This window comes from Salvelinus sp. IW2-2015, linkage group LG35 (assembly GCF_002910315.2).
Source record: "Salvelinus sp. IW2-2015 linkage group LG35, ASM291031v2, whole genome shotgun sequence".
Lineage (NCBI taxonomy): Eukaryota > Metazoa > Chordata > Actinopteri > Salmoniformes > Salmonidae > Salvelinus > Salvelinus sp. IW2-2015.
In genome coordinates this window covers 11,275,836-11,333,440 of record NC_036874.1, presented here as the reverse complement: position 1 = coordinate 11,333,440, position 57,605 = coordinate 11,275,836, and the positions used below count along the sequence as shown (strand labels likewise).

Sequence of the window (57,605 nt, the reverse complement as noted above, 5' to 3'; positions counted from 1 at the left end):
AGAATGTCCACTGACTACCCTTCTATATTGCACACCCTTTAGTTTGTCCATTTTCATTTTACATGAATTTCTYAAACATKCACATTTCAATAGCTCCTTGTTCATGTGACCTACTGACTTCAAACACGATTCAGAATGCACAGTCGTGGCCAATAGTTTTGAGAATGACAAATATTAATTTTCACAAMGTTTTTTGCTTCAGTGTCTTTAGATATTTGTCAAATGTTACTATGGAATACTGAAGTATAATTACAAGCATTTCATAAGTGTCAAAGGCTTTTATTGACAATTACATGAAGTTGATGCAAAGAGTCAATATTTGCAGTGTTGACCCTTCTTTTTCAAGGCCTCTGCAATCCGCACTGGCATGCTGTCAATTAACTTCTGGGCCACATCTTGACTGATGGCAGCCCATTCTTGCATAATCAATGCTTGGAGTTTGTCAGAATTTGTGGGTTTTTGTTTGGCCACCTGCCTCTTGAGGATTGACCACAAGTTCTCAATGGGATTAAGGTCTGGGAAGTTTCCTGGTCATGGACCCAAATATTGATGTTTTGTTCCCCGAGCCATTTAGTTATCACTTTTGCCTTATGGCAGGTGCTCCATCATGCGGAAAAGGCATTGTTCGTCACCAAACTGTTCCTGGATGGTTGGGAGAAGTTGCTCTCAGAGGATGTGTTGGTACCATTCTTTATTCATGGATGTGTTTCTTAAGCAAAATTGTGTGGCTGAGAAGCAACCCCACATAAATGGTCTCAGGATGCTTTACTGTTGGCATGTTACAGGACTGGTGGTAGCGCTCCCCAAACAATCGGAAAGGGGATTCATCAGAGAAAATGACTTTACCCAGTCCTCAGCAGTCCAATCCCTGTACCTTTTGCAGAATACAGTCTGTCCCTGATGTTTTTCCTGGAGAGAAGTGGCTTCTTTGCTGCCCTTCTTGACACCAGGCCATCCTCCAAAAGTCTTCACCTCACTGTGCGTTCAGATGCACTCACACCTGCCTGCTGCCATTCCTGAGCAAGCTCTGTACTGGTGGTGCCCCGATCCCGCAGCTGAATCAACTTTAGGAGACGGTCCTGGCGCTTGCTGGACTTTCTTGGGCGCCCTGAAGCCTTCTTCACAACAATTGAACCACTCTCCTTGAAGTTCTTGATGATCCGATAAATGGTTGATTTAGGTGCAATCTTACTGGCAGCAATATCCTTGCCTGTGAAGCCCTTTTTGTGCAAAGCGATGATGGCACGTGTTTCCTTGCAGGTAACCATGCAGGTAACCACAGAGCAAGAACAATGATTCCAAGCACCACCCTCCTTTTGAAGCTTCCAGTCTGTTATTCGAACTCAATCAGCATGACAGAGTGATCTCCAGCCTTGTCCTCGTCAACACTCACACCTGTGTTAATGAAAGAATCACTGACATGATGTCAGCTGGTCCTTTTGTGGCAGGGCTGAAATGCAGTGGAAATGTTTTTGGGGGATTCAGTTCATTTGCATGGCAAAGAGGGAATTTGCAATTAATTGCAATTCATCCGATCACTCTTCATAACATTCTGGAGTATATGCAAATTGCCGTCATACAAACTGAGGCAGCAGACTTCGTGACACAAATATACATTTTCATTCTCACAACTTTTGGCCACGACTGTACACTCAGTGGGCCTGCAAATGCTTTAGTTTGTCCATTTTCATCTCACGCAATTTTACATGAATTTTCAATGTTTTTCAATTACACTAATTTCAATAGCTCCTTGGTCATGTGACCTACTGACCTCAAACAAGGTTCAGAATGTCCACTTACTACCCTTTTTATATTGCACACCCTTTAGTTTGTCCATTTTCATCTCACACGTTTTTTACATTAATTAGCCTGCTCTGCCCTTCTGAAGGACAGTGTCACTCACAYACCTATTCACTTGGGCCTTCTCCCTGGGGCCTTCCTGACCTCCACGCAGGCCCCCATTGACCTGGTGACCTCTGACTCCTGGCCTCTAGGTCTACACACTCCCTGCCCGCCTACCTGCCTGCCCTCTCCCTGGACCTGAGAGTGTATAGCTTACTCCCTGGAACTACAGACCTCCAGGCCTCYASACCTACTCTCCCTACCCGGTCAACACCCCTCTCCTTTGGCCTTAGAGTATAGCTTACTCCCTGGAATTACTAAGACGTCTATGTCCGGCTGTCAGGAACCATGTGCACCTGGTGACCCGCCCGCTTTTATCCGCTCAGAGACTAAGTCTCCAACCCAACCTCCACAGCCTGAGTGCTGCCCCCAGCCCCTGAATCTGGCCGCCCCTGCTCGGACTCTGAGTGCCCCCTGCCTTGGGGGAGGCCTCCTCGTGCACCTGGTGACCATTTGACTTCCACAGCTAACCTGACTCACAGTCCCACCAGAGGATGGGCCTGGGCGGATGGGCGACCACCACCTAGCCCCCTACCTATTCAGAGCCCAATGTCAATGTTTTATGCCTTCTACCCACSTGCCTGGGCTCTCTCACACTCTGAGTCTGGCCCCTGGCCTTTCTGCTTTCACCTGGTAACCCGTAAGTAAAGGAGGAGGATGGTGGAGGAAGACGCCCTCCGTCCCCGACAAAAGCTTGGATGACTTTCAATAAATCRCAGCGAGCGAGTGAGCTGCACTGCTATGTACGAAACCCTGACCTAGAATCAGGTTGTCTACGAGTGATTTAGCATCAGGTTCCCCACAAACATGCGGTGTGCATCAGGAGAGGGGCGACAACTCATCCGGCCGCACCCCAACCCCATCACGGACGGCCCTACTCACCTGCCAAAAGAGGCAGGCTATCCTGGGTCAACCGAAGAACCGCGGCGCTATGGTATCGTTACGTTTAAGGGGATTCTGACTTAAAGGCATTCAGTCATAATCCCACAGATGGTAGCTTCGCACCATTGGCTTCTCAGCCAAGCAAATACACCAAATGTAATTAGTCACGCCCTGTGGTATCATCAGAGGCTTTTCTGTCTTACAAACTGGACATCAGTTGCCGCTACTAACCTTCAGCGGACTTTAACTTTTACACCCAATCGACATCAAGTGCCAGCGCAATACTTATAGGCTTGAGAACCAAATACCCATTGCAGTATCTAGCGGCACTACCCACATCAGATGTAGGCCTCCCTCCCCAGACAAGCTGGAGATGCCTCTCCCCWYTTTGTAGGGCATGAGCCAGATCCATGCAATGCCCTATTACTGCGGAGCCAATGGGTTTAGTCTCCGCCTCAAGTCTAGTGAGTGTAGAGGAGACCTCCCCACCTACAATGTGTGGGGCCGGTGAGCGCTGTAGCTGAGGAGATCCACGAGAAGGGCCCGGCGCGCGTCCAGAGTTGCCGCCACCAACTGCTGGACCCAACTCCCCAAAGGTCCGCCTTCGGCCCTCCGACGGACACCACCCCGACGAACCCCCGCACGCAGCCCCTTGCGAGACCACGCACGAGAGACCGCAAGATGGGCCGCACAACGAACTTCCAATAGTGACGAGAGGAGGGCAACAGAGCGACTGCTCCCCCAGCCGCAGCTCGAGCCCAGCCCTGCTTCGCACCCCAGTCCGACCGACCCATCCCTTAGAGCCAATCCTTATCCCGGATCTTTTTTGCCAACTTYCCTTACCTACATTGTTATAACATGCCAGAGGCTGTTCACCTTGGAGACCTGCTGTGAATATGGGTACGKCCCGGTGTGAGATTTACACCCTCTCCCCCAGATTTTCAAGGGCCAGGGAGAGCTCACYGGACGCAGCCGAAACCGCAAGGCTTTCCAGTGCTTGGACCCCTCTCTCGGGGCAAACCAATTCCAGGGCGCCCTGCCCTTCACAAAGAAAAGAGAACTCTCCCCGGGGCTCCCGCCAGCTTCTCCGGGATCGGTCGCATTACTGCACTGGATGCGTTGTGGCACCCGTCTCTGCCAGTCCGTGTACATTCTAAAAGTAGTTTGAGGTCAGTAGGTCACATGACCAAGGAGCTATTGAAATTATGAAGTTAGAAAAATGTATGTAAAATCGTGTGAGATGAAAATGGACAAACTGAAGGGTGTGCAATGTGTAGGCCTACTGAGTGTACATTCTGAACCTTGTTTGAAGTCAGTAGGTCACATGACCAAGGAGCTATTTTAAATMATTTAAAATAGTGCAAGATGTAAATCGACAAAAARGTGTGTGCAATGTGTGTCTATGCCATTTGGGTTAGCTACAACCAGTTTTGAAAGTTTTAGGAGTAATGGTTAAAGAGCTATTGAMATTTGATCAATTAGATTTGTCACTATGTTGACAGTCCCTAACTGCTGTTGGTGGACGTAAGGAAAACTACAGGCGAATATCCAACCTGAATCTGGCTTTACTTCAGTTGTTTTAATTGGGATTCCTCAATCCCTTTCATACAGATGCTTACCCATAAAGTACCTTTTATTTTAGCTGGTTCAGATTTTTCACATCACTATCAGATATGAAAGATAAGAGATCCCTTTCAATGCAATGAACATAATAATAATGTAATCCAGGTGCATAACATTGAAACCAGAATAATTGTCTCCTAACTATGAAGTTTTCTCACTAGGCCTGGCTACATASATGGTGACAAAATATTGGCAGCCCAATAATTTGTTTCACATTTGTCAGATTTGATTCAATAGTAAATCAATTAAAAACCTTAATATAGGATACATAGTTGGGGTTAGGAAGCACCTCACCAAATGAATGTCAGTATACATGTATGTCTCAGGGTGTAAAGCAACAGGTTATTTTGGATCTGGGTTGAGCGTGCAGTGTGAAGCAGAGACTGAACACAAAGGACAGCTTTGATAGATTTATTGTGGAAGACGGAATTCACCTGGGTGAAAATGGCTCCCGGCTGTTGTCATTAAACATTGGGAAGGTTGTTGGTCAACTAAATAGATATGAGGACAATATTAGCGCTTACATGTAAGTCAGTGTTTACCATCTCCTCATTGGTCACTGTGAGAGTTCCACATGTTGTATCTGAAAGTGGTGACATGCCAAATGGTGCTAACTGGAGAAATGTCATTGTTATTGCTGCTTTGTTTTCCTAATAGGTATAATCCAATCTTTGAGTATCCTCTTGTTCTGAAATCTCAAAGTTTTGAAACTCCGTATGATTTTTAATGCAGAAAAGGTTTGACATTTTTACATGTTAATATTGGTAGTTTATTACCTAAAATTGATCATGTCAAGATCTGGGCCTCACAGGCAGACCTTGATGTTTTTATTGTATCTGAGACTTGGTTAACTGGTAAAACCCTGGACTCTGATGTTGCTATGGATGGTTACAATRTGTTCATGGCTGATAGGAAAGGCAAAAGTGGCGGTGTTGCTATTTACACAAAGAATCTTTCTTTCTCTGTTAAAGGCTACTTCCAGTCCTAAACTATTTGAATTGTTGGCTTTAAGTCTTCAGTTGTGTTCAAACTCAAGAATAACAGGTACAGGAATCTATCGTCCACCTTCTGCCAAGAAGTGTGTACTAAACGAACTCACTGATTTAATTGCCATTTCCATTACCCCAGAGGTGTTGATTGCCAGAGATTTTAATATTGCATGGGGAATGCAGGATGCTGATTGTCTAAATGATTTTTGTGCTAATCTAAATTTGACCCAGCTGATTACAAAGCCCACACGTCCAAACTTAAAGGACCCTACGAAGTTGACTTTAACCTCATATTTACAAATACTCCAGAGAAATATGCTTGGAGTGGGGTATTTGCTTTGGATATTAGTGACCACTGTCCCATTGCATGTGTCAGGGATATACGGATGCTTCGATCCAAACCTCATTTTATCAACAAGATACATTTTTAACATTTCAATGAACAGGCCTTTTTTTTTTTTAACCTTTTATTTAGGTGACTTTGATTGTATTGCATCTATACCTGACCCAGAGTTGTCTCTGAACCACTTCTCAAATGTTTTCAATTGTATTGTAGTTAAACATGCTCCCTTTAAAAAATGTGAATACAAAATCGATCTTGCCCTTGGTTCAGTCCAGAGCTATCTTAAGTCATATAAAACAGATGCTGCCTGGGCCAAAGCTAGATTCACAGACTCGGGCCCGGACTGGCAGTCGTTTAGGCAGTTGAGAAGTCTGTGTGTAAAACTAGTTAAAAAAAAAAAGCAACATCTGATTATTATGTTAATACACTATCTGAATGTACAGGGAACCAAGCTACATTTTGGAAAGCTGTTAATTCACTGAAGGGTTGYATCTCCTCTTCTCTCCCCAATAAATTCATTTATAATCTGGCCCTTTTACTGACAAAATTGATATCATTAATGGATTTAATCACAATTTTATCTCTGCAGGCTTTATATTTGAATGTATTTCAAAGGCAGCTCTTGAAAAGAGTAGTTTGGATGTAGATGGTGAAAATCTATTGAATGATACTGAACATGCTGGTCAGGAGTTTTCTTTTCGGGAAATTCAATGATAAAGAAGTCCTGGATGCTTTGTTAACATTAGACCAAAAAAAAAGCCACAGGGGCTGATCATTTGGATCCTGGTCTGCTTAAGTGTGCAGCACCCCTTATTGCTGGCTCAGTAAACCACATTTTTTATTTAACATTGTTATCAGGAAGTATTCCAAAAGCTTGGAAATCTGCCACTTCATAAGGGTGGGGATGCAAAATATCTTGACAACTATCGCCCCATTTCAAGACTCATTGTTTAGCTAAAATTCTTGAATCCTTGGTTCATGTACAACTTCGTTTCTTTTTATCTGATAATTGTTTTCTTAATATAAACCAATCCGGGTTTAGGCCTGGGCATAGTACTACCACAGCAACCACGCTAGTTGTTAATGATCTTGTCAATGCCTTGGATGATAAAAAGAGCTGTGCTGCCTTGTTTATTGATCTGTCAAAGGCGTTCAACACTGTTGATCATTCTGTTTTGCTGAAGAAATGACCAAGAGTAGGCCTGGGATATAGAGCCTGTTTATGGTTTCAGGATTATCTTAGCGACAAAACTCAGGCCATCTTCATAGATGGGGTTAAATGAGAATTTCTTGATTCAAAAACGTGGTTCCTCAGGGCTTGATTTTGGGTCCATTATTGTTCACTTTGTATATTAATGAATAGGAAACACTGTTAATTCTCTTAGCATTCATCTCTATGCAGATGACACAGTTTTGTATTCCTGTGCCACCTCAGTGCAGCAGGTCATTCGTGAACTTCAACATGACTTTGATTCATTTCAGAAATCACTTACAGATCTTAAATTAGTGTTAAAACCAAGCTCATCCAGTTCTCTAGGTCACGAAATGTTGACCCTGAGGACCTGCATATGTGCGCTATAAATGGAGCACAAATTGAGCTTGATTTTCAACATAAGTACCTGGGTGTCTGGATTGATGACAAGTTGTCCTTCGTAACGCATATAAAAAATCTGACTAAGAAGCTAAGATCAAGATAGTTTTTTTTATATCGAAATAAATCATGCCTTAGTATTAAAAATAGGAGAAAGATTGTTCAAGCAATAGCTGTCTTAACCATCACCTGAGGGGTGGGGGACAAATTKGACCAAACCTATCACCTGAGGGGTGGGGTGGGGGACAAATTGGACCAAACCTATCTCCTCTCTTGACGATCTCTGTAAAAACACAAAAGGGGAGAGAGAAAATAACATTGAGCCATAAAAGTTTAGCAATTTTATTAGTTGTAGCCGTTTTAATAAATACATTAGCATTTTATTGTATAGAATGTTGTGGTTAGATTATGATATAAAATAGAGCATAGCCTTCCTAATTATAACTTGATATTTTAAAGAGGTCATAAAATCTGGATAAGAGGACCCTTAAACTATTAATCTTAAATTGTGTACATACCGTTCAATCTTGCGATAACAGAAACAGATTGTACACACTTAAATTGTGTACAACACTGACACGAGGCCAATCCCAGCACAGAAAACCCCTATGGATAAACATAAACTTAGCAAAAAAAGAAACGACCCTGTCTTTCAAAGATAATTTGTAAAAATCTAAATAACTTCACAGATCTTCATTGTAAGGGGTTTAAACACTGTTTCCCATGCTTGTTCAATGAACCATAAACAATTAATGAACATGCACCTGTGGAACGGACATTAAGACACTAACAGCTTACAGACTGTAGGCAATTAAGGTCACAGTTATGAAAAATTWGGACACTGAAGAGGCCTTTCTGCTGACTCTGGAAAAACACCAAAAGAAAGATGCCCAGGGTCCCTGCTCATCTGCGTGAACGTGCCTTAGGCATGCTGCAAGGAGGCATGAGGACTGCAGATGTGGCCAGGGCAATAAATTGCGAATGTCTGTACTGTGAGACGCCAAAGACAGCACTTCAGGGAGACAGGATGGACAGCTGATCGTCCTCGCAGTGGCAGACCACGTGTAACAACACCTGCACCATGATCGGTACATCCGAACATCACACCTGCGGGACAGGTACAGGATTGCGGCAACAACTGCCTGAGTTACACCAGGAACGCACAATCCCTCCATCAGTGCTCAGACTGTCCGCAATAAGCTGAGAGAAGCTGGACTGAGGGCTTGTTGTAAGGCAGGTCCTCACTAGACATCACCGACAACAACGTTGCTCACCTATGGGCACAAACCCACCGTTGCTGGACCAGACAGTACTGGCAAAATGTGCTCTTCACTGACGAGTCACAGTTTTGTCTCACCAGGGGTGATGGCGGATTCGCGTTTATCGTCAAAGGAATGAGCATTACACCGAGGCCTGTACTCTGAAGCGGGATCGATTTGGAGGTGGAGGGTCCGGCATGGTTTGGGGTGGCGTGTCACAGCATCATCGGACTGCGCTTGTTGTCATTGCAGGCAATCTCAACGCTGTGCGTTACAGGGAAGACATCCTCCTCCCTCATGTGGTACCCTTCCTGCAGTCTCATCCTGACATGACCCTCCAGCATGACAATGCCATACTGCTCGTTCTGTGCGTGATTTCCTGCAAGACAGGAATGTCAGTGTTCTGTCATGGCCAGCGAAGAGCCCGGATCTCAATCCCATTGAGCACGTCTGGATCGGAGGGTGAGGGCTAGGGCCATTCCCCCAGAAATGTCTGGGAACTTGCAGGTTGCCTTGGGAAGAGTGGGGTAACATCTAACAGCAAGAACTGGCAAATCTGGTGCAGTCCACGAGAAGAGACGCACTGCAGTACTTAATTCAGTGGGTGGCCACACCAAATACTGACTTGTACTTTTGATTTTGACCCCCCCCCCTCCCCTTTGTTCAGGGACACATTATTCCATTTCGGTTAGTCACATGTCTGTGGAACTTGTTCAGTTTGTCTCAGTTGTTGAATCTTGTTATGTTCATACAAATATTTACACATAAATAAACGCAGTTGACAGTGAGAGGAAGGTTCTTTTTTTGCTGACTTTATTTTCATACTTTTAAAAAACTACAAAATATATTTTGGTCTTGACATTCCCAACTCTAGTATCAAAAAATATAGGTAATTTGTGTTTATTCAAGTTACACAAAACACCAAAAATATATATTTTTAAAACACTACTGGTACATAGATACATACCAATACCGGCAATCCTACCAGGGTTGAGGGTACCAGAAATCTCACCAGGGATAAGGTCTTAGGGGATACAAAATCATATTTGATTTAGAAATATGGTATTGATCTTTATAGGTGAATATATCACTTTCTATTTTCTAACATCAATGTTTTAACAGATGTTTACCTGTTACACGATCAACAGTCTTCATCGCTGGGCAGTCTGTCATTAAAACAGTTAATGATTATAAACATCAATTGAGGGAAGGGTATTTAAATTACTTATTTATAGAATAACAAATCACATAAAAAAAAACAAGACAATATGCAACTGAAGATACATTTCCCATCCTGACAGTTGAATAGTAATGTTATCAAAATCTGTTTTGTCACATTGCTTTAATTCACTATTGAGTCCTATTTTAGCCATATGTTATACTTACCAACCATAAAGATGTTTTTCAATCGGACGCCATCAACCTCCCAGTCGAGCAGCCCAGCTGCTTCCCAGCTGTCTGAGCAAAAGAGGATTATATCTCCGATATCAGGAAGACACAAAACACACCTCCGACTCTGAGGAGGTGGTGCAGAGGTGGTGGAACAACTTGTGAGGTTTTCCATGGGGTTACTTCTCTGATACACTATGGTGTCATTCGATCCATATATTGTCTGCACTTTTGCACATCTGTCGTCATTGCAGGCTGAACAGCTTCCTGAGATAACACGAAAAGGAGGCATGGATGAACACAAAGTAGGAACATTAAAATGAACACATTTGGAATATAAMATTTTCCTCAGAAGGTTGATCATATAGATGGATTTAACTTTAAAATCTCCATGACATTTTTATTGATGGATTTGAAAATAATAGTAAAATGCCACACAACTAAAAATCTGTGGTTGCTTAGTTGTTTAAAGCAGTACATATCTCATACAGGGTGGGAAAGAGACATAGGGAGAGGGTGAAACAGAGGAAGTGAGACAATGCCTCTACTAGTATAAACTGATCACACATCCTCACTTACAGRAGTTTTCCTGAGAGAGTGTTCTACTTCCTGCATGTGTGTCAGTCAAGTTGAGCTCATTACATGACTGGCTGCTCTATCAATCTAAACACACATCAGAATGTATAGAGCTTTTCACTGCAAAAATAATCTCTAAACATTTAAAGAGCAAACGGATAAAAAGGCAGAGCTCACCATCAGAGTCTTGAATTAGTGCAGTGACGATTAAGACCTGAAGAAACACTGGAAACACAGGACATTATGGTTATTTTTTTGTTTGTTTTCATTGTTGTAACAATCACCAAAAGCACCTATTTTGTTCAACGTTATTGATTCCAACACAAGCTGGAATAGAACATGAATGAATTAAAAAAGTATCAGAAGTACTGCAAACACAGTGTACTGTTTGACAGAGTGATAGACTGTTTCATCAACGTGAAAGAGAGGAGGATGACATTGGTGTTTCTCTACAAGTAGGGTGAGTCAACATGTCTTTTTCTACTTGCACGAGCACACAGAAGTCCAAACCATTGACAGCCACATGATATTTAGCTTACGTTAATTGGACTAAATTGTTTTTGATAACTTTTAGTTGTCACTGTATTAGACTAAGCATAGGTGATTTGATGAGGTTGAAGTTGAAATGGTGCTGGAAGAGTGGAGGCAGCTCCTGTTTTCTTCGCGACTTGCGGTAACTTTCCGTGGTTCTAAATCAATAGTTGTTTAGTGGTCAGACAATTTCGGAAACATTAACTTGCTTGACCATGCTGTAGATCATGTAACTGTTTGTTAAATGCAATATGCTTGCTTTGTGGACTTCACTGGACAGAGGTTGCTCTCTGGTTTTGTGATGAAACAAAGGTGTTTAAAAAAAATTCTGCCACTGTCTTCTTATTGTCTCGGCCTTAGGCCTATATATCATGGTCGCAAGGCATATGCAAGGCATATGAACTAACAGGTTATAGAGTAAAAAACACAAGTATCACAACACATGGCTTGGATTCCCCAGTGATTTTTACCCACGCACCGCTACTGCAAACACGTAACAATTCAAGTGAAAGGAAAAATAAATACCAGTATATTTCACATGCTCCATCCCAGCCCCTCTTCTTCTGTCAAAGGTCATTTTCATTTGTTGACGAGGAGCTGCAAGTTCACTCACACACTGGGTAACAGGAAGTCGCTGGGTGACAGGAAGTGGGAGGCCTTTCGACTCCTGACTTTGAGCCATGGTTAATTTAAGATTTGGGGCCTCTTCATCTCTTCTGTAGGTAGCAATGTTCCATTTTGCCTCTCTCTTGTACCCTGTTACACCGCCATTTTGGATTGGTGATCCCCTGAAGACTCATACATTTTCTTCACCACTGTAGAGACACATCCTGGGCGGGTAGATCTCTGGTCAGTCCCATGAGTGTAGAAATCATCCACTTGACCATTTTTCTTAACACGACCAGAGATAACTCAAGGATCCTTAGGGCTTTCAGACACTTGCACAGGTAGATTAGCACAAGTAACAGGCACTCCTGGTGTCCTGTAGCTGTTGAGTCCTTTTATTCTCTCTGTTTTGCTAGGGATGGGCCTTACAAAACTGTCACTCTCAGCTTGATGTGGTGTTTTCTCAGGGTAATGATCAGTCCAGATGCTGTGCTGCATATCTGCTGAGAAGCCAGCACAAAGACATTGAATCAATACAAAGACATTGAATCAATTTATCATCTGGGTTAACCTGCCATGGTCAATGCCAATCCATGATATAAGCAAACGTGTGTGTGCACACAGACGAGTTATTTGTAGTCTTACCCACTTTCCTGAGCATGCTGCAATGATCTACCTGTGGGGTAAATAAAAATAGTAATTGTGAATCATTATCGTGACGTTGGGAAAACGTAAATAGGGGCCTGGAGAATATGATGTAGGCCTAGTTAAATTCATCAGCCGTTAAATGCTTACACATTAATGATCTACTGCAAAATAACGCCAAGCAAAATAAAACGCTACGTTTTTGTAGAGTATGAGTTGCGTTATGGACCTTGTGATGTCTGAGGACAGGTCTTTTTTCTTTACTAGGCTACTAACTATTGGAATTGTAAATGGCATGTCACACGTTATTGGAGTTACACGCGCCTTATCTAAAAAAAATATATCTAAAAGAACAGGTCAAGAGAAATAGCACAGGCTAATATAAATACAAAAGTCCTACTATAATAGCTTATATTTGACCAATTACACACACTAAATAGGATAACGATTAAGCTGAATTAACCATTAATCTTCCAAAATGTGATAATCATAAATGATGTCGATGACTCACCTGGCAAAATTGAAGTCGTATTAAAACTACGAGTTTAAGGCAGGCAAACATTTATTTAGGACTACCCCACGAAATACAGGCTATTCTGCACGGGCTACATAAAAAAAGTTATGTTCCATTTAGGCTATGCTTAATAGCATAATAGTATTCATTGCAATTCTGACTGTCACCCAAGTTCATAGACATTGTTTTATTAAAGACACCCTTAAACGTATTATTTTATGATCTTGGCTTATCATGCAAAGCCATATCAAAGACTATGAAAACTAACCCCATACAGTTTTCACCTTTCCTCCGTGACCGTATTATCGGAGAACAATTATCGGGCTTCTGCGCGCAATATGTCTACAAAGTTCAGAAATAGCTTAGCAGGCCTTACTCAGCCCAACCGGTACAGTTAAACTCCGGAACGTATAGGCTATTCCGAGCACAATAATGAACATTAAAATCATACAAGTTAAGTTAGATGATATATTTGAATGTAGACTTACTCAACTTTGTGATAATAATATGCATTGTCGCGAAGTTTGAGTGAGCCCAGTACGTGTCAGTTGTCAGATGTCGCCCACAGTATGCTTTAACAAACTTTCAAGAAAATACACATGCTGAACTGGATAGTACCGGTATGATCCTTATATAAAGAGTGATTGAACTTAATTGAAATTTGAGAAACATCTCCTCCTGGTGCTTCAAATGTGCATGGGCATAATAGGCCTATTCATATTAGCCTAAAAATAAAGCTGTATTACATATAGAAAACCGGCTCTAAAGGGCTCTTCTACAGGTGCAAGGGTTCATTCTCTTAGAATAAAGGCTTCTAAACTTTGTTGGGTGATAAGGTTCTACCTGGAACCATAAAGGGTTCTTCTACATGGACAAGTTGAAGGACCCTTTATTGTTCTAGGTCAGGTATTCCCAAACTGGGGTACGCGCAATGCCGTCGGGGGTACGCCAAATAAAAACGTGATTCACATTTAAACATATTTCACATCACATTTTCAAACAGTCCATTTATATTTTCCAACGGGTGTTTTTTTTCTTGCCTGAGTAGCCTCGTTTCACTACCCAAAAATAAAATGAGCCATCTAGTGTTCAGCGAAATAATAACAACACAATGTGAAATAAAGGTAGCCTTATCAAATAATTGATCCAATCACATTAACCGTAAATCTCTCGCGGGAATTCCACTAACCGTCCGTATGTAGGGAAACGTAGCTGCTGCTCATTCCGTTTTGTTTGAAAATGAATAATATATATTTTTTAAGTAAGGCCCGCGTCCATAGATACACATACCAGCTCTACTGGTAGTACTGCTACTACCAGCAGTACTACACCTGCACCTGTCGATGACACAAGTTGTTCTGCTTCCACGAGCACATCCAATGCTAGCATCAGTAATTCTACATTTGTTGTTAGCCCAGCTAGCATGAACACTGACAGTTGTGAATCTGATGCAGCCGAAGAGCTACTGCCCCCTTACATGGGAAAGCACCGAACAACAGACCGGGACGTTGGACCATCAAAGAGGCAAAAATATGATGAGAACTACATTGATTTGGGGTTCACTTATATTGGGAGTAGTGCCTTTCCTCAGCCACAGTGTGTTATATTTACAAAAGTATTATCTCACAACTCGATGAAACTTCCACTCTTGCGCAGACATTTAGAAACAAAACATGCCAATTTGAAAAATAAGCCACAGGAGTTGTTTGAGCGAGAATTAAGATGACTTTTGAGTAGTAAGACATGTATAAAAGCAACAGATACCTTTTAATAAGAAGGKGCTAGAAGCTTCTTATATGGTGAGCTACCAAGTGACTAGGACAGGCAAGCCCCATACTATTGTGGAGGACTTAATTGCTCCTGCTGCCGCAGATATGGCTGGGACAATGCTGGGGGAAAAGGCCAAAAAAACTATACAGACAATGCCTTCATCAAACACTTTCACAACGCATCAGTGACATGGCAGGAGATGTTTTGAAAAAATTACTGTTTTGCATACAAGCCAGTGAATTCTATGCGTTAACAGCTGGATGAATCAACAGACGTGGCGGGCCTGGCACAGCTCCTGGTATATGTCCGTTACGTTTATGGGGGGTCAATTAAGGAAGACATCCTCTTCTGCAAACCACTGGAAACCAGGACAACAGGAGAGGATATTTTTTAAAGTACTGTACAGCTTTGTGACATCAAATGGACTTTAGTGGTATGTGTTGGTATCTGTACTTTTGGCACAAAAGCCATGACAAGGAGACATAGTGGAGTGGTAACTCGCGTGCAAGCAGTTGCTCCCGACGCCACTTGGGTACACTGCAGCATCCACCCAGAGGCTCTTGCTGCCAAGAGAATGCCTGACAGCTTGAAAGATGTTATGGACACTACAGTGAAAATGGTTAACTTTGTTAAAGCAAGGCCCCTGAACTCTCGTGTATTTTCTGCACTATGCAATGATATGGGCAGCGACAATGTAACGCTTTTACAACATACAGAAAGAAGTGTGCTGGTTATCAAGGGGAAAAGTATTGACACGTTTTTTTTAATTGAGACGAGCTTAAAGTTTTCTTTACTGACCATAATTTTCACTTGTCTGACCACTTGCATGATAAGTTTCTCACACGACTGGCCTATCTGGGGTTTTTTTCTCGTCTGAATGATCTGAATCTACGATTACAGGGACTCCGCAACTATATTCAATGTGCGGGACAAAATTGAGGCTATGATTTAAGAAGTATTCTCTGTCTGCATTAACAAGGACAACACACAGGTCTTTCTATCATGATATGTTTTTTTGTGTGCAAATGAACTCAAGCTTACGGACAATGTCAAATGTGACATATTGAAGCACCTGAGTGAGTTGGGTGTACAATTACGCAGGTACTTTCCTGAAACAGTTGACCCCAACAACTGGATTCGTTATTCCTTTCATGCCCTGCCTCCAGTCCACTTACCGATATCTGAACAAGAGAGCCTCATCGAAATTGCAACAAGCGGTTCTGTGAAAATTTATTTAATCAGAAGCCACTGCCAGATTTCTGGATTGGGCTGCACTCAGAGTATCTTGCCTTGGCAAATCACGCTGTTAAGACACTGATGCCCTTTGTAACCACTTACCTACACTACCGTTCAAAGTTTGGGGTCACTTAGAAATGCCCTTGTTCTTGAAAGAAAAGCAACGTTTTTGTCCATTTAAAATAACATCAAATTGATCAGAAATACAGTGTAGACATAGTTAATGTTGTAAATGACTATTGTAGCTGGAAACGGCTGATTCTTTTAATATATATATWTTTTTTTAATGGAATATCTACATAGGTGTACAGAGGCCCATTATCAGCAACCATCACTCCTGTGTTCCAATGGCACATTGTGTTAGCTAATCCAAGTTTATCATTTTAAAAGGCTAATAAATCATTAGAAAACCTTTTTGCAATTATGTTAGCACAGCTGAAAAATKTTGTGATAATTTAAAGAAGCAATAAAACTGGCCTTCTTTAGACTAGTTGAGTATCTGGAGCATCAGCATTTGTGGGTTCGATTACAGGCTCAAAATGGCCAGAAACAAAGGACTTTCTTCTGAAACTCATCAGTCTATTCTTGTTCTGGGAAATGAAGGTTATTCCATGTGAGAAATTGCCAAGAAACTGAAGATCTCGTACAACGCTGTGTACTACTCCCTTCACAGAACAGCACAAGCTGGCCCTAACCAGAATAGAAAGAGGAGTGGGAGGCCCCGGTGCACAACTGAGCAGGAGGACAAGTACATTAGAGTGTCTAGTTTGAGACACAGGCGCCTCACAAGTCTTCAACTGGCAGCTTCATTAAATAGTACCCGCAAAACACCAGTCTCAATGTCAACAGTGAAGAGGCGACTCCGGGATGCTGACCTTCTTGAGATCTGTGTTTTGCGGGTAGTATTTAATGAGGCTGCCAGTTGAGGACTGCCAGTCAAAACTGTAACTCAGCCACTCAGGAGCATTCACTGTCTTCTTGGTAAGCATCTCCAGTGTAGATTTGGTCTTGTGTTTTAGGTTGTTCAAATCAAATGTTATTTGTCACATGTGCCGAATACAACAGGTGTAGTAGACCTTACAGTGAAATGCTTACTTACAAGCCCTTAACCAACAATGCCGTTTTAAGAAAAAGAAGTGTTAAGTAAAAAAGAGAAGTTAAAAATAATAAATAATTAAAAARCAGCAGTAAAATAACAGTAGAGAGGCTATATACAGGGGGTACTGGTACAGAGTCAATGTGCGGGGGCACAGGTTAGTCGAGGTAATTGAGGTAATATGTAGGTATAGTTAAAGTGACTATGCATAGATAATAAACAGAGAGTAGCAGCAGCATAAAAGAGAGGGGGGAAAATGCAAATAGTCTGGGAAGCCATTTGATTAGTTGTTCATGTGTCTTATGGCTTGGGGGTAGAAGCTGTTAAGTCTTTTGGACCTAGACTTGGCGCTCCAGTACCGCTTACCATGCGGTAGCAGAGAGAACAGTCCATGACTAGGGTGGTTGAACTATTTGAMAATTTTTTGGGCCTTCCTTTGACACCGCCTGGTATAGAGGTCCTGGATGGCAGGAAGCTTGGCCCCAGTGATGTACTGGGCCGTACACATTACCCTCTGTAGTCACAGCCATGTACACACTACCCTCTGTAGTCACAGCCGTGTATATCACCCCAAGCAGATACCTCGACGGCCCTGAAAGAACTTCACTGGACTCTATGTACACTTGAAACTTTATATCCTGAGGGTGTATTTATTGTAGCTGGGGATTTTAACAAAGCTAATTTGAGAACAATGTTACCTAAATTCTATCAGCACATTGATTGTTCGCTCAAGCAAAACATTGGACCACTGCTACTCTAACTTCCACGATGCATACAAGGCCCTCCCCCGCCCTCCCTTCGGCAAATCTGACCATGACTTTATCTTGTTGCTCCCCTCCTATAGGCAGAAACTAAAACAGGTCGTGCCCGTGCTTAGGTCTGTCCAACGCTGGTCTGACCAATCGGATTCCACGCTTCAAGATTGCTTCGATCATGTGGACTGGGATATGTTCCGGGTAGCCTCAGACAATAACATCGACGTATACGCTGACTCGGTGAGTGAGTTTATTAGGAAGTGCATTGGAGCTGTTGTACCCACTGTGACTATTAAAACATTCCCTAACCAGAAACCGTGGATTGATGGCATTATTCTAGAAAAACTGAAAGCACGAACCACCGCATTTAATCATGGCAAGGCAACTGGAAACATGACCGAATACGAACAGTGTAGCTATTCCCTCCGCAAGGCAATCAAACAAGCAAAGCGTCAGTATAGAGACAAAGTAGAGTCGCAATTCAACGGCTCAAACACAACACGTATGTGGCATGGTCTACAGACAATCACATATTACAAAAGAAAACCGGCCCCGTTGCGGACATCGACGTCTTGCTCCCAGACAAATGAAACAGTTTCTTTGAGCGCTTTGAGGACAATGCAGTGCCACCGACACGGCCCGCTACCAAAGATTGTGGGCTCTCCTTCAATGTGGCCGACGTAAGTAAAACATTTTAAACGTGTTAACCCTCGCAAGGCTGCCGTCCCAGATGGCATCCCTAGCCGTGTCTGAAGAGCATGCGCAGACCAGCTGGCTGGTGTGTTTACGGACATATTCAATCAATCCCTATCCCAGTCTGCTGTCCCCACATGCTTCAAGATGGCCCCATTGTTCCTGTTCCCAAGAAAGGTAACTGAACTAAATGACTATCGCCCCGTAGCACTCACTTCTGTCATCATGAAGTGCTTTGAGAGACTAGTCAAGGATCATATCACCTCCACCCTACCCTACATCCACTCCAATTTGCTGTGCAACTGGGTCCTGAACTTCATAACGGGCCGCCAACGGGCCGATCCTCATATCTGGGGCCCCACAAGGGTGCGTTATCAGTCCTCTCCTGTACTCCCTGTTCACCCATGACTGCGTGGCCATGCACACCTCCAACTCAATCATCAAGTTTGCAGACGACACTACAGTGGTAGGCTTGATTACCAACAACGACGAGACAGCCTACAGGGAGGAGGTGAGGGCCCTCGGCGTGTGGTGTCAGAAAAATAACCTCTCACTCAATGTCAACAAAACAAAGGAGATGATTGTGGACTTCAGGAAACWKCAGGGGGAGCACCCCCTTAGCCACATCGACGGGACAGTAGTTGAGAAGGGGGAAAGTTTTAAGTTCCTCGGCGTACACATCACGGACAAACTGAAATGGTCCACCCACACAGACAGCGTGGTGAAGAAGGCGTAACAGCGCCTCTTCAACCTCYAGGATGCTGAAGAAATTTGGCTTGTCACCTAAGACCCTCACAAACCTTTACAGATGCACAATGGAGAGCATCCTGTTGGGCTGTATCACCGCCTGGTACGGAAACTGCACCRCCCTCAACCGCAAGGCTCTCCAGAGGGTATTGCGATCTGCACAACGCATCACCGGGRACAATGTCACAGGAAGGCCAGAAAGATCATCAAGGACAACAACCACCCGAGCCACTGCCTGTTCACCCCGCTATCATCCAGAAGGCGAGGTCAGAACAGGTGCATCAACGCTGGGACCGAGAGACTAAAGAACAGCTTCCATCTCAAGCCCATCAGATTGTTATACAGCTATCAATAACATAGAGACTGCTGCCAACATACAGACGCAAATCACTGGTGACTTTAATGAATGGATTTAATAATGGTATCACTAGTCACTTTAAATAATGCCACTTTAATAATGTTTACATATCCTACATTACTCATCTCATATGTGTATATACTGTATTTTATACCATCTATTGCATCTTGCCTATGCCGCATGGCCATCGCGCATCCTCATATTCATACATATTCTTATTCCATCCCCTTACATTGTGTGTGTGTGTATAATGTAGTTGTTGTGACTTTGTTATATTACTGCACTGTCGGACTAGAATCACAAGCATTTTGCTACACTCGCATTAACATCTGCTAACCATGTGTATGTGACCAATAAAATTTGATTTGCCTTGCGGTCGGAGGCCAAGCAGTTGCCATACCAGGCAGTGATGCAACCAGTCAGGATGCTCTCGATGGTGCAGCTGTATAACTTTTTGAGGATCTGAGGACCCATATAAATAGGCTTTGTTGTGCCCTCTTAACGACTGTCTTGGTGTGTTTGGACCATGATAGTTTGTTGGTGATGTGGACACCAAGGATCTTGAAGCTCAAAACCTGCGCCATTACAGCCCTGTCGATGAGAATGGGGGCGTGCTCGGTCCTCCTTTTCCTGTAGCCCACAATCATCTCCTTTGTCTTGATCACGTTGAGGTTRTTATCCTGGCACCACCACACGGCCAGGTCTCTGACCTCCTCCCTATAGGCGGTCTCATCGTTGTCGGTGATCAGGCCTACCAATGTTGTGTCATCGGCAAACTTAATGATGGTGTTGGAGTCGTGCCTGGCCTGCTGAAAGGTGAATTAATTTCACAGTGTCTGGTGGAAAGCAAACTGAACCAGGTTTTCCTCTAGGGTTTTACCTGTGCTTAGCTCTATTCCGTTTCTTTTTTATCCTGAAAAACTCCTCAGTCCTTGACGATTACAAGCATACACAAAGCATGACTAAGTCACCAATATGCTTGAACATATTGAGAGTTTCGATCTGCCCCAAACATAACGYATTCAGGACAAAAAGTTAAATGCTTTGCAATTTGTTTTTTGCAGTATTACTTTAGTGCCTTGTTGCAAACAGGATGCGTGTTTTGGAATATCTGTATTGTACAGGCTGCTTTCACTCTGTCAATTAGGTTAGTATTGTGGAGTAACTACAATGTTGTTGATCCATCCTCAGTTTTCTCCTATCACAGCCATTAAACTCTGTAACTGTTTTAAAGTCACCATTTTCCTCATTGTGAAATCCCTGTGCGGTTTCCTTCCTATCTGGCAAGTTAGGAAGGACGCCTGTATCTTTGTAGTGACTGGGTGTATTGATACACCATCCAAAGTGTAATTAATAACTTCATGCTTAAAGGTATATCCAATGTCTGCTTTTTTATTTTATTTTTTACACATAGGTGCCCTTCTTTGCGAAGCATTGGAAACCCTCCCTGGTCTTTGTGGTTGAATCTGTGTTTGAAATTCACTGCCCGAATGAGAGACCATACAGATAATTGTATGTGTGGGGTACAGAGATGAGGTGTCATTCAAAAATCATGTAAAACACTATTATTACGCACAGAGTACAACTTATTATGTGACTTGTTAAGCACATTTTTAATCCTGAACTTATTTAGGCTTGCCATAACAAAGGGGTTAAATACTTTTCTTTTCTTTTTATCAATTTGAAGAAAGAAAAATCGAAAACACAGTTCCACTTTGACATTATGGGTTTTTGTGTATAGACCAGTGACAAACAAATCTAAATTTWGGTATTTTACAATTCAGCCTGTAACACAACAAAATTTGGAAAGAGTCAAGGGGTCTGTATACTTTCTGAAGGCACTAAATAGTATTCGCTACCCAAGTTAGGCTGCAAAAAACAAGAAAGGCTCATTCCAGTCATAAAGTGTTGTCATGTACATTSTTATGGAAGGATACCAAAAGATACCCCTAATTTGGTGAAGAACAGAACCCAGCAGTGTATGTATTATAGAGCACTAGCATTAGATGGTCTCTAACTAAATCATGTGACATTTTTGTCCCCTAAAAAAATTCAGCTGATCATGTCGCATTTGAATCCATGTCCTTTCCATACCATGGCTCGACTCCTAGCACACTTTCTCTCTGTGTTGTAATAAATCTTGCGGACCACTCGAGAGGTGGGACAAATACTGGATTGAGCAGAGTAGCTCAGGCGTCCGAGGCTTGGACACTCAACACAGTTATAACAAACAATGATCTTTATTAGAAAATACCAATTCATAGGACAGCGTGGACCAAAGATGTTAAGAACAAATTCTTATTTACAATGACAGCCTAGGAACAGTGGGGTAACTGCCTTGTTCAGGGGCAGAACGACAGATTTCTACCTTGTCAGCTCAAGATTCAATCTAGCAATCTTTCGGTTACTGGCCCAACGCTCTAACAACTAGGCTACCTGCCGCCCCTAGGGAAGGCCCTAGGAGTGGCCGTCCTCCCTCATGGGGTCTGGGTGTGTGCAACATCTTTGGGCCCTGCAGTAGATGCACATCTACGGTACACTGAATAAGCTACAATAAACTGGACAGAAGCAACAGCTAGGCTATACTCGGTTTCAAATTAATCACTGTGAATGCAGGAAACCAGATTGGGAAGACAAATGCAGCAAACTACAGTTGCAAGAAAAAGTATGTGAACCCTTTGGAATTACCTGGATTTCTGCATAAATTAGTCATAACATTTGATCTGATCTTCATCTTAGTCACACAGTGTGCTTAAACTAATAGAACCCATATTTTTGTATTTTTCTTTTCTATATTGAATACATCATTTAAACATTCACAGTGTAGGTTTGGAAAAAGTATGTGAACCCCAGGCTAATGACTTCTCCAAAAGTTAATTGGAGTCAGCTAACCTGGAGTCCAATTAATGAGACAAGATTGGAGATGTTGGTTAGAGCTGCCCTGCCCTATAAAAAAACACTCACAAAATTTGAGTTGGCTATTCATAAGAAGCATTGCCTGATGTGAACCATGCCTCGAACAAAAAGAGATCTCAGAAGACCTAAGATTAAGAATTGTTGACTTGCATAAAGCTGGAAAGGGTCACAAAAGTATCTATAAAAGCCTTGATGTTCATCAGTCCACGGTAAGACAAATTGTCTATAAATGGAGAAAGTTCAGCACTGTTGCTACTCTCCCTAGGAGTGGCCAAAAATGACTGCAAGAGCAGAGTGCTAAAGACTTACATAAATTTCTGGAACATGCTAACATCTCTGTTGACGAGTCTACGATACGTAAAACACTAAACAAGAATGATGTTCATGGGAGGACACCACAGAAGAAGCCACTGTTGTCCAGAAAAAAAACATTGCTGCACGTCTGAAGTTCGCAAAAGAGCACCTGGATGTTCCACAGCGCTTCTGGCAAAATATTCTGTGGACAGATTAAATTAAAGTTGAGTTGTTTGGAAGGAACACCTAACACTGTGTGGAGAAAAAAAGGCACAGCACATTAACATCAAAACTTCATCCCAACTGTAAAGTATGGTGGAGGGAGCATCATGGTTTGGGGCTGCCTCAGGGCCTGGACAGCTTGCTATCATCTACGGAAAAACTTGGGAATTAATTTATCAAGACATTTTGAAGGAGAATGTAAGGCTACCTGTCCGCCAATTGAAGCTAAACAGAAGTTAGGCGATGCAACAGGACAACGACCCAAAACACAGAAGTAAATCAACAACAGAATGGCTTCAACAGAAGAAAATACTCCTTCTGGAGTGGCCAGGTCAGAGTCCTGACCTCAACCCGATTTAAAATGCTGTGGCATGACCTCGAGAGCGGTTCACACCAGACATCCTAACAATATCTCTGAACTGAAACAGTTTTGTAAAGATGAGTGGTCCGCAACTACAGAGAAAGTTTGGTTGAGTATATTGCTGTCAAAGGAGTGTCAACCAGTTATTAAATCCAAGGGTTCACATACTTTTGCCACCCTACACTGTGAATGTTTACATGGTGTGTTCAATAAAAACATGAAAATGTATAATTGTTTGTGTGTTATTAATTTAAGCAGACTGTGTTTGTCTGTTGTTGTGACTTAGATGAAGATCAGATATTTTTGGACCAATTTATGCAGAAATCCAGATAATTACAAAGGGTTCACATACCTTTTCTTGCCACTGTATGACCGGGTTTAGCCTGATTAAATCTAATAGAGGAGCACATTAAAACTGGCAGCGCACTCTGTTTAGCCTAAAAACACTGATACAGCTTCAAGCTAATTAATATTGCATTTCAAAGAACAAGTTAGGCGCAGCGTGATCTGTTTACAGAAGCAGGAGAGAGGGCTAGCACTCCTAGAAATCCCACTATCCAACCTGGACTATCTGGTGTGATTCTCCCCTCCCGTAGGACCTGAGCCCTAGGACCATGCCTCGAAGGGCCTGACGACTCATGGCTATTCCCTTCTCAGTCCACCTGGTCGTGCTGCTGATCCAGGTGTTCTGTCTGCTGCTATGAAATCGTGACCTATTCACTGAACGTGCTACCTTGTCCCGAACCTGGTGTTTCGAGTGTCTTTCCCTCGACCTCTCTCTTGACCTCTTGWMCTCCGAATGCTCGACTATGAAAAGCCAACTGACATTTACTCCTGAGGTGCTGTCCTGTTCCACCCTCTACAACCACTGTGATTATGATTTGGACCTGCTGGTCATCTATGAACATTTGAACATCTTGAAAAACGATCTGGCATTAATGGCCATGTACTCTTATAATCTTCACCCGGCACAGCCAGAAGAGGACTGGCCACCCCTCAGAGCCTGGTTCCTCTCTAGGTTTCTTCCTAGGTTCCTGCCTTTCTAGGGAGTTTTTCCTAGCACATTGCTTGCTCTTTTTCGGTTTTAGGCTGGGTTTCTGTATGAGCACTTTGAGACAACTGCTGAAGTAAAAAGGCCTTTATAAATCAATTTGATTGATTAAACGTAAATCCAGGACACTCCAATTAGTATGATATGTTACGTTTCGTATGGTATGTATTCATTTGTGAATGTCCATACATTTCGTATGACATGTTACGAATTGCAATTTGTACAATATGTTACAAATTTCAAAAATATAATAATGTTACAAATTTCAAATTTGTTGTGGCTAACGTTAGTTAGGTGGCTAACCTGCTGACCAGACCGGACACGTCGCGTGCGCGAGCGTCGCAAAATAAATTTAGAAATCCATGTTATTCAATTATTGCGCGCGCCAATGAGCGTCTGCGACGCCAAGGGCTAAAATAGAACTCCTTTCTATTTCTGACGCAGATCGCGCTGAAAGTCCTGCCTCTCCCATCACCTCATTGGTTTATAGAAGCAAGTACCCACGTGCCATCTCCTCATTGGTTGTACCCACGTGGGTGATTGAAAGACGAACTGTTTTGCCGGTCGTCGTGGTAATACTATGAAAGTTCAGATGCCGATCACCATATAAGTTCAAAGATGAAAAAGCCTGGAGGGAGGAGAGATGACGAGAAACGATTCGGTTGGCCGATTATGTGTGGATTAATTGTTGGAGTAGAGGACCTTGTGCATTTCAGGTAAAATAACAACTCAATGTTTATCCCAGGACAAATTAGCTAGCAACAGCAAGCTAGCTAAATAGGACAAATTAGCTAGCAAGTGCAAGCTAACTAGCTAAATTGTCATACATGTTTAATGCTTTTCAACCTGTCCCCAAATTAATGTAATTGGTTCAGAGTTTGTTGTGATATTTTAACCTGCGTGTCGTGATGGCGTTTGGTGTAGGGGGACAAAATAAATGTATGCACGATAGCGCACGCGCAGCCGGTTTGGGTTCCGTGTAACGCTAACATTAGCTAGGTGGCTAACATTAGCCAGGCTTGGGGTTAGGGTTAGGTAAAGGGCTAGGGGAATGGTTAGCTAACATGCTAAATAGTTGCAAAGTAACTAGTAAGTAGTTGCTAAAATGCTAATGGTCAACCTTTTGGGTTTCTAGACATTCRCATTATACGCCCACCCATCTTGCGTTAAAGGGATACTATGGGATTTTGGCAATGAAGGCCTTTTATCTACTTCCCCAGAGTCAAATGAACTCAATGATACCATTGTTATGTCTCTGCATCCAGTATGAATGAATTTAGAGGTAGTTTTGCGAGCCAGTGCTAACTAGCATCAGCACAATGACTGGAAGTATATGGTATCTTATAGCATTCTATAAAAATGTATCCACAGTTCATCTGAATCTGGGAAAGTAGATAAAGGGCTTTATTGCCAAAATCTTGAAGTAACCTGTCTTATGCAGGGGTTGGAACGAAAAATGATTTCCCAATCATTTCATTCTGAACAGAACCATTATAACCAGCAAAATACAGTTCTGAACCGGTTTTTAAACCTTTGAAATCTGATTTTTACATTTAGCTCAACATTAAATTACTACGGATAGAGCAGCTTGCTATGGAGCGGGCAAGCGCTGGGTATCTAGTGATGACATGCATTATCTGAATTAGGCTCAAAGAATTATCTAGATGTCYTTGGGACATCCCGACCCCATTGAAGTTTAACATTTAAAAAGATTAAGGGTTATGGTTAATATTAGGGTAGGGGTTAAAGTTAGGTTAGGGTTTAGGGTAGGGACGTTCCAAGGATTCTGGATAGCACTGACCTTTGGCCATTCAGATCGGCAAATCAGATCATGACTCGTGACATTGAGAAATCGTAATCAGAAACAGAGATTATGGACTGCTTTGCTAGCGTTGATTGGAATATGTTCTGAGACTCCACCGATAACATTGACAAGCTAACCACCTCTGTCACCGGCTTCATAAATGAATGCATCGGCAAAGGTTCGCTGCTCCTCCAATCAAAAGCCCTGGATTAACACAGAGGTTGGCGCTAAACTAAAGGACAGGGCTACCGCACACAGGGMTATCACAKACAACCCTAAGGCTACAGCTGAGRATAGGAACAAGTACAAGAAGTCCCGCTACGACCTCAGCAGAGTCATTAAACGAGCAAAAGGACAATATAGGAATAAGGTGGAATCATACTACACAGGCGCCGACGCCCGTCGCATGTGGCAAGGGCTACAGTCCATTACGGATTACAAAGGAAGACGCAGCTATGATCTACCCAACAATGCCTCTCTTCCAGAAAAACTCAATGCATTTTATGCATGCTTAGACATTAACACTGTACTGTGCGTGAGGGCCCCCACCGACCCAGAGGACTGATCTCGATCTCGTGATCTCGCGCTTCGAGGCCGACGTGATTTAAGGTCTTTAATGAGATCAACACTGGCAAGGCCGTGGGCCGGAGAGTATTCCAGGGCGAGTTCTCAGCGCATTCACAGACCAGCTGGAAGGCATATTCATGGTCATTTTCAACCTCTCCTTGTCCCAGTCTGTAATCCCAACATCTTAAAATGACTGCCATCATTCCTGTTCCCAAGAACTCTAAGGCTTCTTGCCACAATGATTACCACTCTGTGGCCCTCGCATCTAATCATGAAGTGCTTTGAAAGGCTGGTTATGGAACACACCAACTGTATCATCGCAGACACCCTAAAAAACTTGAACTGCGGATACTTGCAAGGGTTACAAAACCCAATATACATCAAAGCACTAGCTCCCCTGCCAAGACCTGCCAAGACCTGCCTGCGCTCTCAGAGTCCCGGGCAGAGTTTAGCAAGCAGGAGCAGGTATGAGCAATTAGTTAATTATTTGGACATGTCTTTTCTTACAAGCTGTCCCACAGTTTCATCACAGTTTGACACCAGATAAAGGGGCGTTAATACTTTAGGGGTGGGGCAGAGGAGAGGTAAAAAAACACAGACAACTGTGTTCTCTCATGTTTAAACCTGACACAGCAAGACAGCAGCCATTCCTGAACTGAACTGACTGAGGTAGAGGTAAGATTATTAMATTTTTTAAGATATAAACTGTATTTGATTAACTTCCCATTTATAACAAGCATTAAGTTAATCAACTGTCCTTTTGTAAAGTAGAACAAAGGAAATTGTGATTTTGTATGAATATGTTGTATCAATATCCAATTAAATGTAAGTAGCTACTAGAGAGGATTGCAAATGTTATTGCCTATCATGAGGCATTAAAAAAACATGTATATCTGGTTTCTAGATGTGTCAGCGTAATTTGCCCAATGTGGCCAATAGGCAATGTCAGGACAGCTGCACATTGCTGGGGGGAAAAAATCATTTTCATTCCTGCATACTTAGTGCCTTCAGAAAGTATTCACCCCGCTTGACTTTTTCTACATTTTGTTGTGTTACACCCTGAATTTAAATTAGATACAATTTCGATTTTTATTCACTGGCCTACACACWAAACCTCATAATGTAAATGGTTTTTGACATTTTTGTAATTTAATAAAAAATGAAAATCTGAAATGTCTTGTGTCAACTATTCAACTCCTTTGTTATGGCAAGCCTAAATTAAGTTCAGGAGTAAATATGTGTTTAACAAGTYACATAATAGGTTGCATGGACTGACTTTAAAACAATTACAGAGTTTAATGGCTATGATGGGAGAAAACTGAGGATGGATCAACAACATTGTAGTTACTCCACAATACTAACCTAATTGACAGAGTYAAAAGAAGGAAGTCTGTACAGAGTAMAACATATTCCARAACRTGCATCCTGTTTGCAACAAGGCACTAAAGTAATACTGCAAAAGATGTGTCAAAGCAATTCACTTTTTGTTTGGGGAAAATCCAATACAACACATTACTGAGTACCACTCTCCATATTTTCAAGCATAGTGGTGGCTGCATCATGTTATGGGTATGCTTGTAATTGCAGCAGGACAATAACCTAAAACACAAGACCAGATCTACACYGGAGTTGSTTACCAAGAAGACAGTGAATGTTCCTGAGTGGCCAAGTTACAGTTTTGACTTAATTAAATCTACTTGCAAATCTATGGCAAGACCTGAAAATGGTTGTCTAGCAATGATCAACAACCAATTTGGCAGAGCTTGAAGTATTTTGAAAAGAATATTGTGCAAATGTTGCACAATCCAGGTGTGGAAAGCGCTTAGAGACTTACCCAGAAAGACTCACACTGGGCTCCTGAGTGGCGCAGCGGTCTAAGGCACGGCATCTCGGTGCTTGAGGCGTCACTACAGACACCCTAGGCTGTATCACATCCGGCCGTGATTGGTATTCCCAAGAATTTGTCCTCAACCGACTTGCCTAGTTAAATAAGGTTAAATGTTTATGTTTTTTTACAAAAAATTATAATCGCTGCCAAATGCTTTCTACAAAGTATTGACTCAGTGGTGTGAATASTCTTGTTAATGAGATACGTATTTCTGTATTTCATTTTCAATACATTTGCAAAATTTTAAAAATGTCAACTTTGTAATTATGGGCTATTGTGTGTGTAGATGGGTGAGAATTGTGTACAATTTTATTCATTTTGATTTCAGGCTGTAACAACAAAATGTGGAATAAGTCAAAGGGTATGAATATTTTCTGAAGGCACTGTACATGCTCATAGTTTAGCAATTCCCTCTTTTGCTTGAATAGCATGAGCTATGAATTCATTATTGTAATGCGTTGTCACTCCCAACATCAAGTATTTTCAAATAATTGTAGTGTTGGGAACAGAAGTAGGGGTCACATTATATTTGATGGCAGGCCACAAATGGTCGCTGAAAGGTATTTACCTATCTTGATGGCTGTCCCTCAGACAGCTTTGCTCCTATACATCATCTATGTCTTGCTATGTCTCTGTAATCTCCACTGAATGTACAAAACATTAGGAACACCTTCCTACTATTGAGTTGCACCCCCATTTTGCCCTCAGAACAGCCTCAATTCGTTGGGGCGTGGACTCTACAATGTGTAGGGATGCTGGCGCATGTTAACTCCAATACTTTCCACGGTTGTGTCAAGTTGGCTGGATGTATTTTGGGTGGTGGACCATTGTTGATACACATGGGAAACTGTTGAGTGTTAAAAACCCAAGTAGTGTTGCTGTTCTTCAGTCTTATGGCTTGGGGGTAGAAGCTGTTAAGGAGCCTTTTGGACCCAGACTTGGTGCTCCGGTACCGCTTGCCGTGCGGTAGCAGAGAGAACAGTCTATGACTTGGATGAATGGAGTCTTTGACAATTTTCTGTGCCTTCCTCTGACACTGCCTAGTATATAGGTTCATGATGGCAGGAAGCTTGGTCCCAGTGATGTACTGGGCCGTACGCACTACCTTCTGTAGCACCTTACAGTCGGATCCCGAGCAGTTGCCATACCAAGCAGTGATGCAACGGGTCAGGATGCTCTCGATGGTGCAGCTGTATAACTTTAAGGATTTGGGGGCGCATGCCAAATGTTTTCAGTCTCCCTAGGGGGAAAAGTGTTGTTGTGCCCTCTTCACGACTGTCTTGGTGTGCTTGGACCATGATAGTTTGTTGGTGATGTGGACACCAAGGAACTTGAAACTCTCGACCCGCTCCACTACAGACCGTCAATGTTAACATTTTTACATACATTTACATTTTAGTCATTTAGCAGACGCTCTTATCCAGAGCGACTTACAGTAGAGTGCATACATTTTATTACATTTTTACATACTGAGACAAGGATATCCCTACCGGCCAAGAGCAGACGCTCTTATCCAGAGCGACTTACAGTAGAGTGCATACATTTTTATTAAATTTTTTACATACTGAGACAAGGATATCCCTACCGGCCAAACCCTCCCTACCGGCCAAACCCTCCCTAACCCGGACGACGCTATGCCAATTGTGCGTCGCCCCACGGATCTCCCGGTTGCGGCCGGCTGCGACAGAGCCTGGGCGCGAACCCAGCCCAGCCTGGGCGCGAACCCAGAGACTCTGGTGGCGCAGCTAGCACTGCGATGCAGTGCCCTAGACCACTGCGCCACCCGGGAGACTTAACGGGGGCCTGTTCAGCCCTCCTTTTCCAGTAGTCCACGATCAGCTCCTTTGTCTTGCACACATTGAGGAAGAGGTTATCCTGGCACCAGACTTCTAGGTCTCTGACCTCCTCCCTATAGGCTGTCTCGTTGTTGTTGATCAGGCTGACCACTGTTGTGTCGTCAGCAAACTTAATGATGGTGTTGGAGTCGTGCACCCACGAGTCGTGCTCGTGGGTGAACAGGAAGTACAGAAGGGGACTAAGCATGCACCCCAGAGAGGCCCCAGTGTTGAAGATCAGCATGGCGGATGTGTTGTTGCCTACCCTTACCACCTGGGGGCGGCCCTTCAGGAAGTCCAGGATCCAGTTGCAGAGGTAGTGTTTAGTCCCAGGGTCCTTAGCTTAGTGATGAGCTTTGTGGGCACTATGGTGTTGAACGCTGAGAACACTGAACGCTGGGGCGGTATGCGAATTGAGTGGGTCTAGGGTTTGTGGTTTTGATTGTGTTTATGTGAGTCATGAACAGCCTTTCAAAGCACTTCATGGCTACCGACGTGAGTGCTACGGAGCGGTAGTCATTTAGGCACGTTCCCTTCGCTTTCTTGGGCACAGGGACTATGGTGGTCTGCTTGAAACATGTAGGTATAACAGACTGGGTCAGGGAGAGTTTGAAAATATCATTGAAGACACTTGCCAGTTGGTCTGCGCATTCTCTGAGTACACGTCCTGGTAATCCGCCTGGCCCCGCGGCCTTGTGAATGTTGACCTTTTTAAAGGTCTTGCTCACATCGGCTACGGAGAGCGTGATCACACAGTTGTCCGGAACAGCTGGTGCTCTCATGCATGCTTCAGTGTTGCTTGTCTGGTATGCTCGAGTCACTGGGMAGCTCGCAGCTGGGTTTCCCTTTGTAATCGTTTGTAAGAGTTTGCAAGCCCTGCCATATCCGACGAGCGTCAGAGCCGGAGTAGTAGGATTCAATCTKAGCCCTGTACTGACGCTTTGCCTGTTTGATGGTTCGTCTGAGGGCATAGCGGGATTTCTTATAAGCGTCAGGATTAGTGTCCCACTCATTGAAAGCGGGCAGATCTAGCCTTTAGCTCGGTGCAGATGTTGCCTGTAATCCATGGCTTCTGGTTGGGATATGTACACACGGTCACTGTGGGGACGACGTCGTCGATGTACTTATTGATGAAGCCGGTGACTGAGGTGGTATACTCCTCAATGCCGTTGGATGAATACCGGAACATATTACAGTTAGTACTAGCAAAACAGTCCTGTAGCGTAGCATCCACTTCATCTGACCACTTCCGTATTGAGCTAGTCACTGGTACTTCCTACTTTAGTTTTTGCTTGTAAGCAGGAATCAAGAGGATAGAATTATATTCATGTTAACCAAATGGACGGCAAGGGAGAGCTTTGTATGCGTCTCTGTGTGTGGAGTAAAGGTGGCTAAGAGTTTTCTTTCCTCTGGTTGCACATGTGACATGCTGGTAGAAATTAGGTAAAACGGATTTAAGTTTGCCTGCATTAAAGTCCCTGGCCACTAGAAGTGCTGCTTCTGGATGAGCATTTTCTTGTTTGCTTATGGCCTTTTACAGCTCGTTGAGAGCGGTCTTAGTGCCAGCATCAGTTTGTGGTGGTAAATAGACGGCTACGAATAATATAGATGAAAACACTCTTTGTAGATAGTGTGGTCTATAGCTTATCATGAGGTACTCTACCTCAGGCGAGCAATAACTCGAGACTTCTTTAATATTAGACATTGCACACCAGCTGTTATTGACAAATAGACACACACCCCCACCCCTCGCAAGTTAATTTAAATCCAGATACATTCATACTTTTACTCAAGTAGTATTTTACTGGGTGACTTTTACTTGAGTCATTTTGTATTAAGGTATCTTTACTTTTACTCAATTATGACAATTGGGTACTTTTTCCACCATGCGCATATCTAATTGTTCAGCAGTTGTCAAAGCCAAAATGAGAATGACATCCGGGCATTTAAAACATACTTGATTTTTGAAATGTTGAATACTATTAAACGTAATTTTTTCTCATACTCAAACAACCTACTATTTAGGACGCAAGTATGAATAGGCTATTCGGACACAGCCACTGTCTGTAGAATGTCTCTGTTCTACAGTTACAACACTGTTTGTTTTAGTTTGTAGTCAACAGACACACCCTTCTCACCTACTTCATTATTGTCTTTGAAATTCTCTCTTTGTCTTTGTAACTTTGAGAGAATTGACTTTGTAGGGTGTACTTAACCTTACAATAGTACTATAATAATTGTTATGCAGAGGTCAATACTTTAGTCGTTTTTGGTCACATTTTTTCACATTTTTATCGGATCTTGACCCCACTGCCCACCAAACCCCCTAGATGGAGTATTCCACCAAAACTATTGCTGCTGGCTGCTTTGGGAAGATCTACAGGGAGAAGTACAATGAAACCTGGGCTGCAATCAAGAAGGTGCCACAACACTTAATCAATAGGAGAGACCTGGAGAGAGAGTGTCAAGTATACAAGTGAGTATGACCGACAATGTGCTATCATGGTATGTTGCTAAATGGTGATATCAGCCCAGAGGGAAAGTATTTTGCTCAGTGGTCTTTTTTTAATCTCTGTAGAAATATGGGATATCTCCATTTTGTATCATTTATCTGAACTGTTTCTCCTAAGAGAATGAATTCTTGAAACTTTCTTGAGACAAATGAGCTTGAATTGAGACTTCCATTTGAGAAGCATGAGAAATAGATGAGATCTTATCATTGTATCCTCATGAGCTCATTTATTGCGCCAGAAATGCCTTTTTTGAGCATTAAGGAAATGCATTATAAAAATGTGCATGCATTCAAGTATCACAACAACAGATTCTTTAAATGTTAACAACTTTTAATGTTTAATGGTTTTTTTTATACAACATTGTCAAACATACAAATAAAATGACTGGGAAGAGGTTAGATTGCTTTCAATACAAAATAGTATTGCTTGTAAAATATCAAAATAGTCTAAATATGGCCTTCTCTAAAATTGGTGTGAAATTGAAAGTGCTGTCATTAACCCCATATAAAAAAAAAAACATGAGCTGGTGCAAAGTTGGTAGAGGTGCTGACTGACGGCAAGTAAAACTATGCTATTTAAAAAATAGAGTCAAACACTATATACAGGCTCCCAGTAATTTATTGGGTAAACCACAAACGTTTCGCCACCCTATTTAGACAGAGACAAAGTGGAAAACTCCCTGCAAAATGCCTGGGGGAGATGTCTAAAAAGCTGTCAGTCAGCACCTACTAGCTCATAACTGGTACAAACTGTACCAACTTCACACTTAGCGAAACTCCATATAAATACTGAAATCAGTTATTGCAAGCACCCTTGTCTGAAATTGAAAGTGCCATCACTAACCAATGAACACTTGAACAGATGATTGTAAACATCTTACATGTGTCAAAATGGACCTGAGGTTCACCTGAAATGCAGCTTAACCCAAATGAAATTACATAATTTATAGGGTTTAGGGCTGGGAATTGCCAGGGACCTCWWGATACAATATTATCGTGATACTTTGGTGACGATATGTTTTTGCGATTCTCACGATTCTATATGTATTGTAATTCCATACTGTGATTTTATTTCGATTCGATATTCCAAACATATTGCTCACCAACCATATGTCTGCTGCAGAGAGATGAGAGAGCCATGAGAAAACAAGTTTTGATCAGTCACGGAAATAAGTGCTGGAAAAAAATTGGCTCCCTTTTTAAAAAGTTGGAGAACAAGCAATGAAGGGAAAATACTGGAGTTTTGGTGCAGGTACAGCCAACTAGCACAAAAATTATATTGCGAMATTGTCAAAAGAATACAATATAGCGTCAAAGATTATATACCGATATTTAACTATATAGATGCTTTGCTTTATTACTATTAGGGTTGTCCTGATGCCAAAATATTAGCCACAAAACAATGCATGTGTAATGAGTATGATGGGAGACAGAGTGCTGGTTTCAAGCGCAGGGCGCAGTAGGTGTTTTATTTAGTCAAGGACCACAGGTGGTGGCAGGGTCCAGGGACAGGCAGAAGGTCATACACGGGGAATCCAAAAAGGTAACAGTACAGGCACGAAAAAGGCTAATAACGTAGTCTGGGAGATCAGGCAAGAGGTTGATGACAGGAAATCTGTACAGGCAGGGAACAGGCCAAAAACGTTGTTATTGAGGATGGCCAAAAACTACGACACACGGGAGGACTAATATGGAAATAAACAGCTCTCCGACTAGAATGTGTACAAAAACAATACCTCACAATGATGGGGTGCAATGAACTGAACTAAATGTTTAAATGACATACAGGTGTGTGAACAGGTGATCAGAATTCAGGTGATTGGGATCTGGAGAGTGAGCTGCGTTCAGGGGATCTATGTGTTTGAGAGTGTGAGTTGGAAGCAGACGTTACAGCATGTGAAAGTATCACGATACTACTGCAGAACTTTTTTGTCACTGATATCCACATCTCAGGGTTACAGGGTTAACATAACACTGTATTTTCTCTCACGCTATTCACAAACTATATGACTGTGGTAGCTGCTGCTGTTGTTGTGTGAGTGGTGGTTACGGTGTCTGCTGTGGTCTCTGGAGCCCAGGCTGTCTCATCTGTAGACCCTCTCTCTCGGTCTGAGTGGTGCGAGTGGTGGGAATACAAATGCTCTGTCASGTGCTCCCTCTCCGGCCTCTAGGTCACCAGGCTGCTCGTTATGGCGCACACCTGTCACCATCGTTACGCGCACCTGTGCGTCATCAGACTCACCTGGACTCCATCACTTCCCTGATTACCTTCCCTTTATATGTCACTCCCTTTGGTTCCTTCCCCAGGCGTTATTGTTTCTGTGTCATGTCTGTGCTTTGTTCGTGTTTATTATTTTGTCTTATGTTGTGTTTATTTATTAAAACACTCACTCCCTGAACTTGCTTACCGACTCTCAGCGCACATCGTTACATGCTCTAACTTAACAGCGTCTGTATGTAATAGAACATACGTTTGGCATAGAGGAACTAGGTCACTATATCTGCTTGGATAAAATAGTAGCTAGYAAGATGGAGATCAGAGGTTATTTTTAATGAATCCATTTCACAAGTGGCTAGTTTGCATCAACTATCTTCAGTAAAACCACAGCAAAGTTTTTGCCTGCAAACTTTTTTATATTGTATTTATTTTTATTTAACCTTTATTTAACCAGGTAGGCTAGTTGAGAACAAGTTCTCATTTACAACTGCGACCTGGCCAAGATAAAGCAAAGCAGTGCGACACAAACGACAACAGAGTTGCACATGGAATAAACAAACACTGTCAATAACACAATAGAAAAGGTGTAAATATACAGTGTGTGCAAATGAGGTAAGGCAATAAATAGGTCATAGTAGAAAGAGGAAGGGAAGCGCTACTAAAGGTACACTATAGTAGATTTTGGTAGATAGAAGGTGCTCTTTGGTAAAAGGGGTAAATTGGTCATCAAAAAGAAAGGAGGACCAAGGCACTCTTCGTATAATTAATTAAAATGCCTTTATTAGTATGGCATGTTCAATAGAAACAAAGTTTTTTTTAAACCGACACGTTTCGGCTGCATGGCCTTCGTCAGGGAGTACAAAAAAAGAGAATACAATGTCCTCTTTTGAAAGGCTTTTCCAATTAGCCCTAATTAGAAGAGGGAGTGGTTACCAAATTGGACAGACCTAGTAAGCAATAATATACACATTAAAAGGTGAAATACTGTAGCTATGTTATCATGAGCATACAACTCCAAGCTAGAAGTATCAGAACACTTAGAAAGGTAGTTCTAACCTTAAATATGACTGGGAGAAGTGTCAAGAATAAGAAAGCAATATATTCCATAGTACACTAGAACACAGCAAAACATGAACACCAGTCTAAACATAGCTGAGGGCAATTGAGCAAAATGTCCACTAGATGASAGCAAAATGGACCTATCACGACCCTACAGGAAGGGTGAGAAATCCATATCTTCATTTAAACCAGGGTATTTAGTGGCCTGTAGTTTGGAAATCCMAAAACTTTCCCTTTGGTTTAACTGTTTRAGACGGTCCCCTTTTCTAATAGAGGCCGGAATATGATCAATACCCATAGCTTGTAGGGAGGCAGGGTTGCCATGGTGTAGGGACGTGTAGTGCCTTGCCATGGGGTAGTCTTCATTGCCTACCCGTATGGCGTACTTGTGTTCCGCCAAGCGATCTTGAAGGCGTCTCTTTGTCCGTCCAATGTAGAACACCTTGCACTGTGGACATTCCAATCTATAGATGACATGAGTGGTTTTGCAGTTAATGAAATGCTTGACGTAATACTCCATTTTGGAAGCTGTGTCAACCAAATACTTTTTCTGTGCAATATTTCTGCAATGCACTGGTTACATTTAAAAGAGCCCTTGGGTTTGTGGTCAAGCCAAGTTTTTTGAGAGTCACCCGGAAGATAACTGTGGACTAATTTGTCATTTAGGGTAGGACATCTCTTAAAGCTTATGACTGGTGGTTCAGGAAAGACTTGGCGTAGTAGCGTATCACTTTGGATGATTCCCCAATTATTTTTTATGATTCTTTTAATGTTCTCTGCTTCAGTGCTGTATTTTGTAACAAAATACACTCTCTCTGATGTATCACGAGGCACACCTCTTCGTAACAAGTTCTCTCTGTCAAGTAATCCAGCCCTTATACCTGCATCTTTCAGGACCTGAACGCTGTAGCCACGATTCAAAAAGCGATTCTCCAATTCAGCAGATTTGACACTGTAGTCTGTTTCCTGATCGCAAATTCTGCGGATTCTTTGGAATTGGCCATATGGAATATTCTMTTTTAGCCTTTTGGGGTGAAAGCTGTCTGCCCTCAGAATGGTATTCCCATCTGTAGGCTTCCTAAAGATTGATGTGTGCAAACAACCTTTGTCATTTTTACTAATGTCGAGGTCCAAAAAATGAATGTAGTGTCACGCGGGACTAGGTGGGTGAAGGAATCAGACGCAGAGAGAGATCCACTTGGAAAAAATATTCCTTTTAGTAATGCACAAAAAATGATCAGCCCAAACATCCAGGGCGCAGAGGACAACTTGATAACCCAAAACACACACACGTAACATAAAGACAATCCCGCACAAAACAAGGGCGGGTCTACCTACTAAATATAGGGAAGCTCATTTACGAAAACAACAGAAACACAGGTGAAACTAATAAGACAAAACAAACAGACAAACGAAAAAGGGATCGGTGGACGGTAGGTGACGACGACCGCCGAGCATCGTGACAGTACCCTCCTCCTGACGTGCGCCGCCACCGGCCTCGAAGGATGACCCGGAGGGCGAGGTGCCGGGCGATCCGGGTGGAGGCGGTGGAAGTCTCTCAGTAGAGAAGGATCCAACATGTCCCCCACCGGAACCCAGCATCTCTCCTCCGGACCGTACCCCTCCCAGTCCACGAGGTACTGTAGGCCCCTCACCCGGCGTCTCGAGTCCAGAATACCACGTACTGTGTACGCGGGGACCCCTCTATGTCCAGAGGGGGCGGAGGGACCTCAGGCACCTCACCTTCTTGCAGGGGACCAGCCACCACCGGCCTGAGGAGAGACACATGAAACGAGGGGTTAATACGGTAATACCTAGGAAGTTGTAACCTATAACACACCTCGTTTATTCTCCTCAGGACTTTAAACGGCCCCACACACTGCGGCCCCAGCTTCCGACAGGGCAGGCGGAGAGGCAGGTTTCGGGTCGAGAGCCAGACCCTGTCCCCCGGTGTGAACACGGGGGCCTCACTGCGGTGCACGGGGGCCTCACTGCGGTGCTGGTCAGCGCTCCTCTTCTGCCGTTGTCCCACTAACCTTAGCGATTCCTGGACAGCTTTCCAGGTGTCCTTGGAGCGCTGTACCCATTCCTCTACCGCAGGAGCCTCGGTCTGGCTCTGATGCCATGGGGCCAGGACCGGCTGGTAACCTAACACACACTCAAACGGGGACATGTTCGTTGAGGAGTGGCGGAGGGAGTTCTGAGCAAGCTCAGCCCAAGGAACATACCTCGCCCACTCACCAGGCCGGTCCCGGCAATATGACAGCAAAAACCTGCCCACATCCTGGTTTACGCGCTCCACCTGCCCATTACTCTCGGGGTGTAAACCCGAGGTCAAGCTGACCGAGACCCCCAGTCTCTCCATAAACGCCCTCCAAACTCTGGATGTGAATTGGGGGCCCCGATCAGAAACGATGTCCTCAGGCACCCCATAGTGTCGGAAGACATGGGTAAACAAGGCCTCCGCAGTCTGCAGGGCCGTAGGGAGACCGGGCAACGGGATGAGACGGCAGGACTTAGAAAACCGATCCACAACGACCAGGATCGTAGTACTTCCCTGGGACGGGGGAAGATCGGTAAGAAAGTCCACCGATAAGTGTGTCCACGGCCGTTGTGGAACGGGGAGGGGCTGTAACTTCCCTCTAGGCAAGTGCCGAGTAGCCTTGCTCTGAGCGCACACCGAGCAGGAGGAGACATAAAATCTCACGTCCTTAGCCAAYGTGGGCCACCAGTATCTCCCTCTAAGACTCCGCACTGTCCTCTCRATGCCAGGATGACCCGAGGAGGGGAGAGTATGAGCCCAACGGATTAGCTTATCCCGGACCCCGGCACATACTGAGCCCCCGCTGGACAGTTAGGGGGGCCCGCTCTAACCGTGAGGCTCTCTATCTCCGCGTCCACCTCCCATACCACCGGTGCCACGAGACATGAAGGTGGAATGATGGGAGTTGGCTCAACGGCCCGCTCCTCGGTATCATAGAGGCGGGACAGCGCGTCGGCTTTGGTGTTTTGGGAGCCTGGTCGGTACGAGATGGTGAACTGAAACCGGGTGAAAAACATGACCCATCTAGCCTGACGCGGATTTAGTCTCCTCGCTGCCCGGATGTACTCGAGATTACGATGGTCAGTCCAGATGAGAAAAGGGTGTTTTGCCCCCTCAAGCCAATGTCTCCACACCTTCAGAGCCTTGACTACAGCTAACAACTCCCAGTCCCCCACGTCATAATTTCGCTCCGCCGGACCGAGCTTCCTCGAAAAGAAGGCACAAGGGCGGAGCTTGGGTGGTACGCCCGAGCGCTGGGACAGCACGGCCCCGACCCCCGCCTCGGACGCGTCCACCTCCACTATGAACGCTAAAGAGGGGTCCGGATGCGCCAACACGGGCGCATTGGTGAACAGCTCCTTCAGACGACTGAAAGCTCTGTCCGCCTCTGCTGACCAACGCAAGCGCACCGGTCCTCCCTTCAGCAGTGAGGTAATGGGAGCAGCCACCTGACCAAAACCCCGGATAAACCTCCGGTAGTAATTGGCAAACCCTAAAAACCGCTGCACCTCTTTCACCGTGGCCGGAGTCGGCCAATTACGCACCGCTGTAACGCGGTCATCCTCCATCACCACCCCGGAGGTGGAAATACGATAACCCAGGAAGGAAACGGCCTGTTTGAAGAACTCACATTTCTCCGCCTTGCAATACAGGTCATGCTCCAGCAGTTGCCCAAGTACCTTACGCACCAGAGACACATGCGCCGCGCGTGTGGCAGAGTAGATCAAGATGTCATCGACGTACACTACCACTCCCTGTCCGAGCAGGTCTCGGAGAATCTCATCTACGAAGGATTGAAAGACAGCTGGAGCATTTTTCAACCCATATGGCATGACGCGGTACTCATAATGGCCAGATGTAGTACTAAATGCGGTTTTCCACTCATCTCCTCCCCGGATACGCACCAGATTATACGCACTCCTCAGGTCCAATTTTGTGAAGAAGCGCGCCCCGTGAAATGATTCCACCGCTGTAGCGATGAGAGGTAGTGGGTAACTAAACCCCACTGGGATGGAATTTAGACCTCGATAATCAATGCACGGGCGTAAACCGCCATCTTTCTTCTTCACAAAAAAGAAGCTTGAGGAGACAGGTGATGCGGAGGGCCGAATGTATCCCTGTCCCAGTGATTCAGTAACATATGTCTCCATAGCTACTGTCTCCTCCTGGGACAAAGGATACACGTGACTCCTAGGAAGTGCAGCGTTCTCCAGGAGGTTTATCGCGCAGTCCCCTCTACGACGGGGTGGTAATTGGGTCGCCTTCTTTTTACTGAAGGCGATAGCCAAATCGGCATATTCAGAGGGAATGCGCACGGTGGAAACCTGGTCTGGACTCTCCACCGTAGTCGCACCAACGGCAACACCTATGCACCTGCCTGAACACTCCTCTGACCACCCCTTAAGAGCCCCCTGTCGCCAGGAAATCACCGGGTTGTGCTGGTCTACCTACTAAATATAGGGAAGCTCATTTACGAAAACAACAGAAACACAGGTGAAACTAATAAGACAAAACAAACAGACAAACGAAAAAAGGATCGGTGGCGGCTAGTAGGACGGTGACGATGATCGCCGAGCACCGCCCGAACAGGCAGGGGAGCCAACTTCGGCGGAAGTCGTGACACATAGTTAGTTTGATGTTAGGGTTAATGCTGTTAAGGTATTGGTGGAAGGAAATAAGTTCATCTTCTGAGCCGGACCAAAACAGGCAAACATCATCAATATAGCGTCCCCACCATATAATCCGGTCAAAGAAATGGTTATTAGAAGGATCCAAAATGAAGTAATTTTCCCATTTACCCAAGTACAAACCAGCGTAGGAAGGGCTGTAGCAAGCTCCCATGGCACATCCTTTGACCTGTTTAAAAATACGGTCCTGGAAGATAAAGATGTTATGATTAAGAGTCCATTCAGTCAGTGATACAATGAATTCTGTAGGAGGCATCTCAGTTTCAGGCCGGGTACTCAAGAAATGGTGCATCGCTGCCAAACCTTGTTGATGCTCAATGGTGGTGTATAGAGACTCCACATCCATGGTGACTAAAAAGGAAGCTGTACCTATATTGTTCAATTCCTTAATTTTGTTCAACACATCTGTGGTATCTTGGTCATAGTGGTCATAGTGGTGAAATAATTACAGTTTAGCAATTAAACACTGGAGTGATAGATGTGCAAGTAGAGATACTGGGGTGCAAAGGAGCAAAAATAAATAAATAACAGTATGGGGATGAGGTAGTTGGATGGGCTATTTAYAGATGGGCTATGTACAGGTGCAGTGATCTGTAAGCTGCTCTGACAGCTGGTGCTTAAAGTTAGTGAGGGAGATATCTAGAGTCTCTAGCTTCAGTGATTTTTGCAATTCGATCCAGTCATTGGCAGCAGAGAACTGGAAGGAAAGGCGGCCAAYGGAGGAATTGGCTTTGGGGGTGACCAGTGAAATATACCTGCTGGAGCGCGTGCTGCTATGGTGACCAGTGAGCTGAGATAAGGCGGGGCTTTACCTAGCAAAGACTTATAGATGACCTGGATCCAGTGGGTTTGGCAACAAATGTGAAGCGAGGGCCAGCCAACGAGAGTATACAGGTCACAGTGGTGGGTAGTATATGGGGCTTTGGTGACAAAACGGATGGCACTATGATAGACTGCATCCAATTTGCTGAGTAGAGTGTTGGAGGCTATTTTGTAAATGCCATCGCCGAAGTCAAGGATCGGCAGGATAGTCAGTTTTACGAGGGTATGTTTGGCAGCATGAGTGAAGGATGCTTTGTTGCGAAATAGGAAGCCGATTCTAGATTTAATTTTGGATTGGAGATGCTTAATGTGAGTCTGGAAGGAGAGACTTTGGTTTGCCTGGTGATTTGATGGGAGAGTTGTCTGTCTGAAGAGGACCCACCCGGAAAAAATATCCCTTATCAAAGATGCCAAAATAGTCCGACATTGAAATCAGACCCTAGTCACTTGCCCAGGGTCGGATTTTCTAGACTACTGTTATGCATGTTTATAACCTCATGTTATATTTTTATTATTATCCTCCTCCGACTCAATGTCACCCCAAAAGGGTGTAGGGTGTTTCAATTCAAATAACGTTTATTTCCTGAGGGAACTTCATGTATGGTGACATGACGGACTGACCTGGCAACAGAGTAGCCCGAGTCCTGTGAGTCCAGGAGCGAGGTGTGTAGTGCATTCCTTTTCCCAGGGAGGAAGCAGAGGAGCCTTTGGCGCGTAGGGTTCCCCCATGGAGGAGGGGGGCGTGTCTAGATGCTGTTAATTAACTGAAGCTTGTGTCCACAGAGCAGGGGCTGGTGCATCCGGGGGTAAGTGCTAGCATCCCTGCTGCCAAGCCAGCTATCTCAGAGGACAGCTTCCGCCTGATATCTGAAGACTACACAGAAACAATGAGAAGAAAGGATTAGATAGATACATTACACAAAAGCAGGCAATGAGTCTCAAGCATGAGGGACCATAAAGGTAAATCATAAATATTACATGAAAATGATGGTTGTGATGAGCCCTCGGTCAGGGCCTCCTGTAGGCACAGTTTGGGCCGTGTAGGAGCCATTCATCAGGTCATAATACTTCTGCCTCTGCTGGCCTGCAGATACACACACTCACACATACGCACACAAACAAACATGTCTATAAAAAATATATATATTATTTGTCACATGCAGATGTTAATGCGAGTGTAGCGAAATGCTTGTGCTTCTAGTTCCAACCATGCAGTAATATCTAACAAGTAATCTAACCTAACAATTTCACAACAACTACCTTATGGATGATAGCGGTGTGAACAGGCAGTGGCTCCGGGTGCTTGTTGTCCTTGATGATCTTTTTGGCCTTCCTGTGACATCGGGTGGTGTAGGTGTCCTGGAGGGCAGGTAGTTTGCCCCCGGTGATGCGTTGTGCAGACCTCACTACCCTCTGAAGAGCCTTACAGTTGTGGGCGGAGCAGTTGCCGTATCAGGCGGTGATACAGCCCGACAGGATGCTCTCGATTGTGCATCTGTAAATGTTTGAGTGTTTTTGGTGACAAGCCTAATTTCTTCAGCCTCCTGAGGTTGAAGAGATGCTTGGCTTAGACCGCGCGCCACTCGGGAGCCCAGGGGGAAACAAAGGGGGAAAAGATGATCTCTTCTTGGATTTTGCTTTAATTTAGGATAAATGTGATGATGAGGGTGCTGATGAAGGTCACTACAGAAGTGATTAGTTGTGCTGTCTGTAGACTCCAATGCCCTCATAACCCTTTCTCACCATTTTCTTTCACACTTTCTCTGTGACCTGGGACTCCAGTAAGGCAATTCATCCTAACATAGTGAAGCTTCTGGGTAATCCAACACTCAAGGACTCTAAGTGGATCATCCCCATGGAGTTCATCTTTGGAGAGGAACTGGAGACAACCATCTTCAAATCACAAAAATCTCAAATACAGGTAGGCCTATGGTTCCCACCACTCCCACCAAACATGCATACGACGGTGTTGATGAAAGTTCACATAGAAAAACTCTAAATATATTTCATAAATAAGTATCTAAGCCTACAGGATTTTCAGGGGGCCTTCCAAACATTTTTGCAAAAAGTGCAAGTTAACTCATCAGTTGATTATGAAAGCCTTTGATCTCCCACAGTTAACTCCATCTGTAAAGGCTACCCTCATCACAGGCATGTGTGAAGGACTACTTCACCTACACAGTAAAGATATTGTCCATCAGGACCTCAAGCCTGAGAACATCATGGTGAGACGGGCATTAAAATATTTGTTGTTGTTTTAATGTTCTTCATTAATGATGCAAGACTTTAGAAGCAGTTGTTCATCTGTTGTTGGGAATAAAGGACATTGTCACACTAAATGCTTAGATTAGATATAAAACAATATTTTTCCACCCCTCTCAAATGATCTCTTCCAGGTAGAGCATGACACTCACCGAGCTGTGATCATTGATATGGGACTGGCCAAATTCTTCCGCAATGGCCTAAATTCTGCTGTGGATATGGGCAACGAGGCCTACTCTTCCCCTGAGGTCCTGCAGAGGCGGGGCCAACGAGATCAGCGTTCAGACGTGTGGGCTATGGGTAAAATCATTGCTGAACTCTGTGCCAGAGTCAGGCTGCACACCCCCAGTGTCTGTCCGGCTATGATCTATGAGATCCTCAGTCTCCAAGGACAGCAGTACTGTAATGCTGTCTGTAGGATGGTGCAGAGCGACCCCACAGTGCGAGCCACCATGGCCAGGATCATGCCAGAGATACGAAGGGCAGGGGGAGGTGGCAACACCGGGGAGCAACAAAGAGAACATCTTCCGACACCCTTTCCTCACACTGAGGTAAAAGACACCTCGCCACGTCCTCAAGCTCCCCCGCTATCAAGAGCTGAGTGCACAGCCTTGCCAAAGACTGAGGTCAAGACGACACTGCAACCACAACCCGTACAGCGGTCACCTTCCCCGGCAAGATGGGAGCATGCAGTCTTGCAAACGACTGAGGTCAAAGACGACACTGCAACCACAACCCGTACAGCGGTCACCTTCCCCGGAATGGGAGCATGCAGTCTTGCCAAAGACTGAGGTCAAGACGACACTGCAACCACAACCCGTACAGCGTCACCTTCCCGCAAGAATGGAGCATGCAGTCTTGCCAAAGACTGAGGTCAAGACGACACTGCAACCACAACCCGTACAGCGGTCACCTTCCCCAGCAAGATGGGAGCATGCAGCCTTGCCAAAGCCTGAAGTCAAGAACTCACCATCTCTCCTTCCAAAGATAGACCAGGGTAATGCATTGGTGGTTCCATCAGGCATGGTTCAACCCAGTCAAGATGTCATGAAACAGCTTCTCTACAAAGAGGCCCCAAAGGGTCTCGCATGCCCACTCCCCACAACGGGCAAGGTGCGAATCTGCCGCTATGAGCAAAGGAATGGGGAAGTGGAGACTTGGGAACAAAATGAGGTAGAGACTGAAGGAGGGAGGATAGTCAAGTTTGAGAATGTGATGTTTAACAAAAAGTCGTAAGTAGGTTATTGAGAGGTTGTGAAATAGTTGGGAGTTGATTTGACTCTGCTTCTGAAATAGTTGGGAGTTGATTTGACTCTGGTCACTCCCCTTCCATCCTTCATTGTAAAAGTCTGACATGTTTATGGAGAGGGGGATGAGTATATTTGGGAGGTGGGATAAACTAATGGAAGAATTCTAAAGTCCAGTGAAACTGTACCGGACGTACTGTGCCTAAAAACAAAACGACACAATATCCCACTACGTGAGACCAATATATATATATTAACAACAAAAGTTGTCTTGCACTGGTAAGAAGGAAACCTTGGAGTGTGTTAAGGTTGAGTAAGGATTTAGGGATGATCTTGAAAGTAGTATCACTTCTAATGCTACATCATGTTACAATGTTGCTCATCTGGTTAGGTGACAGTGTACAGAGGCACCTGGAGTCAAGTAACTATCGGTGAATGGTTTTGAAACCTTTTTGTTTTGGGAAACTTATCCCTGTTTGCAAATCAGTTGTTTCTTTAGCTCTATATCATACATTTGACTGTGTACATACAGTACCAGTCAAAGGTTTGGGCACACCTACTCATCCAGGGTTTTCCTTAATTTTTACTATTTTCTACATTGTAGAATAATAGTGAAGACATCAACACTATGAAATAACACATATGGAATCATGTAGTAACCAAAAAAGTGTTAGACAAATCAAAATATAATTTAGATTTAAGATTCTTCAAAGTAGCCACCCTTAGCCTTTGACAGCTTTGCACACTCTTGGCATTCTCACAACTAGCTTCACCTGGAATGTTTTTCCAACAGTCTTGAAGGATTTCCCACATATGCTGAGCACTTGTTGGTTGCTTTTCCTTCACTCTGCGGTCCAACTCAACCCAAACCTTCTCAATTGGATTGAGGTTGGGTGATTGTGGAGGCCAGGTCATCTGATGCAGCATTGCGCTCCTTCTTGGTCAAATAGCCCTTACACAGCCTGGAGGTGTGAGGTGTCATTGTTCTGTTGATAAACAAATGATAGACCCATTAAGCGCAAACCAGATGGGATGGCGTATCTAAAAAAAAATCWGTGTCACCAGCAAAGCACCCCCACACATCCTCCTCCATGCTTCATGATGGGAACTACACATGCATAGGTCATCCGTTCACCAACTCTACGTCTCACAAAGACATGGCAGATGGAACCAAACATCTCATATTTGGACTCATCAGACCAAAGGACAGATTTCCACCAGTCTAATGTCCATTGCTCGTGTTTCTTGGCCCTAGCAAGTCTCTTCTTATTATTGGTGTCCTTTTGTAGTGGTTTCTTTGCAGCAATTTGACCATGAAGGCCTGATTCACGCAGTCTCCTCTGAACTGTTGATGTTGAGATGTCTCTGTTACTTGAACTCTAAAGAATTTATTTGGGCTGCAATCTAAGGTGAAGTTAACTCTAATGAACTTATTCTCTGCAGCAGAGGTAACTCTGGGTCTTCCTTTCCTGTGACGGTCCTCATAAGAGCCAGTTTCATCATAGCGCTTGATGGTTTTCGCGACTGACTGCGCTTGAAGGAACTTTCTTGAAATTTCTTGAAGTTCTTGAAATGTTCCGTATTGACTGACCTTCATGTCTTAAAGGAATGATGGACTGTCATTTCTCTGCTTATCTGAGCTGTTCTTTCCATAATATAGACTTGGTATTTTACCAAATAGGGCTATCTTCTGTATACCACCCCTACCTTGTCACAACACAACTGATTGGCTCAAACGCATTAAGGAAAGAAATTCCACAAATTAACTTTTAAGAAGGCACACCTGTTAATTTAAATGCTTTCCAAGTGACTACCTCATGAAGCTGGTTGAGATAATAACAAGTGTGCAAAGCTGTCATCAAGGCAAAGGGTGGCTACTTTGAAGAATCTAAAATCTAAAATATATTTTGATTTAACACTTTTTTTTCGTGACTACATGATTCCATATGTGTTATTTCATAGTTTTGATGTTTTCACTTATTCTACAATGTAGAAAATAGAAAAAATAAAGAAAAACACTTGAATGAGTAACTTGTCCAAACTTTTGACTGGTAGTGTAGAAATAAGCAATTGTTTTGTATCATCGAAGACAAGAAGTTGTTAAATTTTTCTTACTCTTAAGAATAAAAGTAATTTTTCATGAATATATGCTGTTATCCTCTTTACAACAACAGTGTATAAAATAACCTTTTGCAAGACTGTCAACCAGAGCTGTGTTCAGCTACAGAAAAGGTAACCCACACAGTTCATCCACTTCCCCCAGTCAGAAGGAACTTCAATGGCGTTTTGAATAATCATTTTGTTTATTAATCATTGTATAAGGCCACTCTGGACTGTGCAGGCTTCATTGAGAGAGGAGAAATGAAATCAGAAATATCACATTGTCAGTGAGCTCCATCTTCTGGCGCCGTCACCCTGGATAGCAGATCCACATCATAATGGAGTGAAAGTCGAGTTATACATTGACTGAAGCCAAAGAGCACACATACAGACATTATAATACAATATCATATGATAATAAACCACGGCATGAAGTGTTAAAAGGTACATACTGTACAGTACATGGTGCATATAGCATACGTCTTACGAATCACTACACAAGCATACACTTTAGCATGCTTCTAGAAACTCAAATGTGAATTCATGTSATAGTGGTCTGTGGTTTTCTGTACATTCCACTCATCTAATACAGGGTCTGTGTATCATGCATAATCAGGCTTCATATGGAGTAGAAAAGGTAAAGACATAGCCTACATAGTGAAGCAGGTCATCCAAGAGATTCCTAGATCAGATAGTAGCACACACAAAAACCTCAGCATACCTGGAGTAAGTGGAATCGCATCTATTCCCATGTCAGCATGAAACCACCAGCACAACTATCAGGCGTACAATGCCTTCTCTCGAAGAAAAACGGTCAACCCTGTTACATTATTTGGCATTATTTAGGCTTGCCATAACAAAGGGGTTGAATACTTATTGACCCAAGTCAGTTCAGCGTATCATTTTTAATACATTTGTAAACATTTCGAAAAACATAATTCCACTTAAGACATTATGGGGTATTGTGTGTAGGCCAGTAAAAAATGTTTTTATTACATTTAATCAGTTTTAAATTCAGGCTGGAACACAAAACGTGGAATAAATCAAGGGGTATGAATACTTTCTGAAGGCACTAATTGGTGGAACAACCCATATGCTATTGCATTATCAGTGACTGAAAAAGCTTTTTCATTTGTCTATTCTATCCCCTAATCTTGCTATCACTAGAAACCGGTTCCATTCATAACTCTCGACCTGAAGTTTAATTAAAAGTAAAGTAAAAGCGAAAGGACAAATAGAAAACCTGTTTTGTTCTAAGGCAACACGGTTTTCAGCAGCCACCCTGGTGCTGTACATACAGTATATGTAAGCAATAAGGCCTGAGGGGGTGTGTTAGATGACCAATATACCACGACTAAGGGTTGTTCTTATGTAAGACTGTAATGCCCGGGATGTAGTGGAGGAAGGAGTCAGACGCAGGAGACAGAGAGTTCAGAGTAGCGTACTAATTTAATCACACATAGGTGAACACGACGCCACTCCAAGTAAATGCTCCAACACATTAATGAGAACAAAATAATCCAAAAGACAACGTACACTATCCGTGACACACAAGCATGTACAACCTGTACACAAAACAATCCCGCACACCCAGCTGGGTAATAAAGCCCCACTAATCACCCTAACCACAAACAGGTGTAACCACTAAACAAATAAGGAGGGGGAGGAAAAAGTCAGTAGCAGCTAGTAGGCCGGTGACGACGAGCGCCGAGCGCCACCCGAACAGGAAGGGGAGCCACCTTCGGTAGGAGTCGTGACAAAGACGCAACGCGGAGTTCCTGGATATAGCCTTAGCCGTGGTATATTGGCCATATACCACAAACCCGAGGTGCCTTATTGCTATTATAAACTGGTTACCAACTTAATTAGAGTAGCAGAAATGTATGTTTTGTCATACCAATCAGCCAATCAGTATTCAATCAGTAATCAGTATACTGATTGGCTGTCAGCCAATCAGTATTCAAGGCTCAAACCATCCAGTTTTGTCACATGTGCTCCCTCTCCGGCCTCTAGGTCACCAGGCTACTCGATATGGTGCACACCTGTCACCATCGTTACGCGCACCTGTGTGTCATCAGACTCACCTGGACTCCATCACCTCCCTGATTACCTTCCCTATATATGTCACTCCCTTTGGTTCCTTCCCCAGGCGTTATTGTTTCTGTTCCAGTGTTATGTCTGTGTTGTTTGTGTTTCTTATTTTTGTATTTATGTTGCGTTTATTGATTAAATTATTCACTCTCTGAACTTGCTTCCCGACTCTCAGTGTACATCATCACAGAATAACACCTCACCTAAGGGAAGCATCAGGGAGTGTTTATTTTTTATTTTTGTCGTCAGTGGGAATGACGTCGGGTCCCAGTGCCTCAGAGGTGACCGGTCCGCTCTTGATCCCCGGGATTGTCATTTTGGTCGGCGTTTCCTCTCTTCCTCTCCCCATACCATAAACCCCTTTCATATGATTTGAAAGTCAGTGGAGTGGCGAGATATAGCTGGAGAAGCTAGTACCAGTACCGAGTCGATGTGCATGGGTACAAGGTAATTGATATAGCTAGGTGTAAAGTGACTAGGCAACAAGATAGATAAGACAGTAGCAGCAGCATGTGAAAGTGAGTGTGTATGCCGTCAGTATGCATGTGTGCACATGTTATGTGTTTGTGGGCATATGTATTGTGTGTGTTGGGGTGTCAGTGTAAGTGTGCATGGGCATAGAATCAGTGCAAGAGAGTTAGTGTAAAAAGGGACAATGCAGGTAGTCTGGGTGGCCGATTTGATTAGCTATTAAGCAGGCTTGTTAAGCAGTCTTACGGCTTTGGGGTAGAAGCTGTTCAGGGTCCTGTTGGTTCCAGACTGGTACCAATTGCCATGCGATAGTAGAGAGAACAGTCTATGTCTTGGGTGGTTGGAGTCTTTGACAATTTTTGGGGCCTTCCTCTGACACCGCCTGGTATAGAGGTCCTGGATGGCAGTGAGCTCGGACACTGTGATTAACTGGCTAGTACTCAAGGGTGCCAGATCAAGCTAACGTTTCCTGACCAATGACAACTCAAAACCCACCTAAAAGGCCTGACAACTAGCCCAAAGTTTTTTCCTCATCAAGAGGAGTTGCCATACTTTTACAATAAACACTTTTTCCAATATTGTAGTAACTTGTAATGACAGATGCAAAATTCGGTTTCCTCAAAATTATACTTTGTTTGAGTGTGACATGACGTAATAAAATAATTATAAATATGCCACAAGAGAAAAGATTATTCGCCCTTACAAAACTCGCCAGATCATTTTCCATCAATGGGTGTCGTTTAACTCGTTTGACTGCTATGATTAAGCAATAAGGCACAATGGGATATGGCCAATATACCACAGCTAAGGGCTGTTCTTAAGCCTAACGCAACGCGGAGTGCCTGGATAAAGCCGTTAGCTGTGGTATATTGGCCATATCCCACAAACCCCCAGGGTGCCTTATTGCTATTATAAACTGGTTACCAACGTAATTAGAACAGTAAAAAGTAACTTTGTCATACCCGTGGTATATGGTCTGATATACCACGGCTATCAGCCAATCAGCATTGAGGGATCGAACCAGGTTTATAATTGTAAATAAATCCCTTTTGCGTATGTTCATAACTATAGATAAATCCAATGATAGAGTTGAGTGATGAAAGTTGGACAGAAAATGTTGAAATCTCTGAGCAAGAAACACTTGGACGAATTWAAAAAAAACTAATGTTAGGCTATATTCTGGCAATTGAGCCATTATTATGTGCCAGATGTTAAGACTACAAACCGTTATAAATGGCCTATTTGCAAGATTGACTTGTCATTGCAATAGCCTAACAGACTACAGACTAAAATCTGTATTTATGATTGTAATTCCACTTTGCAATGATTTGCTTGGATAAATGCAGGTAGCCTTGGCCCTGATAAGCCTACATCTCATTTCAGATAGTCTACAGTAGCCTAGACAAGATGTAAACTGAACGATTTAGCAGCTTGCTTAGTTCAAATTAAGACTAGTTTATTCAACATTAATAGCGAGGCGATTATCGAGGTAAGAAGTGCTTGTTTCCCAATAGCCTGCTGGAATAGACTACTGAGGATGGGGTCATCATTTCAATCACTGAATTAAATATGAATAATATGTATAGGAACTGAATATGCTTGTGAACAACAGCCAGTTGTTATTAGGCCATAGCCTAATCCCTCTACTGTTATCGTCAATCTAATGCGTTTTAACAACTGAKCGGCAATTGCGAATAGAGCTTTGATAACTTCCAATTTAATTAACTAAACATGTCCATTAATAATTGAATAATAACACAAGGCTACAACAACAATAAAATGAAGTTATAGGCTATTTATGAAATTGGTTTGCCTGCTCCAGGTAGGCTACACATTGATTTGCAATGACTCCGGTGATATCGTCATTTCAACATATTTATTGTATCAAATGGTAGCCTACAATGGCATAGAGTACAATGGCCATCAAGTAATAGACTACTTGATGGCCAACAGAGGCAAATGTATCATTCTCCAMATTTAACGTCAGTTTCATTGAGGACTTTTACCCCATAAAAAGAACCATGCGAGGGAGATCTAGAACTTCCATTTCAAATTTCCACTCGGGCAGCCCCCAAGACCCAAAATACTTTGCTTGATACCTTTCTTTAAGCAGTCAACATTATAACGCAGTTCAAACCAATTTATGTAATGCGCTCTAGTATGTCCAAAGTCGTTTTCCAGTGCTTGTCTCCATTATTTCTCGGTGTGCATCAGTTCTAGCGTGTAAATATGTTTTATGGAAAAGGGTTGGAAATAGGTGTCTCCATAATGACAATCTGAATAGCCGACCTACATATGGTAAATAAATGTAATGATGTGTGCATGTGCTGCTCTCTCCTCTCCCTCACTTGACTCAGCCAATTGCTGTAGCGCTCTCTCTCACTCACACACACACACCCCTCTGGCCCTCCCCACAGTCAGCAGCAGGTCACAGTGAAATATATATTTTTTAAGAGAAATGCCATGGCGGCCGCAGTCAAATTAGAAATAGCCCAAAAACCTGCAACCAGCAACCAATACATTTTCAACCGCTACATCGTTTTCAAAGTAGCCCAATTTTCCGGGAAAACCATGGACATGGCAACCCTGGCTGTACTCACCACCCTCTATAGGACCTTGTGGTCGGGTGCCTTGCAGTTGCCGTACCAAGCAGTGATGCTCTCAATGGTGCAGTTGTAGAACTTTTGAGGATCTGAGGGCCCATGCCAAATCTTTTCAGCATCGTGAGGGAGAAAAAAAGGCACTGTCGTGCCCTCTTCACAAGTGTGTGGGTGTGTGTGGACCATGTTCATTCCTTAGGGATGTGGAAATCGAGGAACTCGAAGCTCTCGACCTGCTCCACTACAGCYCCATCAATTCCTGTCRTCCTTTATCTTGCTGACATTGAGGGAGAGATTGCGTCATCTGTGGATCTGTTGGAGTGTCTGGGATGAGGGTGTTGATGTGAGCCATGACCAGCATCAAAGCATTTCATGGCTATAGATGTGAGCGCTATGGGTCGATAGTCATTTAGGCAGGTTACCTTTCCATTCTTGAGCACGGAGACTATGGTGGTATGCTTGAAACAGTTTAGTATTACAGACCTGGTCAGGGATAGGTGTCAGTGAAAATGTCAGTGAAGACACTTGCCAGCTGTCCTGGTATTCTCAGTGACATCTCAGTGCGGATGTTGCCTGTAATCAAATCAAACTTTATTTGCCACATGCGCCGAATACAACAAGTGTAGACTTTACCGTGAAATGCTTACTACAAGCCCTTAAAACCTGTCTAGGACACACGTTCCGCTAGCGGAACCCCCCCCACATTCCACTGAAAAGGCAGCGCGGGAAATTCTAAAATATTTTTTAGAAATATTTAACTTTCACACATTAACAAGTCCAATACAGCAAATGAAAGATAAACATCTTGTGAATCCAGCCAACATGTCCGATTTTTTAAATGTTTTACAGCGAAAACACAACATATATTTATGTTAGCTCACCACCAAATCCAAAAAAGCACAGACATTTTTTCACAGCAAAGGTAGCTTTCACAAAACCCACAAATAGAGATAAAATTAATCGTAACCTTTGAACATCTTCATAAGATGAGTCATATAACATCATGTTACACAATACATTTATGTTTTGTTCGATAATGTGCATATATATATACAGTATTTAAAAAATCTCAGTTTACATTGGCGCGTTACGTGCAGTAATGTTTTGATTCCAAAACATCCGGTGATTTTGCAGAAATACTCATAATAAACATTGATAAAAGATGCAAGTGTTATTCACATAATTAAAGATAAACTTATCCTCTATGCAACCGCTGTGTCAGATTTCAAAATAAACTTTACGGAAAAAGAATAATCTGAGAACGGCGCTCAGAGCACAATCCAGCCAAAGAAATAGCGTCAAGAAATAGCGTCATTTTGGCGTCAACAAAAGCTACAAAAACACTATAAATATGCACTTACCTTCGAATAACTTCATCAGAAGGCACTCCCAGGATTCCCAGTTCGACAATAAATGACTGAAAAGTTCCATAAAGCCCATCATTTAGCCACTTGTTGTTAGCATGTTCAGCCCAGGAATCCATTTTCATGACGCACGAGCAATCCCTCCAGACAAAAACTCAAAAAGTTCCGTTACAGGTCGTAGAAACAAGTCAAATGATGTATGCAATCCATATTTGGGATATGTTTTACATTAATCATCAATAAGGATCCAACCRGAGAATTTCATTGTCTGAAGAAAGAGCATTGGAACGAGAGCACTCTCTCGCTCGCGCGCAAAATGGGACTGAGAATTTCTGAAGACCACTCAGTAAAATAGCTCCTATGAGCCCCTCCTTTATAGTAGAATCATATAACCAAAATCTAAAGACGGTGACATCTAGTGGAAGCCCTAGGAAGTGTTTGCTCATCCATAACTATAATGGGTATCATTTGGCACTGTTTTGAAAATCGAGTTCTGACTTCCTGTTTGGAAATCTTCTCAGGTTTTTGTCTGCCAAATGAGTTCTGTTATACTTACAGACATAATTCAAACAGTTTTAGAAACGTCAGAGTGTTTTCTATACAATAGTAATAATAATATGCATGTATTACCTTCTGGGGCAGAGTAGGAGGAAATTCCGTTTGGGCACACAATTTGTTCAAAGTGGAAACGCTGCCCCCTGTCCCGATGAAGTTAATTAACCAACAGTGCAGTTCAAGAAGAAGAAAATATTACCAAGTAGGCTAAAATAATAAGTAATAATAAAAAGTAACAATAACGAGGCTATGTACAGGGGGCACCGGTACCGAGTCAGTGTGCAGGGGTACAGGCTAGTTGAGGTAATCTGTACATGTAGGTGGGGGCTTCTGTTTGGGGTATGTACGTACGGTCCAGGGTTTCCGTTAGGAAACCGTGGCACCGGACAACATGACCGTGAATATTTTCATTTACCGGCCATTTGAGAAATTTACCTGACCCATATGCATTGGGTGCATAACTCAAAATGTAATTTGCAGGGAAACACCCTTCTAAACAGCACACCTGATAGCGGTTCCATATCCTCTACGGCAGGGGTTCAACTCATTCCACGGAGGGCCTAGTGTCTGCAGGTTTTTGGTTTTTCTTTTCAATAAAGCCCTAGACAACCAGGTGTGGGGAGTTACTAACTAATTAGTGATGTTAATTCATCAATCAAGTACAAGGGAGGAACGAAAACCCGCAGACACTCGGCCCCCCGTGGAATGAGTTTGACACCTGTGCTCTACGGGATCGGTGTCTATACTGGGACGGTATAACTAACGTGCGCTAATGTGAATAGCATGACTGTTGTAAGTAAAAACAACCTTTCCAGGACATAGACATGTTTTATGTGGGCAGGAAGCTTAAATTCTTGTTAATCTAACTGCACTGTCCAATTTACAGTAGCTATTACAGCGAAGAAAAGACCATGCTATTGTTTGAGGAGAGTTCACAACAACAAAAAACTTATCACGGCAACTGGTTTGATACATTCACCTCTGAAGGTAAATAATGTACTTACATTCAGTAATCTTGCTCTGATTTGTCATTTTAATCTATAGTCTCACTGATCTCAAATCCTGAGGTCAAGACGATTGGTGAAAGATCATTCATCATCTTGGAGAAGGAGGAAGGAACAATACATATTCACACCATTTGATCATCATTTGATCAATTTCAATGTTTAGCTGTTATTTTTTGTTGATATAACCTACATTGAGTGTGTGTGTGTGTGTGTGTGCATCCAATCCACTGTGCACCCTTTCAGTCCTTACAGACCCCTGACCAGAAGCAGATACTTCCCCTATGAGTGGATAGCTATTTCAAAAGGTGGAATTCCCTGGATGGAATTTGCTAGGGGTTGTTACTGGGCGAGGCCACAGATTTAAGAGTCTCTGGGAGACTAGTCAGGATCGAGGTAAAGATGAACCAGGCAAAGTACAGAGAAATCCTTGATGAAAACCTGCTCCAGAGCGCTCAGGACTTCAGACTGAGAGAAGGTTTACCTTCCAACAGGACAACGACCCTAAGCACACAGCCAAGACAATGCAGGACTGGCTTCGGGACAAGTCTCTGAATGTCCTTAAGTTGCCCAGGCAGAGCCCAGACATGAACCCGATCAAACATCTCTGGAGAGTCCTGAAAATAGMTGTGCAGTGATGCTCCCCATYCAACCTGACAGAGCTTGAGAGGATCTGCAGAGAAGAATGGTAACAATTTCCCAAATACAGGTGTGCCAAGCTTGTAGCCTAATATCCAAGAAGACTTGAGGCTGTAATCGATGCCAACGGTGCCTCAAAAAAGTACTGAGTAAACGGTCTGAATAGTTATGTAAATGTGATATTTCAGTTTTTTATTTTTTGAAATAAATAATGTAAACTCTGTTTTTGTGTGTCATTGTGTGGTATTGTGTGTAGATTGATTGCGGGGGGGGGGGGGCGGGACAATTTAAACACTTTTAGAATAAGGCTGTAACATAGCAAAATATGGAAAATGTCAAGGTGTCAGCATACTTTCCGAAGGCACTGTATGTACTGTAAAGAGGATTGCAAATGTTATTGCTCTATTCTAGAGGTGTCAATGTAATTGCCAAGTGTGACCATTTCTGTAAAGCCAATGTCAAGAGAGCTGCACATTGCTTGGAAAAAACGTTTTCATATTCTGCGTATTTACATGTTCATAGTTTAGCATTTCCCTCTTTGTTTGAATGTCTTGTCATTCCCGTTGTCCAATATTTGTAGTGTTAGGAACAGAAGTAGGTGACACATTATATCTGATGGCAGGCTACAAATGGTCACTGAAAGGTATCTACCACTCTTGATATATTAATGTCTGTCCCTCAGACAGCTTTGTTCCTATTCATCATCTCTGACTTTTACATTTCGAATTACTACTTATGATTTTTCTTGCTGTGACTATGAAATCAAATCAAATGTTTTTGGTAACATACACATATTAGCAGATGTTATTGTGGGTGTAGCAAAATGCTTGTTTTCCAACAGTGCAGTAGTATCTAACAATAAACACAAATCTAAAAGAATGGAATTAAGAAAAATATAATAATTAGGACGGGCAATGTCCTTTGTGACATTGACTAGAATACAGTATATACATAATAAATTAATAAAGCAGTATGTAAACAYTATTAAAGTGACTAGTGTTCCATTATTAAAGTGACCAGTGATTCCATGTCTATGTACATAGGGCAGCAGCCTCTAAGGTGCAGGGTTGAGTAACCGGGTGGTAGCCGGCTAGTGATGGCTAGTCTGATGGCCTTGAGATAGAAGCTGTTTTTCAGTCTCTCGGTCCCAGGTTTGATGCACCTGTACTGACCTCGCCTTCTGGATGACAGCAGGGTGAACAGGCCATGGCTCTGGTGGTTGATGTCCCTGCTAATCTTTTTGGCCTTCCTGTGACATCGTGATGTAGGTGTCCTGGAGGGCAGGCAGTGTACGTTGGGAAGACCGCGTCGTCTGTGGATCTTTTGGGGCGGTATGCAAATTGAAGTGGGCCTAGGGTGACAGGTAAGGTGGAGGTGATATGATCCTTAACTTGCCTCCCAAAGCACGTCATGATGACAGAATTGAGTGCTACGGGGCGATAGTCATTTACTTCAGTTACCTTTGCTTTATTGGGTACAGTAACAAT

At 43.2% G+C, this 57,605-nt stretch overlaps 2 protein-coding genes across 7 annotated transcripts; one reads left to right on the top strand and one right to left on the bottom strand.

Annotated features, from left to right (window-relative positions):
• Positions 1-4,804: 4,804 nt before the first annotated feature.
• Positions 4,805-13,488, bottom strand: LOC111958824 (uncharacterized). Of its 5 annotated transcripts, XR_011474898.1 has the most exons (11): positions 13,339-13,488; positions 12,337-12,367; positions 11,611-12,194; positions 10,732-10,779; positions 9,976-10,245; positions 9,720-9,755; positions 9,557-9,613; positions 7,849-7,936; positions 7,592-7,613; positions 7,520-7,549; positions 4,805-4,898 (listed from the first exon to the last, which is right to left on the bottom strand). XR_011474898.1 is itself a non-coding variant. In XM_070437503.1 (9 exons), the coding sequence occupies exons 3-8, from the start codon at positions 11,765-11,767 to the stop codon at positions 7,887-7,889; spliced, it is 618 nt and encodes a 205-aa protein (XP_070293604.1). In that variant the 5' UTR covers positions 11,768-12,194; positions 12,337-12,367; positions 13,339-13,487; the 3' UTR covers positions 4,805-7,613; positions 7,849-7,886. The 5 variants fall into 5 exon arrangements, 2 of the variants coding, with proteins under 2 accessions (XP_070293604.1, XP_070293605.1); XR_011474897.1 differs by having other exon boundaries at positions 4,805-7,549; XR_011474896.1 differs by having other exon boundaries at positions 7,520-7,613; positions 13,339-13,487.
• A 13,820-nt stretch (positions 13,489-27,308) lies between these two features.
• Positions 27,309-47,438, top strand: LOC111959080 (serine/threonine-protein kinase Nek8). Of its 2 annotated transcripts, none has more exons than XM_023980509.2 (5): positions 27,309-27,395; positions 32,774-32,919; positions 43,568-43,706; positions 43,903-44,010; positions 44,182-47,438. In XM_023980509.2, the coding sequence occupies exons 2-5, from the start codon at positions 32,774-32,776 to the stop codon at positions 44,836-44,838; spliced, it is 1,050 nt and encodes a 349-aa protein (XP_023836277.1). In that variant the 5' UTR covers positions 27,309-27,395; the 3' UTR covers positions 44,839-47,438. The 2 variants fall into 2 exon arrangements, with proteins under 2 accessions (XP_023836277.1, XP_023836278.1); XM_023980510.2 differs by having other exon boundaries at positions 27,337-27,389.
• The last annotated feature ends 10,167 nt before the right edge of the window (positions 47,439-57,605 follow it).

Bases quoted from the DNA above. Each gene is read 5' to 3' on its own strand.
- LOC111958824 (XM_070437503.1), bottom strand. From the start codon at position 11,767: ATGGCTCAAAGTCAGGAGTCGAAAGGCCTCCCACTTCCTGTCACCCAG. The intron at 9,614-9,719 runs GTAAACATCTGT...GTATCCCCTAAG, and splicing joins GACTGTTGATCGTGTAACAG to ACCTTATCCCTGGTGAGATT. The intron at 7,937-9,556 runs GTATGTATCTAT...GTTTATCCATAG, and splicing joins TGGTAGGATTGCCGGTATTG to GGGTTTTCTGTGCTGGGATT.
- LOC111959080 (XM_023980509.2), top strand. From the start codon at position 32,774: ATGGAGTATTCCACCAAAACTATTGCTGCTGGCTGCTTTGGGAAGATC. The intron at 32,920-43,567 runs GTGAGTATGACC...CTGGGACTCCAG, and splicing joins AGAGAGTGTCAAGTATACAA to TAAGGCAATTCATCCTAACA. The intron at 44,011-44,181 runs GTGAGACGGGCA...GATCTCTTCCAG, and splicing joins TCAAGCCTGAGAACATCATG to GTAGAGCATGACACTCACCG.